Here is a 72,089-nt window from a genome sequence, read left to right on the forward strand (position 1 = left end):
AGAGATAGGACTCTCATTTCTTGAGAACTCCATTCAGAATCTTTAATTTGTCCTATTTTATTCTGCCTGTATATGCATTGGATCCAAATGGCTCACCTGAGTTACTTACTGTAGTCTTATTTTATGCGCCATGACCCAGGGTTGCTAGATGGTAACAGCAGGTGGGCTCCTGGGACACTTGTCACGGTGGCCAGAAGTGGTGATACCCACCACCGGACACACTGGCACTGGGCTTTGTAAGCGTAGCACAAATATGTGTGTGGGTGCCGGTGCGGAATAAGGACAGAGTTCAGGACTTAAAGGAGAAGTCAGCGAAATTTTTTATTAAAGTATTGTATTAATTGCCCCCCAAAAGTTATACAAATCCCCAATATACACTTATTACGGGAAATGCTTATAAAGTACTTTTTTCCCTGCACTTACTACTGCATCAAGGCTTCACTTCCTGGATAAAATGGTGATGTCACGACCCGACTCCCAGAGCTGTGCGGGCTGTGGCTGCTGGAGAGGATGATGGCAGAGGGATGCTCAGTGTCCCTCCAGTGCCCTGTGTCCCTCAGTGTCCCCCTGCCATCATCCTCTCCAGCAGCCACAGCCTGCACAGCTCTGGGAGTCGGGTCGTGACATCACCATTTTATCCAGGAAGTGAAGCCTTGACACAGTAGTAAGTGCAGGGAAAAGCACTTTATAAGCATTTCCCGTAGTAGGTGTATATTGGTGATTTGTATAACTTTTTTTGGGGGGGGGGGGGGGGGGCAATACAATGCTTTCATTAAAAAAAAATTGCCGGACTTCTCCTTTAACCAAAGTATAACTTTACTTAAAATCTTCAGTGCAATAAAAAAAAATTGGTATGAGTGCAAAAGATAACCACAAAAGTAGAAACCACTTTGTCCTTTCCTTTGATGGCCAACACAGAGGGTTTAACGTCAGGTGCTTGAAGTGTCGAGGTAGTAGGTGATAAGAAAGTGTTACTTGAGACTAGATGGGTGCAGGGGCTGCCTTGGGGCCTTGCCTAATAGTACAGTACTCTGCCAGGATGGTTTCACAGTGTATGGTGTAGAAGAATCATCTCGTACTCACCGTTAGGATAAGAAGAAAGATATAGTCCACCTTATGCCAAACAACTGCAGCGAGTGTCAGGTTTGGTAGCACGAGTTTCAGGGTTGCACAACTGGGCGAAGCTAACCCCTCAAGGTTTCCCAAGAAGATTACGCAAAGTTCAATAGAGTACTTCAGCTTTGGGCTTTTTTCTCCACTGCGGATCAATCCCTGGTGGATTGTCCTAACTGTAGAAGTTACCCCAGGCATAGGCAAGGTATACCCAGGTGACAGTTACCCCACCTTTGGGCTTAGCACTGAATAGTTTTCTCTCACAGACTCTCACAAACTATCTTGTGAGTATTCCACAGCCAAAGTTACTAATGGGTTACTGTTTTTTTCTCTTGTACCACATGAATCTGTGAGCCAATGGGAGTCCTTTCCTCTCTTCTCCTATCCTATCTGTCGTTACTTCTGCATGCACCCACTCACAGCACGCCTTAGTTATGCTGAGGAAGGAAGTCACATGGGTAGAGGAAGTGTAGCTCAGTCTTAGTCAGGTTCCTGTGCAGAGAGGACACAAGACAGAACACTCCCTGCTGCAGTCAAGCTGGGCCTTGGCTCCTGCCAGGTCCCCTGTCAGGGACAGCAGAATCAGTCTAGAGAGGCTTTTGTAGCTAGACTCTGCAGGGACAAGATGCAACCTACAGCTTCTCTTCAAGTTACTATACACAACACTATGCAGTGTTAAGCCCTCACAGGAGAGGCAACTCCAACCCACGCTGTGGACTATTAGAGTCACAGAGCAGGAGAGTATCCACAGACAGCAGTAAGCTATGAACTGATCCGGATAGAGCAAAGTTGCTAAAAGCCTAGGAACTCTATCTCGCAGCGCGGTTGTCAGCAGGGAACCCTCAGCATTCCACTCATCCCAGGTAACAAGGTCTGGGGCCTTGTGTTACCCTCATAGGACGGGTCACCCAACACTGGTGGGAATTAGGTGGTGTGAAGACCCAAAGGTCAATACATGGGCACAAGTATTCTCTTCTTCTTTTAAGTATTCTTCTACCTCATCCTCCAACATCCAGGACTACTTGGGTTGAGACTCTCACAACATCCTCCTCTCTGCTACTCTGCTTCTTTGTATCTCTGAACACGCTACTCAGTCACCACATCTGTACTCTAGGCTGTATTCCTTTCACCGATCTAGTTTCTGTATTATCCAGTGTTTGTCCAAAAGTATTATCAAGTGTATTATCAAGTGCTTTCTCAAGAGTAACCTCTACTGTCAAGGCAAAACTGTATAACCTGCTGCACACACATAGTCCTTCTTGTGATTCTTTGCCTCACACCGACAAAGTGTACACCACAACCTTGGGACATTTCCTCTTTCTGTGGGTGGCAGTTCCAATAGTCCGGGAGGGTCACTACACCACTCCCGCCTTCCGTGACAATACTAACCAAAGGGACCCCATAGCAGCCCGGCAGGACACTGTCCACAGGGGAACAAGGTACAACCAGTCTTCTAAACAAAAAGCAGGTGTGCCCCCACACATGTGTGCCCAACCGGCACTGGCATCACAAAATAACATATTAAGGTCCGGCTGTATCTCGGCCAACCACCACCAGAGTGGCGTCGCACCTCACCACCTAGCAAGTGACCGGCCGCTCCTCTGACACAACACCACCGGGGGTTACCACAATTTGACAGAACAGCAAACAGTGAACAGACAAGTTAAAATCACTGTGGTACCCCTTTAAGTGGCTGCTTTCTTCCTGTTCTGACCTGCTTAGTAGTCTATGCCAATCAGATGCTTGATCCCTCCTACTCTCCCTCCCCTCACACAGAGAAAGACAGATCCTGCACCTGTATCCTGTTCCCCTCTCTCCTCCCCTGTCTAATATTACACTAAACTTTTGGGGGGACTGAGAATGTTCAGGAACAGGTACAGACAGCTCATATTTGGAGTTCTTCATCAGAAAACAGAGTCTCAATCCCTTATAAGACTATTTAGAAGAAAATATAACAAGCGATCATAATATAATGTTTCCTTCGCTTATGCAAATTTATTCAAATCATATCTTTAAAAAAAAAGGGTTAAAAAACATAATTTGCCGTCAGTTTCCTTGCCTAAGTGAATCCTATTGGATTAGGATGAGGGGCTTTGAGAGGTTACTGCGGGTCTGGCCGTAAAAAGAGACAAAATATGAATTATCCTCTCCAAAGCTGCACAAACAATTGATTGTGTTTGTTCGAGGCTCAGAAGTTAATTGTCTGAGTCCGACGCCTGCATTATCCTTCAATGGGATTTTAATGCTGTTATGAATTGACAGTTTTTCTTTTATACCAGGATTTTTCTAGTCAAAATTATACATTTTTCCGGCTCATCTATTGTTTTTCTAGCTCCAAAAATGCTCTCGTACTGATCCCCAGCTATAGACTAATTTAGACTTCAGAGCTGCATTTATAATTTTACAGGCTTCAGAGCTGAAATTTCCTTGGGTGATTTGTATTGAGGGTAGTGGAACAAGTTAATTATAAAGAAAGGCCGGTCTTAGGGGAAGTACATTGTAGAAAGATTTATTAAGTTGTGACTGTAAATGCCCCAAGTTGTGGGAGGGCGCACCATCATACGCAGGGGGAAAAAGTGTTAATTGTTGCAATGAACAAGCATGTGGGACGGGATGGCAGCAAGCCAAGGGGGCAGATAGTGAAAGCACCACAGGGACACTTGTCACGGTGATCAGGAGTGGTACCAGCTATGGACACCCCTGGATAAACTTGCTAGGCACTGCTGCAGTACTAGGAGTTGTAATTGCTGCAGTTGGGTAGAGTAGTGAATGTTGTATGTTGTACAGTATAAAAGACACACTCTAGTACTAAAACAGTAAAGCTTTTATTGAAGGAACTTTGTAAGCAATACAACTTATACAGTTCTTGTGCAGTAGTGTGAACGGTACAATAGATTAGTGACTTGTTATCCAAGATCCCTTTGTACGAGGTTGATCTGTAAGGGGCTTGAAAAGGTAGTTTAGCTAAGGTAAACAGGACTTAAGCTTGGTGTAGGGCGATTACTCAAGGGAAGGGGCTTATCCAGACCCGAAGGCTCTCAACAAGAGGGACACTGACCACTTTCGGGGTGGCGATAGAAAAGTACCTGCTTCCACGGGGATGAGCGTCCACCTTGACTTTCTTGTGGGCACGGAGTGACACATGATCAGGGTTGCAGGCGTGAGCTAGTTATCCTGATGACCCTATAGAAACACTAGTGACTTGCAGCAGAGTCTCGGCTTTAATAGTGCACTTAGCTAACTGCTGTCTTGACTCGACTTGACTGTAGACAAAACCTCCTTCTTTACTCCTACGATAATCCCTCTCTATGAATAAGTTGTCCCTATCTCTCTTATTCCCTTAAAGGTATTCTAGACAGACATGGCTGAAACTCTTTTGGTAATCACTAGATAACTCTCTGGAAACTGACAAGTCTAACTTTCTCCTCCTCAGACTAGTAACTGGTAGCGACTACCCATTAGTCCCACCCCACTACATATTTATGGCTAACAGAGGGAATCTGACTGGGCAAAAGACATAGGATAACCGTCTGTAATAGGGTAAGAACTCCTGAGGTAACTAGCTCAGGGATTGGTTAGTAGAAATCATCAGAAATCGACAGGAAATACAAATCCTCAATAGAGACACCAGTTAACCCTTATATACTTTGGACCATTAGCCATACAATAGAACAGTGACATCTGGTGGGGGGAGTCGCTCACTATTGACTTCAGTCTCAGAGCCTATACATATACACAGTACCGACCTATACTTGTTAGAAAGAACAGTGGAACCTGCTCTGGGACACTTCACATGCACCAAAGCTTTCAGCTTTTTTTCCACCATTAGGGTGGGAGCCCTCCGTAAATTTTACTCAATATTACTAGGTTATTCCCTAAATTCCCTAAAAACACATAAATGGCTCAACCATCTAGGCGATTGATGTACTCTGTTCGGTTAAACTATGATTCTCAGAATGCACTGCTTTCCTTAGTTCTTCATCCAAGTCTTCCCACCTTGCCTATTCCCTTCCCACAGCACTCCTGCCAGTTCTCAAGCTCCTATTTAGAAGAAAATATAACAAGCTATCATAATATAATGTTCCCTTAAGAAACCTTTGTAAGGCTGCAGGTGAAGACAATTAAAATTCAGACTTTCACTTATGCAAATTTACTCAAATCATATCTTTAGAAAATAAGAAAAGGTTAAACTTAATCTGCCGCCAGTTTTTTTTTTTTTGCCTAGGTAAATCCTATTTGATGAATCAACCCAAGAAAAAATAGGTTGCAGAAACTTCATTTGCTTTGGGGTTGTAGTTCCGTACTTCCTGCTTCAGCGGTTGCTTGGTACCACAATTCCCAGAATGCATTGCTTTCTTTAGTTCTTCATCACGGTCCTTCCACCCTGTCTACTCCTTTCCCACAGCACTCCTGGCAGTTTGTCGTCCAAAGCTTTTGCAAAAAGATCACATTTCCTCTGAAGAATATTGCAAAAACGATTAGCAATAACGCCTGCCTGGTATACATAGACACAGTTATAGGCCATAGGCTGTATCCATATTTTCCAGTCAGTCCTCAGGCTGCATCTATCTTCTTCAGGCAGTAGGATTCAAATGCCCACTGTTTGGGTTTGTTCGAAACCGAACTTACAGCAAGTTTACTCATCTCTAGTCTTTCTGATCCAATTTCCATTGCAAATTACTTTTTAATGACAATTCACATCCTTAAATTAGAACATACCAGACCCGACCTATCAACTCAAGAAGAGAGTATTAAATACATTGTGTTTTATTCACCCTCTTTATTGTTGCTGAACTCTTGAACTCCAGAAACTGTAGACTTGCTTTTTATTGTGCATCTTTTATGTTCAGTGTAGAAACTACTTACAGTCATCGGGACGGCAATAAAAGTCACCTCGCTTCTTTTATTGTATATTGATTTATCTAATATCCACTGATTGCAGCAATGTGATAATGATGTCATGAAAACGCAGCAACGGGGAGAAGCAATTCATTGTTGTTGAAGAGGTTGTTTGGTTTACAAAGCCCAACGTGAAGTATGCTTGGTTAATAGAGGGGATATGCTCCACTGAATCCTATACAATGGTGGTGACCCAGAGGTAGCCAGATGGTGTTAGCTAGGGCTGGTTGTGGTACCACTGTGGCATTTTCACAGGGCCTGAGTGGTGTAAGCCCTCCCTGGGTCCCAGACACAAGTCCGTAAAAGTTATAGTCTAGGCCAGAGTCCTGGGTACCTAAACCACTTGGAAAACAATACTTGAAATACTTTCTTAAAGTGACAGTACAGTCTTGGGCACAAGGTTGGATACAGTAGTGGTTTATACTTGAGGATGATTGCCAGGGATATAAGGAGGCTGGTGATTACTTTAGTTTACTGACTTAATTAGAACAGTTTTTTAGTTAGAATTCACTTGAATATAGAGAGGACTAGGGGGCTACCAAGGGGACCTGTCTTGGAAATACAGAATTCTGTTGAGGACTGAGGAGACTTTACTGAGAGCTTTTCAATGTTGCCTCTTGACGGAAAAGATAACGGAGTGCCAGATCCAGGGACATAGGCCCCGAGCAGGAACATCCGGGGGGAGGTGGTAATCGAGTGGGGTAAATGTCACTGGGGCAACTCGGCTACTTGCTACTTTTCCAACCACTGAGGGCAATCCTATAAGACTTAAGAATTTCATGAGATAAACTTAATCAGTGTCTCCAGCATTCCCCTATGCTGGTATTTTCTCTTGATTAAGGCTGAGCAGGCTATAACTTGTGAGCCACACAGTATAGACTGCCTCTTTCCGCCACTACCAGTCTACTAGTTTCTACCAGGAATAAGGGGCCTATGTACAATGACTCGGACTAGTCTCCTATTGGTGGAAGTACGACATCCAATTGGTTAGGAACATGATAGGACTCACCAGACAGGCTGAGGCAGGGAGAGCATGCTGGCCATTCTTGTGCTAACATAGCAACAAAATATAAGACATTTGCATTAACCCTTATTCACTTCAATGTGCCGGCAATACAATACAATCTAATCAGTGGTGACATCTTGTGGCCAAAAGTGAAAACAGCTTCTTGAAAAAGTTTACATGGAAAATATAAATGTTTCTAAACATCAATTGGAGTCACCGGTGGTAAATTCAGCTGATTGGACCTGGATCTGGAGCGACTCCTCCCCTATCTATATAAGGTCTCACAGCTGACAATATATATCAGAGCTCAGTCATGAGGGGGAAAGGACTGCCTGTAGAGCTCAGAGATAGGATTGTGTGGAGGCACAGAACTGGAGAAGGGACAAACATGTTTCTGGTGTACAAAAAATTCCCAGCGGTCTCCATAATTCTTACATGAAAACGTTTGGCGCTACCAGGACTTTTCCCAGACCCGAAATTCGGGGAGAAGGACCTTGGTAAGTGACCAAAAAAAAACAATTGTCACCATTATTGCCTTACTCCAAACCAAGGCGAAAATTTTTGGCATAAGTTCTAAACCTCATGTCTGTAGGAAAGCAGACACTGTCCATCACCTGCCCAGTGCTACACTCAAGCATGGAGGGGACAGCATCATGCTGGGGGTAGTGGTGAGGGGTTGGGCAGGGAGACTGGTCAGGGTGGAGGGAAAGCAAAGTGGAGCAAAGTACAGAGATATTCTTTATTTTGACTGACCAGACGTTCTACCGCACTGCTCAGTCTCCTCTAATGCCACTACATCATCATTCCATCCAAAAAGTAACATAAAATATAAAAATTATCCTTTGACGATTTCTTTCCACAATCTGACTTACTACGCACAGCTTTGGGAGTTGCCATGGAGCGGGTCAGCGAAGACTTTAATTATACTGAATATTTCCTTCAGATATCATGAAATTAATCCTATCATTAACAGCCTAATACTCACAAGTCATTATGTGATAATTAAAACACTGCAAAAATAATTGTCAGACCCGAAGATGGCAAAATACTCATTTTCATACTGAATATATTTTCAGAAAAAAAAGGTTACATAGTTTATCAGTTACTAACGTTCCTTATACTGGATAACCCCTTGTATAAAGTACATTGTAGCTTTATTTTCACTATGACCATGACCTTGTCCTGTCCTTTAACCTCCTGGTTTCAATCTTGGGCCAGTCTTACATGGTTAATAGAGATGAGCAAAATTGTTCAGCATTTGATTAATGTTGGCTGAAAAAGTCGGATGCAGTCTTAGGAGTCTGGGATGTCCGGGATTCCCTAGGGCTGCATCCAATTTCTTCAGCCACTGTTATTTAAGTACTAAACGATGCTCGAGTTACATTCATCTCTAATGATTACATCTATATCTTCTTCTCTGGTTTGTAGATTCTTGACCACTATGCCAGCATAACCCTTTGGCTTCATGTTGACTCTATTTTGCAAAGCTCCAGACATTTCTATAGAACACATGAGCCGTGACCTGAATGCATATACCTGTGCAGGTGCTCTAGAGTGAATATGATGAGCTAATAAGACTCCAAAACGTAGTTCAGCCAGAAGCAAACCATTCGCAAGAACCCACGTCACAGTCACTGAGAACCATAACACCAACGCCAAATCCAGACCAGTGGTGGCTTATCCCAACATTAACCAATGTATAAATATTACCACGCCTTACTTTTTTATCCAGAATAAAATCAAATCATATCTTCATTGAGAAACAAATCAAACTGAAATCTAGAACAATGTTGGCTTATCCAAACATTACATGATACAGTAAAGGGGTACTCTAACTCAAAACACTTTTCTTCCACAGGATAGGAGGTAGGTATCAGATTAGAGGAAATCCAACTGCTAGTACCACCATGATCTCCAGCATGGGGACTCAAGTCTTTCGTGAGAATGGAGGTTGGGCATGCACATTACCAATCTATTCATTGACTGTAGGTGCATTGGAGATAGCCGAGTACATGTTTGGTTATCTCCAGCAATCCCAGAAATAAAGAATGGAGCATCTACAGTATATGCATGCATGTACAGTATATATGCATGGGCCCTAGTTTTCGAGATCATAAGGAATACCAGTGGTTGTACCCCTCACCATCTGATACTTATCTCCTCGTTGATAGTGGATGTGTTTTAAGTTGAAATACCCCTTTTATTTTGCCACTAGAGCTGAGTTTTGGTGAAATTCAATCCTATAAAAATATGCAAATTAACTCCTTTTGAATGTCACCAAAACTGCGGTGAGAAGCCTAGAAGCCTAGAACGATAACGTCTCACCCTAACATCACCGACCACAGTAAAATTACACTAGAGCCGCATCCAATAAATTCACCTAAGCCAAAACAAACAACCTCCGTAATTCTCCTTAATGCTATGCTAATATATTCTCCGATTGAAAACATCTACTATCCTGTAGTGTATGCTACAGATAAACCTATAAAAATTTCCAGCCTACATAATAATAATTATCGCATGGTACTAAACTAAGTTATGCCTCTTCCTACATCTGCTTTATGATGTAGTGACTTTAGAAGCCGTCTCCGGTCTCATTATCACTAATAGTTTCCTAATCCTCAGTAACAGAAAAAATTCTCTGGAGTAGCTTTAACAAAATTATTATTAAAACTGTACTTGTGTAAAGGCAATTTCCCGGTATTTCTTGCTGCTTTAATTCGGTTATAATTTTGCATTCCCTCCTCTCCCGCTGTATAATCCTAAGTCATTTTGCATCTGTGTGCTTTGCTGGGGATTTCCGCCTTAAGTTTTCCCACGTGTGCACATGTCCTTCTAATGTCTTTTATACCTAGGCCTATAAAAATTCACAGCTCCAGGAGGAGAAAAAAGATTTGGGAAAAATAGATTTTCTTTCGAAAAGTTTTAAATTTACGATGTCAGTTTAGCCAAAAAGCGAATAAAACTTACAACTTGAGGCTATGTTCACACTACGTAAGTTTCCGGCCGTAGCGTGTTCCGTGAATAAGCGGCCGGAGATTTACATAGTTTGCGTACAATGGAAAGTATACGATCTACGGCTGCACAGTTCACACTACGTAAGAACTTACGCCCGGATCGTATGTGGCGCCGTAAAAAATGAACCAGACCATTGTTTCAGGACGGAAATGCTGTAACTTACGCCCGTAGCGTTACATGCGGTCCCGTACGGAGTGGTGAATTCTTCCTTTTTGCACTTTGATTTGCCGATCCAAAAGGTTCTGTGGGGTGTCCGGGGCTAGCCGAAGATATCCAAGTTAAAGACCGCTGTCAGATCGCTACGTACGGCGCTCGGGAAGCGTAAGTAGACTACGGGCGTAAGTTTGCGGACCATACGTAGCCGGCCCCAACTTACGTAAATCCCCGGCCGGAGTTTCACACGTATATGTCCGGCCGCGTAAAATATGCGGCAGGACATATACGTAGTGTGAACATAGCCAAAAGATGGATCCAGCATGGCAAATGGCGGCTAAGGAATAGATAGGCTTAATCATGATTGATTCTTTTCCTAATGCGTATTGGGTATTTACCAAAAATGATTCCATATCCTTCCTGCAGACTTCTGTCCACTGCTTGTTGTTAGAGTAAATCTGTCTCTAGTAACAGTCTCAGCAATGCAGATTACAGGAAGTGGGGGTGGGCCATTCCATGTATCTTATGCAGAAGGGGGAGGGGGGTTATACTACCTACTGGTTGGGGGATTACCTACAGGAGGCCAAAATGCAATACACAGTGATCGGCACTTCCCTTCCTCTTACAAGTATAGGAACTATGTACCTGGTCTCTCTCAGATTATAGAGTTTTTTTAGGAGGTGCTTTACCATATACATTAACAAAGTAATAGGCAGTGGAAGAAGACTTGGAAAGCACTCACCTATTTCAGAAACGTCCAGAGAAGTCCAGCGTCGGGCTTTTTATTTTTAAAGAGTCGGGGAGGAAATGGCTAAACATAGCAGCATGCACTTACCTCCCCGGCTCCAGCACTGGCGACTGCTGTCCCCCCATCCACTCCATTTCCCAGTTCCCTGGCCGCTTCTAGGTCTGAGCGAAGACCCGGATTGTGACATGTCAGCTATGCTCAGCTAGTCAGTGGCCAAGGCGAAACCCCACTGTGGTCGCTGACTGACTGAGCAGGGCTGATATGTCACAGCCCGGGTCCCCTCTCAGACCAGGAAGGGGCCAGGGGACAGTAGACCCCATCCCTGGAGCCGGGGAAGTAAGTGCAAGCCATCATATTGAACAAACGGGCACAGACACAAGGCACATACTTCGATGAGTGATAGCTGTTTCGTGCAAACTAGCACTGCAGAGAGGGCTTAGACTTATACTTTATACTTATAGGGTCATGAAGAGGGTATTATTACTATATGGATGCACATGGGGTCTTTACTATTTCATGACCCATAGGAGCCTTAATACTATATATGGGGTAAAGCTGGCCTTACACTATATGTGCTAGAGCAGGGAATCTAAAATGTTTCTGAAAAGAGCGCTGGGTCAAGCCGGATTAGCAAAAAAAAGGAAAAAAAAATCACATGGAGAGAAATTGATTGACATAAAATTATGATGATCAGTTAAAAAACATACGGTACATACAAGTACCATATTAGCCTATGGCATCTCTCACAGGCAATTGTTATGTATATATATATATATAGAGAGAGAGAGAGAGAGAGAGAGAGAGAGATTATTTCATGGTTCATGTATCTGTGGGCATAGTTTTCATAATAAAGTAGCTTCCAGGTTCCAGGGTTACATTTGTTAAAAAATATGTTGAGAAACTAGGTAGTCCGAGAACAGAGGGAGACTGACAGTCTCTGACAATGTAGTTGACAATATATAAAGTATTTCCATATATGGATTATCCTTATATGGCAATTGTCCATATATGGACAGTCCCATCATTGGACCTTCCCCTGAGCTTCCCTTCTGGGAGTAGACAGTGTATCCCTCTTTATGCCTATAGAGCAGGATACCTAGTAGTCCTCTATTAGAAGTAAATATACTCCTAGTACAGTATATACCTCAGAAGAAGGAGCAAAGCATTACATGAATGGGTCTTATAGTTTATTTAGATGGATATACTGTACATTCTATACATGCTAAGTTGACCTAGAAACCTTTACATTACGGCACATAGACTGGGAGTGTGAGAATCGCTGGTGACATCCTTAGCTACCTCTAATGCTGCTTACATAGTAAGAGTAATCTGAGCTTAAAGGAACCTTTAACGTATCGGTAAGTGCCGCAACTTTTACTTCTTCTGTCTATGGAGATAGCTTTTACCGTTCATTGCCAAATATGACAAGTAGCTCTCTATTATAGAGCTGTAGAGGAGAAGCGAGGATCCTGCCGTAGTGATTTGCTGGGTTTTATCAGCCTTTAAGCCGGACAGCTGTGAAATAGTGGAGCAGAAAGCTGACAAATGGCTGGAGTTTCCTGAAGCATTACACTTTATTAAGTAATCATGTTACCTGTTCATTAGATAAGAGGAGAAAAAATTCCCAAGTAGGTGTCCATCTGGAAATTACCTGGATGGTTTCGGCATTAATTCTAGACTTGATATACTATTCAAGAAAGTCATTTTTCACTTGTTTTTGTGGCTCTGCCATACCGCGTTACTTAGCCTAATGAAGAAAAATGCAGTCGCATGCAGCGGCTCGGGGGGAAAAAAAAAACAGCTTTATCAGTCAGGTAGACGTGCTTTATGACAGGCTGTAGAGTTTCTTTTCTTCATGCTTATTAGATGCCTAGTTAAGATTTATATGGTCATTTTACCACTATAATCTGTTGAAATAAAATAGAGAAAAACACATACATGTCAGTGCTTGGCTGGGCTGCAAGATGCTGGTGGGGTAAGGGAGGGAAAATGAGGATAAATTGCTAAAATAAATAATCGTGTAGAATTTTTTTTTTTTCTCCAAGACTTCGACTGCAAATTTATGCAGACTGGGGACCCGGGAAGGCGATAGATCAAAAGTTATAAAGAATATGGGTCTACCTGAAGAACAGAAACTTGTGGTTTATAGCCAACTGTGTGATAAATATAAAAGGGTCAGTGAAGATGATAGATAGGAGATAGATAGGAGATAGATTGGAGACAGATAGGAGATAGATTGGAGATAGATAGGAGATAGATAGGAAATAGATTGGAGATAGATAGGAGATAGATTTGCATTAATAAACTTTATGGGGAGATTTATCAAACATGGTGTAAAGTGAAACTGGCTCAATTGCCCCTAGCAACCAATCAGATTCCACCTTTCATTTTCCAAAGAGTCTGTGAGGAATGAAAGGTGGAATCTGATTGGTTGCCGGGGGCAACTGGGCCAGTTTCACTTTACACTATGTTTGATAAATCTCCCCCTTTATGTTGCTCTAGAAAGTTTAGAGATTGATATGACATAGATAAATAATAGATTAATAGATAGGAGATAAATAGATAGATAATAGATCGATAGGCCCTATAAGTCAACGTAATGACAAGGGAAAAACCAAGGCTAGGTAACCATCCACATACAGCTGTTTCGGGGTGCTGCCCCTCATCAGTGTGGAGCAGGATTCTGGCTAGGACTACACACTGCACCTAGGACTTCACTGCTTATAATCCCTGCATTGTGACATCATTGTGTTTATTATTTTTTTTAGTGTGATGTCACTGCATTTATCATCTTGATGCTGTAACATCACTGTTTGTTATCCCGGCACTGTGCTATGACATCACTTCTTGAGTTCTCACATGCAATATTCTAGCATGGTCGCATTACTTTGTGCATTCTCCCTATACCTTTCCTGTACCCATTACTCCACTGTTATCATTCTTCATTGGAAATTCAAAATTATCATAAAAATGTCACATTCTAATAGATGGTAATTTGGGGGCACGGTCACTATCAGTAGATTATACCTTGTTAGACCCATAGCACCTTACTATCTAGTATAAGAAATAGGAGTATTTTCCTACCTCTTCTAGGAGAACATGGTAGCCGCTCGCTGCAGAGAAGTGAATGAGATTAGATGGATCGTCTTCAGCTATGTGTTATTTTCTTCCATCACCTCCACCGGCCTCTACAGCGAGACGCTCTGAACCTTTACTCCGTGCTATAAAATAACCGTCGGCGTCTGGCGGTCCCTGATGATGTCACCTTTCATCTCTCTGCCGCTTTAATCATTCTTTATGTGCCGCCATTCACTTATTTAAAATGGAGCAAATACTAGAAAACAGTGATGGTGTTATACGGCAAGAGGGGACATTGTTGGGGTCAGCCGTCTGGAGAAAACCAGCAATGATCCTCAACCTCTTCAGATCGGCTTCTAGTCAGATTGCCTAACAATGTAATTTACCCATAAATAAAAATATGTGCACCCCTGTAGATGACATCTCTGTGCTCTTTTAATCATCTTATATAATACCCATATAGACTGAGATTAGACATCCATTTTTATAACATCCCAGCCTCCAGAGGTCGTTGAGGTCAGGACGCTCGAAAAGCCATTTTTTATTGGTTCTCCATGAGCCCAGGCCATTGCCGTGCTGACCTATTCTCACCCGTTAGCATCAACTAGGGATTATGAGATTCCTCATATTATTCCCGCAATTTATTTGCATTAAGGACGGGTAATGTTTTCACTTCCATCCAATATTACAGCAGGCACCAATCCCACATTTCAGATAAATGATGCAGAGGTCCGTGATTATGGTCCATAGCACATCTTCCGTGCACATCTTCCGACCATCATCACAGAACGGCCCCTAAGGCTAGGTTTACATGGTGCTTCTGGCCACAACAGGGGCTACACAATATAAAATTGTCAATTTGAGCTGCAGTCATTGCTCTGTGTCAGGGCTTAGGTTACTAAATGGGGTAATGCTGCAAGTGGCCACAACCATGATTCAATAGTCACAAGAAATCAACTATGGATTTCTTACGACTGTCCACTTACGGCCAAAAACACTTCTGGATTGACACACAACCCCATTTAGTTACCTTAGACCTCACAGAGCGATGACTACAGTGCACTATGGCAATTTTTGGTCTTACAACATCCGTTGAGGGCGAAATCATTGTGAAAGCCCAGTCTGACAACCAGGGTCTCCTTGTGCCAAATCCGAAACAATCCAGGGGATTTATGCAGCTCGTGGAAGCTGGGGTTGGATACAGGGGTAGCTTCTGGCAATGTTTTGGCAGCTAGGTAGATGTAGGGTCACTTGGTTACTTGTCACGGTAGCCTGCAGTGGCGTTGATACCCACTCCCAGTCAGATGCGCCCCCTGTCTGCAGGTTTAGATAGCCCAAGCATATGCTGGTGTGTTGGTGCAAATGAATGTCCAATAACTTAACCAGAATAACGTCTGTTTACTTAGAACTTCAGTGCAATACACAAAAAAAGATTTCCGCTTCAATAGCAACTGGTGTTGAGAAGAGAATGAAGAAATGGTAGTCTGTGAATCAGAAGAGAGTGGCATAGTGGAGAGTCTTGAGGGCCCTGCCCAATGTAGTACTGTACTCTGCCAGGATATCGTAGCTGAGAGTAGTATAGAAGAAGGAGAGAAAATACCTGTACTCACGTTTACTGAACCGCTTAATGCCCTATAGTGCCAAGAGGGTGAAGGTAGTACAAGGGCCCAGTTCCCTGCATTGGGTTGAGCAGACTTCCCGAAGCTTTCCAGGATGGCTGCGCATTACGCAGTGGAATACGTCGGCTAACTGCAGCTTTGTTCCACTGGGGTCAGTGCCTAACTCGATCCAGGTATTGTGTGGCTAGTATCCCTGGCATGGGCAAGGTGTTCCTTATAGGACGTCATTTTCCTCCTGAGCAGGGTCTAGCACTGAATGCTTGTAGTTACTTGCTTGGAGCAGAAAAATAAGTTTAAGTCTCTCTCTCCACTAACTAGGAACTAAGACTGACCAAGACTTTCTTCCAAAGGAACTAACCTCCCTTTTCTAGGAGCGAACTAAGCTTCCCTGTGATTGGTGGAGTCTCTGTGTGTATGAGAAAGGATAGGATAGGTTAGAAAAAGGAGGGAAAACGGACTACACCTGCAACTGGACAGGAGGGCAACATGTGACAAAGACAGTTAACCAAATACTTTCCTTCAGCTGTGCACAAAATAAATCACAGAGAAACTCATTAGTGACATCTAGTGGGGAAAACACAGAATACACATAGATCATCTCCCACTATGTGAACCTGACAGAAAAGTTTACACAGGTGCATAAGGAACTTAGTGCAGCACCTTGTACTTGGGCACTACATTTACTTTAACTGGAATGCCAACTAGAGATGAGCACAAATGGAGCATGCAGGATTCCGATCGCTCGTCATTTGATTACCAGTGGCTGAGAAAGTTTGATGCCACCCTAGAAAGTCTTGGACTCCTTAGGGCTGCATTCAACTTCTTCAGTCACCAGTATTCAAATGCTGAACTAAAGGATGCTCCAGTTGCTCTCATCTCTAGTGCCAATCCATCTAACATTGGGGTGTTAGGGTGGTGGGAAGCCACTATTGCTATTTATAAGTCATATAATGAAGTTCTCTATTATGGTACTGTCAACAAGTCTTCACGAATGTCATGGTGACCAATGGCAACTTGATGAGTTTCACTGGCTCCTGTTGCATCCGGAGTCTATTACAGTGATGTCCCATTGTTGATGTTGGGATTGCTTCCTTGCACCGATGTTCGCCTAGTCCCGGTTTCCATGCACAAATCATGTGTTCTTCTTGCAGACGCCTTGATCCCATATAATGCATTTCAAATTAAATGAATAAAACTAAATGAGTCCCACAAAACCTTCTCTGGCTAAATCGATGTTTGCAAACACTGAGCCAGATGGCCACTCTCTGCTTTGCTGATTGTATTCCTGAATGTATTTCGATATGAGAGAAAGTTTTATGGATAGCACAGAAAGTAAAGCCGAGATTATAATGTTCTTAAAAGTTTATTTATAAGTTAATGGTAACAAGAAGGACTGAACGCAGCAATGACTGCTCCCCTCCAAGTAGCTGAGACCATATGCCCATTAAATAGCGCTATTGAACAAGCCGTTGTGGGCGGCTGATCAGACAAGGGCAATTATACAGGCTTGTTAGTAGGTTGGGTAATATACTAATGGAAATGGAAATGTCTGCACTTGTAATCAATTACCGTCCTAGTACGTCTATAGTGGAAGCGCGATGACTAATCTGGGGAGCTGTGCGCTTGCCATAGGCTGGGTGTAAAACAGTGGGGTATAATAGAGCTCACAGCTGGCAGATGGTTACACTTTCTGGGGGTTGGCCGTTAAAAAGAAGAAAAAAAAAGTAAAAAAGGGCACAGTAAGAGAAAAGTGTCAAGTTTTAGAAATTAAATTCTGTTATCTGTGAACTATATCTGGGTGGGTGACGGACCCCTGATAGCAACCCTTGGGGATGACTCCATGACTTACAAGGTTTGTGAACAGATTAGTCACACGGGACACATTGGTCACGCCTGCTGAAGATGCCGCTAGGGATTAATCTGCACCTGAGAATTGTATAGGGGTATTATATGGACATTGTACAGACGTGAGTGGACTCCATGCATCACCAACCACTGTCTTTTACATTAACAGACCAGCACCGGCACGCTGGCGTGGTCCTTTTTTTGAACCACATCCCAGTTCCCATGCACGGCACCAGTCCATTGGCATAAAGTGCTAGGGGCGGGTCCAGCCAGCCCCCAGTATGACGAAACCCCCGCCAATGGACGCTCATCAAATGCAAATATCTTGCACAGATTCAAACAATTCACCGCACCGTTTTTGTTTTTTTTTTTTTTTACTAAAACAATTTTAAAACAATAAAATCTTGTCACAACACACTCACATATGATCTGCAGACAACATCCATAGAGGCTTGGCCAGCAATCCACCACTTATACCGGAGGAGTCAGCGTTACAGCTTCATCGTTGCTGCAACTTACAGACTGGAGGTTAACTGTTTCAGTTCCACGCTACAGTAAAACATTGTCTAGATCAAAAAACTTAAACTTCTGTGCACGTCATCTATACAGTAGCTTAAATAAAATTGCATTAACAGCATTGCTATATCTATAATATACTGAGCAAGAAGATACCGCTGTGGATCCCTATGAACACACACAATAAAATAGCAACCAGGGCCATGCTTCACACATCCCTACACTACAAGTGATCACTATCCCTTTATATAGAGCTCAAGGTGTAATGGTAGTATGACCATGAATAAGATCACCAGGAGCAGCCACAATGCACTGACTCCTGTATATGTCAGGGGCTTATATTCTTGAAGAAGTAATAAAGATGGAAGAATTAGTTACACACTGGTGGAATTGGAAACTTTATAACTTTTTCTGTCTTGTCCAAACCAAGGATGGAAGATACTTCTAGATCAGGGTTACTTATGGTGGAGCTGGATTGTGTAGGCACTTATTATTATAAGCTGAAGATTTTCTGTACACCCGTCTTACCTACTTAGATTGGGGGGGGGGGGGGGGTGCTTACACACATTGGAGCTTCAGTGCAGCATTTTCACTAAAATGATGCAGTACTACAATAAAATACCCCCACCCCATAGCACCTGGATGAACCCCTTTCCCTCATGGTCCTACTGCTAAATACAGTCTAGGAAAACCTAAAGGTATGACCAGTGTAAGGCTGGGTTCACACTACGTTTTTGCAATTTTTTTTTATTTTTTTTTGCAAAAACGATGCATTTGTGTGCATTAGTTCTGATCCGTTTTTCCATTGACTTGCATTATAAAAAAAAAAAAAACATTTTTTTTAAAGTAGACAAAAACAAGGTCAGCTACATTTTTGTGTATGTTAAAAAAAATTATACGTTTGGATGCTTTTTTTTATAATGGAAGTCAATGGAAAAACAGGTTCAAACGGATGCAAACAAATGCATTCATTTTTTCCATCTGTTTTTACAAAAAAACAGATGGAAAAACAAACAGATGGAAAAACGGATTGCAAAAATATAGTGTGAACCCAGTGTAAACTGGAAAAAAGTAAAATTTAATGTCCTCCTCGGCTCGGGTGTTTCTGTGCAGTTTCCTGAACTCTGTCTGAACACAGGTGTATATTAGGTTTGTTCAGCCCCACCCATCTTGCTTGCTATGCCTTGGTAGCTTCAGGGTTAACCCTGCTTCTGTTCAGGTGATCTATGTTGAGGATCAGGGGCCGGTCCAGTCAGCTGCTGAACTGAGTCCCTCATCCTCCATAAACAGTATTCAGCTACAGAAATCCTTGCTGGTTATTGTAGTTCTATAACTCTTGTTCAGCTTTGTATTGATTCTCTTTTTGTGTTTGATCCTTGGCTACTTCTCTATCCTTGTTTGCTGCCTGCCCTGAACCTCGAGCCTGTATCTTGACTTTCTTCTTGTCTATCACTTTGTAATTTGCTGTTGTCGACCTGGACCATAGACTTTGATAGCGTTGTGTTTGTTTGTCTGTCCTGTTACGTGTTATCCACCTATTTCAGTGCAGTGACCGGCACAGTGGTTGTCCGCAGTCGCCAAGGGCTGTCTTGTGTCAAGTAGGCAGGGACAGTGGGCGGGTTCAGCTTAGGGCTCACTGTTCTTTTCTGCCTATTTTGCCAGTGTTCCGGTGCTAACAGAAATTCATCAAAATCCTGGTCAAACCTGACTCTTTGGAGGGAAACTTGAAAGTGCAATTAATTGATTCTGCATACAATCCTGATTAGTCGTGTTGAGCAGATTTGGCAAACTGTTGGAGCATTTGAGTTCAGAGAACGTTGCCGAATCCGAATGCTCCAACTGGCATCCAACTTCTCCTGCCGCTGGAAGTCAAATGCCGAGTGTTAGGTAAGCGTTGCCGAACCCGAACATAGTTCTTCATGTAGAACTGTAATCCCCACTGGAAACTTCTGTGCACATGGTCATGGATTTCTCATTGAAATCTATGGGACTTGAATTCCATGCAACAGCTGGAGAAAGATAAGTTGGAAAGGGCAGGCTGGGAGTCGTAATTTTGCGACAGCTGGAAAATAAGTTGGGAAGGGTATACTGGGGGTCGGGAAACACTGCAGCAAAGTTTCACTACCCCGAAGGATTCCCTCCCAGCCATGTTATTACTTTTCATATTGCATATTCACCATCTACAAAGAGTTGAATCCAATACGCGTCCAGAGCGGAGACTTTTTATAGACTGCACAATTTAAACAAAACCGCTTTGTTTATGGCTTTAATTAAAAGCGAGGTCTATGAAAGGCGGATGATCATGTCGGAGACGCAGATACATAAAAATGTTTACATTAATTTCACAGGTTGTAAATATTTTATGATGTCACCTTTAAAATATTAATGATCCTACCGGCAATCCGACTTAGTACTTTAACAATCTTCAGACTCTCTTTTATTGTCATTCAGTTTCATGTATACGGCGCTTAATTAGTCACCGGAATAAACATTTCAAAGACGGAGAGAAAATATAGATATATATCTTTTTGGATTAAAAGTTAATTTTGTTGTTTTTGATTTTTTTTTTTAATTCTTACATAAAATGCAAATACATAACAACAAGTATGGAGTCCTTCTCAAGGAGAATACGACTCTTCACTGTTTACTATGTTCCCACCTTAAGGTTTTTAGATTTGAAGTTTTGAAGCCAAAGATAAGACTAGGGATACGCTCCATGTCCTGTTTTTATGCAGCATTTCGATGCAGTTTTCTATCTACAGAACCATATTGGGGCAACTTATTTTGCAGAATTTTTTTCATGATCCCTGTTATTTTATAAGTAGTTTTTATTGGTACCATTTTGGCACTATTCCAGTGTTTAGTTATGTTTTTCTTTGTTGGTTTTTCTTTTTTTTTTTCAAGGCAAGTAATCATTAAAAGTGTATTTTAATAGTTTGGATAAGATATATTATTATTATTATTATTATTATTATTATTATTATTATTATTATTATTATTATTATTATTATTATTATTATTATTATTATTTTTATTTATTTATTCATCCATTGACTTCACTCCCTGTTCATTCTAGCAATTGATCAGGAGTCAGCACTCAACCTCAAATGATCAAAACTTTTGACAGCTTTTTAAATGGGTAAAAAAATTATTAAACTGGCAGTCACAATTTAACTCTATGAACCTTAACACCCCCCTCCCCTTTTAAAGGGGTGCTACAGCAAAAAAAAAAACGTTTTACAATCAACTAAAAATCTCCAGTCTTCCAATATTTCAGCTGCTGTATGTCCTGTAGGAAGTATTCTCTCCAGGCTGACACAGTGCTCCCTGTTGCCACCTCTGTCCATGTCAGGAACTGTCCAGAACAGTAGCAAATCCCCATAGGAGACCTCTCCTGCTCTGGACAGTTCCTGACATGGACAGAGGTGGCAGCAGAGAGCAAGTACCGGCCGGATAATCTTTCCGGCCGCAGAGCTCTGATGCGGGCACATCAGCGTGCGCCCGCATCAGAGCTTCCCATAGCCCACAGTGAAGCGAGCGGCTGGAGCCGCTCGCTTCACTGTGGGAACTGACAGCGCTTTCTGCGGCTGGAATTCACTGAATTCCGGCCGCAGAAAACTCAACTGTCATTTTTTTCCGGCGCCGCACAGATCCCGGCCGGAGCGTATACAATGTGTGTACGCTCCAGCCAGGATCCCATTGCACATAGGCTATGTCCCACCCCGCAAAACTACGGCCGTAGTTTTACGCAGTGTGAACATAGCCTTAGGGCCCTATTCCACCGGACGATTATCGTTAGCATAATCGTTAACGATTAACGATCTCAAACGACCGCTATTGCGAAAGACCTGAAAACGTTCACTCATTTCCATGGAACGATAATCGTTACTTATGATCGTAATTGCGATCGTTTCTTCTTCCGTATTTCTTCGCTATTGCGTTCGTATCTATTGCGAACGACCGAACGATGTCTTATTCAATGCGAACGATTTGCGAACGTTTTGCGAACGAGCAACGATAAAAATAGGTCCAGGTCTTATAAAGCGATCAACGATTTCTCGTTCGGTCGTTAATCGTTACTGCATTTCAACCGAACGATTATCGTTTAGATTCGAACGATTTAACGATAATCTGAACGATAATCGTCCGGTGGAATAGGGCCCTTAAGGTAATCAGGTTAATTTTGATTCTGATTGAATTCTTTGAGTCTAAGTCAAATCTAACGACTTAACCAAATCAGATCCAGAACAGGTTTCTTGAAATTCATTCTTGTCTCCTCGCTTTGTCTTCAAAAGCTGCTTTGAAAAAAGCCTACATCAAATCTGCACAGGTGGAAGCGCCCCCCTACAGAGACCACTAACAAGGTGCGATTCATTTCCCTATGTGTTATGAGCCATTGATATCCTTCCAGTTAGCACTTTCTGTTTTTAACAGTGGGACTTATCGCACTTATTTATTTTGACAGAATACATTAGTAAGAAAAACAAAGGAAAAAAAAAAACATTTTTTTTTTTTTTTTTTAAATGTAGTGTTGTGTTCAGTAAAAAGATTTTACACAGCAATACTTACAGCCATAGAGTTCTTGCTTTTGTGGTCAGGTGCAGAAAAAAAATTGGAGGATAGCCCCTCTAAGAAGAGGTTACTCCTCAAGTAATAAGGTTGAAAAATCCTTTTGCTTGCTTCTCCTAACAGCTGATCCCTCTGTAAGAGACCTCACCCAGGGCTTTATACACAGGATATCAGGGCTGCCATGTTGCTGCTGCTCTTAAAGGAAAACTTTGGCAGTTTTTCTTTGTGTGTGTAAGGCCCCTATTCCACTGGACGATTATCGTTCGCATAATCATTAACGATAAACGATCCAAACGACTGCCATTGCGAAAGACCTGAAATCGTTCACCCATTTACATAGAACGATAATCGTTACTTATGAACGATACGCGAACGAGCAACAATAAAAATAGGTCCAGGTCTTATTTTTTTTTTTTTTTTTTTTTCAAAGATGTTTTATAAGTGGCATTTTTAAAGTATGGAACATACATAATGATATTCATCAAAAGAAAAATGACAAAAAAGTTGCGCGCAGGCGACATAAGCAGTACGTTTGTATTTCATAACAATAATAGGAGCCATTTAGCAATATGTAAAGTTATATAATTACATGGAATACAATAAAGAATCATTAGAAAACCTTAGAAAAACAGTTCTAACAAACAGTATCACCTCAAACATAGTATATGTGACAGATATATACTAATACTATCAATAAAGCATAACAAAGTACCTTGTAATAGAAGAAAAAGAAAGATTACGTAATTTGGGGTGCTCCCAGTGTACCTCTTTGAGCGGCCATGCAACTGCCATAAACTGATTTACAATCGGAATTAGGAATTATAATCTGAATTAGGAATTGTTTCCATTTAGTCATAAACGTTTTTTGCAGATTTTTCTTTAGTACGTAGTATATCTAAAAGTTCCCAATGAAATATTTCCTTTAAGGTAGATATTATTTCGGATATAGAAGGTATAGTGTCTAGCAACCAGTGTCTAAGTAAACATTTTAGGGAAACCAATAATGTTAGGTGAATCCCTTTTGAAGAGATTAAATGGTTCATAGAAGTAGCAGAATCGTCTTTAATGAAATGAAAAAGATAGCTAAGAGAGAGAAGAGGTATTGCATGACCCCATGTGGATAAAAGATTGAGCCAAAATTCCTGAACACGTACACAGGACCAAGCACAGTGATACAAATCCGCCTTAGGAAGTGCACATTTTGGGCAACTTTTCAGGTAATGGGCAGGTGAAGTAGAAGAAGAAAAGTTAAAAGTGTATATGGCCTTATGAATAAAACGGAAATATATTTCCCGTAACACAACATTAGGAGTGGCAGAATGCACGAATTGATGCCCTCTCAGAATTTGTTGTGTCAGATCTGTAGAAGGAAGTATGGAAGACCATTTGCGTTGATATATTTGTTGAGATAAATTGTGATCGTGATCTAAGTTCTCCATAAATATGTGATAAAGAATTATGTATAGATGGTACCGGAAAAAGATTGTCAAAATCCGTATTACATTCTGCCTCGGCAATATTCCCTACTCTATTGGTGAAATATTCTATTAGGGAGTTGTATTATGGTGAGAGGAGGGAAGATTAACCCCTAGACGACCCAGGGTGTATAGTTACGCCATGGAAGTCTGTCCCCAGACGACCTAGGGCGTAACTGTACGCCCTGGGTGTTTCTCCCGCTATGAAGCGTGCTCCGGAGCGGAGCGCGCTTCATAGCAGGTGGGGGCTGGCTGCAGTGAGCAGCCGGGACCTCACCGGTAATGACATGCTGCAGCGATCGCGCTGCCGTGTGTCATTAACTCCTTAAACGCCGTGGCGCGACCGCGGCGTTTAAGTGTAAGTGACAGGGGGAGTCCCCTGTCACTTACCGATCGGGACCCCCGCAGTGTGACTGCAGGGGTCCCGATCGGTAAAACGGACTGCCGGAGGTCTCTCACCTGCCTCCATGCGGTCCGATCGGCGATCTGCTACACTAAGCCTGCACAGGCAGGCTCAATGAGCAGATTGCCGATAACACTGATCAATGCTATGCCTATGGCATAGCAATGGTCAGTGTAAAAATCAAACTAATGTATGTAAAAGTCCCCCAAAGGGACTTCAAATGTGTAAAAAAAAAAAAAAGTTAAAAACACTATTACACTAGCCCAAAACCCCTCCCCCAATAAAAGTCTAAATCACCCCCCTTTCCCATTATATAAATAAAACATATAAAAATAAATAAACAAATAAACATATAATATACCGTAGCGTGCGTAATTGTCCGATCTATTAAAATATAACAAGCGTCATTGCGAACGGTAAACTGCGTACACGAAAAGAGGGAAAAAAGTGTGCGGATTACCGATTTTATGTTACATTATATATAAAAAAAATAATAATAAAAAGTGATCAAAACGTCCGATCTTCACAAATATGGTATTAATAAAAACTAGAGATCATGGCGGAAAAAATGACACCCCATACAGCCCTGTAGGTGAAAAAATAAAATTGTTATAAGCGTCACAATAGTCCCATTTTATTTATAATTAATTGCCAAAAAAAAGGATTTCATTTAAAAAAAATATATAACATTAGAGAATCTGTGTAACCTGCATATGGTTGTGTTCGGACTGACCTATAGAATAATAGTGTCATGTCGCTGTTACCATATAGTGTATTACGTAGACACAGGAACCCCCCAAACGTTACCATATTGCATTCTTTTTTACGATTTCACCTATTTATATCTTCATAAATAATATATTTGGAATTCCATCATACATGTTATGGTAAAATGAAAGAAACCATTACAAAGTACAACTATTCCTGTAACAAATAAGCCCTTACATGACTTGTAGATAGAAAACTGAGAGTGCTGGAGCTCTTAGAAGGGGAGGAGAGAAAAACGGAAACACTAAGATCAAAATTTGCACGGTCCTCTGGGTCATTTTGGGCCTGGTCCTCAAAGGGTTAAATTTCATTTGGACAGTGTCCCATGACAGGAAGGTACCAGAAGGTACCGCCACTCGGCATAGTTTAGGTTGTTGGAATTAGGTGGAAAAAGTGGGAAGTCCCACAAAGGAAATTTTTTTGAAAGACAAAAAGGTAGCGCATATAACTTTCTAACTGCCTTCCATGTGGCAATTGTGTCTTTAACCCCTTAAAGGGGTAGTGCGGCGCTAAAAATTATTCACAGAATAACACACATTACAAAGTTATACAACTTTGTAATGTATGTTATGTCTGTGAATTGCCCCCTTCCCGTGTCCCACCACCCCCGCCCGTGTACCCGGAAGTGTTGGTGTATTATACATTACATGATCCGTGTCAAGCCCGTCCGCCATCTTAAGCCCTTATTTTTTGCGAAACCAATTTTAATTTGCAATGACAGGCATTATTTTTCCATAAAATATGCTGCTAAACCGGAAAAAAAATCATTTGCGCTGTCAAATTGAAAAGAAAAAGGAATTTGTTTTGATTTCGGGGAGTTTTGCATTTACGCCGTTTGCCCTATGGTAAAACTGACTTATTATGCATGTTCCTCAAGTTGTTACGATTGCAACAATATGTAACATGTATAACTTTTATATTATCTGATGGCTTGTAAAAAATTCAAACCATTGTTAACAAATATATGTTCCTTAAAATCGCTCCATTCCCAGGCTTATAGAGCTTTTATCCATTGGTCTATGGGGCTGTGTCAGGTGTCATTTTTTGCGCCATGACATGTACTTTCTATCGGTACCTTGATTGCGCATATGCGACTTTTCGATCGCTTTAAATGCGTAATTTTGCACTTTGGAATTTTTTGATGCTGTTTACCGTGCGAGATCGGGATTGTGATTAATTAATAGTTCGGGCAATTAAATGCGCATCGATACCAAATATGTTTATTTATTTGTTTATTTATTTATGTATATTTGTAAATATTAGGGGAGGGGATTTTTTGTTAATAAAAAAAATTTTTACTTTTTTTTTTCTACTGTACCTAGAAGTCCCCCGGGGGACTTGCATATACACAGCAAAGATCGATTACATCGGTCATAGATTGCAGGCCACAGCAATCTATTGCCGAGCCGGGATCAGCGTCATTGCGACGCTGAGGCCCGGCACGGGCAGAAGAACGGATCTCCCCCCAACCCACCGCCCCCCCCCCCCCCCCCCCGCGATCGCATCGCGGGGGAGAGATCCGTCCCACTAGACACCAGGGACGTGCGAGCAAAGCCTCTAAATGCAGCTGTCAGGTTTGCCAGCTGCATTTAGAGGCTTAATTAGCCGTCGTGGCAACGGGACCCGCACCGGCTAATATAGGCGCTGTACATATCAGCCGGGATCAGCGCCGTTCAGAGCGGGGTCCCGGCGGGAACCCTCTCTGAACACCCCCCCGCGCCACCATGACGTATCAGATACGTCATGGGTCGCTAAGGGGTTAAAAATCACATTTCTCTTAATAGCAGGGGGAAGTTCTGGCATTTTGGCGTGTAAGAGGGTGGAAAGAGGCCAAGGGTCTGCTAAAGCAGATTCAATGGAAAAGTTAGAGAAATGTGATGTGTCCATAATCCAATCCTTGGCATGCCGAAAGAGAGCAGAAAGATTGTATAGTCTAATGTCTGGACATTGAGCACCACCTTTTAGTGAAGGAAGACAAAGAGTAGAATAGGCTATACGCGGCCTTTTAGATTGCCAAATAAATTGAGTAAAATAGGATTGGAGTAGGGAGACATCAGAGTGTTTAAGCAAAAGCGGAATTGTTTGCTTTGGATACAATAATTTTCCAAAACACATCAGTTTAATTAAATGGGTACGACCCAATATCGAGAGGGGTAGAGATTCCCATCTCTGTAAATCATGTTTAATTTTTTTGAATAGTGGGTGATAATTCAAAGAGTACAATGAGGAGGGAGTGCGACCAATTTGAATACCAAGATAGGTAAGACTAGATCTGGTGATAGAAACTCTCGCAGGGCCTATGGATGTCCTTGCATGTGGGGCAAGGTAAAGAAGTTGACTTTTTTGTACATTAATTTTGTAACCAGAAAAAGAACCAAAAAATTTCAGAGTATCTAAGACAGCTGGGACATGTAAATCTAGATCTTCTAAATATATTAAGGTGTCATCGGCAAAACACGTCAATTTAATGATCTGGAAGCCAACCTTTACTCCTGAGAAGATGTCTGAAGAAATAAAATGCCTAGCGAGAGGTTCCATCGCCAAATTAAATAATAAAGGGGACAGGGGGCATCCCTGTCTTGTGCCTTTCTGGAGAGGGAAACTATATGAGAGGAAGCCTGGGCCTGGAGTGTGGATCCTGGCCTTAGGAGATGTATATATCGTAGAGATAAAATCCCTGAATTGACCAATAATTCCAAATTTAGTTAGGGTCATATCCAGCCATTCCCAACTGATATTATCAAAGGTCTTCTCGGCATCAATAGCTAATAGGCCTGAAGAAGGACTGGAACGACCCCCAAATTGTATGCTTGCTTGAGCTGCCAGAACGGTTCGTATATTGGTGACACCTGAGCGTGATCCAGGTCTTATCAAACGATCAACTATTTCTCGTTCGGTCGTTAATCGTTAACTGCTATTCAACCGAACGATTATCGCTAAGGGTCCATTTACACAGAAAGATTATCTGACAGATTATTTGCCAAAGATTTGAAGCCAAAGCCAGGACCAGACTATAAACAGAGATCAGTTCATAAAGCAAAGCCTGAGATTTCTCCTCTTTTCAAATCCATTCCTGGCTTTGGCTTTAAATATTTGGCTGATAATCTGTCAGATAATCTTTCTGTGTAAATGGACCCTTAGAGTCTAACGACTTAACGATAATCTGAACAATAATCGTCCCGTGGAATAGGGCCCTAAGTGTCTGTTTTTTTCTTTGTGCATTGTCATTGTATTTTGGCATCACTTTGTTTATAAGTCCTGTGCTGAAGCATCACTGTGAACAGTATTCCCATCCCTATTATGATGGTATTACCGGTATGTGCGTAGTAACTTTCTGCATTTTCCCTATACTGTGACATCATTGTGCCAAAACTTTTGTGTGACAATTAATCCTCAATTCTGATATTACTGCTGTAGACGGTGGATGGTAATGGAGGCATGGGGCTCCATATCAAGTGTAGATAGATAGATAGATAGATAGATAGATAGATAGGAGATAGATAGATAGATAGATAGATAGATCGATCGATCCCTCGTTTGGAGGGAAAGTCCCTATTTTTCAGCCAAGTCCCTCTGCCCCCTACATGTCCCTCTTTCTGACCTAGGAATTAGATTTGCATTAATAAACTTTATGGAGGAGATTTATTAAACATGGTGTAAAGTGAAACTGGCTCAGTTGCCCCTAGCAACCAATCAGATTCCACCTTTCATCTCCCAAAGAGTCTGTGAGGAATGAAAGGTGGAATCTGATTGGTTGCTAGGGGCAACTGAGCCAGTGTCACTTTACACCATGTTTGATCAATCTCCCCCTTTATGTTTCTCTAGAAAGTTTCTGGTTCCTTACTGTATCATAGACCCAAACTTCTATATTATTCTATCATGTGCTGCACGATGGATCCTATAAATTGTTATATTCAGATGACTCATGAGACATTATGGCCCCTGTCACACATGCAGATCATACGGCCCCATACACACATCTGTAGTTGTTACCGATCTGTTTTGGGGACATGATCCGCGCAACAACAAAAAAAAGATTAAGCCCTTGTGCGTCCGTGTCACCTATAAGACAGTGGGTCCCGGAAAATGCGGACAGGAACTGAAACACATAGCAATCCTGTCCACAGATGCAGGTCTACAATTACATACAGGGTTACTGATGTGTGACTGGGACCTAAGGATACAGGATCCTGTATGTGTGATTGCAGGGGCTAGGATTCATGGGGCCCCATAGCAAAACAAATTAAGGGGCCCCCTTGCCCTACGCACAACACAAAGTGTATGCTCTGTGGTGAGGCTAAAAAATAAAATCTATTGTGGCAGAATCCTGGCTGCAGCCACAAGAGTGACTGGCAGAGCAGAGAACCAATTACTGCTTGCTATGATATGACAGTCCACTATACTTACCTATAAAGGCCCATTAGGAGCTGTTATGGTTAAATACATAGGTGAAGGAGCAGACTACCTTCTGCTTAACCCCTTATGTACTGCAGTGTGTAAGTGACCCAAAGTTCAGAAGACAAGCTTTACTGCTGGTGCACTGATAACCCCTGACCTCTGCACCAGCTCCGCAAATTTTCCTTTCCTTCTTTTATTGCACAACTGGAAAAAAGAGGTCAGGGGCTATCAGTGCAGTGTAGCAGAGATCTGTCTTCTGCTTGTTAACCCTTTTTTTTGTGTTGCAGCATGTAAGCAACCATTGGGTCACTTACACACTGCAGTACATAAGGGGTTAAACAGAAGGACACACGCTCTTACCTCCTCCTCCCGGGCCACCCTTCTGCATGGGCCCCATAGCAACTGCCTACCCTGCCTCTATGGTAGCTAATGCAATCACTATGTAATTGCATTAACCTGCAGCAGATCCTGTATATGTGTGATTGCATCAACCTGCAGCAGATTCTGTATGTGTGATTGCATCAATCTGCAGAAGATCCTATAAAATTTTCTAAGCGCAAAGCAAAAGTGTCACTCTTTGGCCGTCCAAAAAGTTGGGAGGTATGTACATATAATGAAGAAGAACATCTCTCTCTCTCTCTCTCTCTGTCTATCTCTCGTTGTCATTTTCCCGGCTGCAGGAGAGATGAGATTTTCTCTTGCAGAGAGTCCACAATCAGACCCTGCAGAAACACTGAGGTTTGTATTAAGAGTCAGTAAATTGCCGGGGCCCGGTGGAGGAGATAAGAGGAGGCAGATACGGTTGTGTCCATCCTCTTCATCTGCGCCCGACAGGCAGTTTCCTTTATTTGACGTCGGACACATCTATTGCATTGGAAATGTCGCGGTGATTCCGGATTCTTCTGCTAGAAAATGACAGATAATGAGGTGAAGGAATCCGGAGAGGCTGCAATGAAAGAGACAGGCGATCAGATAGACCCTTCAATGTCCCATCAATTGTAATCCCACCAACAGTGTCAAGTACCATAAGGTTTTCTATGAAATTAGTGGCCCCCGCCTCCGCCAGACAGCCCCACGTGCTGGGGAGTAATTGCAAAACCCAGTGCAAAATTGAAAATCCTGAAGAGCATATTGATGCATTCGTGTCGGCAGGAGAGGAGGATGCTGGGAGAAAAAGCAGGATAGAGACTGGAGGGGCACAGGGGTAGTTAGCCTTAAAGGGAGAGTCCATGATCATAAAGCTAACTCATTGTAGTGCATCCTCCAATGCTACTTTTTGTTAGAGTAGATGTCTGCTTGCTGTCAGTGAATAGAAATCTTTACATCCAGAAGAAGAATCATATAGACCAGGGGTAGGGAACCTTTGCTCTCTAGCTGTTGCAAAACTACAACTCCCATCATGCCTGGACAGCCAAAGCTTTAGCTTTGGCTGTCCAGGCATGATGGGAGTTGTAGTTTTGCAACAGCTGGAGAGCCAAGGTTCCCTATCCCTGGTATAGGCATACAAAGGAATGATCCCGCTCTAGAGGGAAGCCTTTATGATGTCACCGGACACTCACCATATATGGAGCGCCTATATATGGTAACTGTCCACCCATGGATTGTGACATCATCAGAGCATCCCCAGATAACATAGTCAATCCTTAAGGGGTTATCCAGCAAAAATATTTTCCTTTCAGATCAACTTGTTTTAGAAAGTTATATAGATTTGTAATTTACTTCTAATTTAAAAAATTTCTAGTCTTCCCATACTTATCAGCTGCTGTATGTCCTGCAGGAAGTGGTGTATTCTTTCCTGTCTGACACAGTGCTCTCTGCTGCCACCTCTGTCCATGTCAGGAACTGTCCAGAGCAGGAGAGGTTTTCTATGGAAATTTTCTATTGCTCTGGACAGTTCCTGACATGGACAGAGGTGGCAGCAGAGAGCACTGTATCAGACTGAAAATAATACACCACTTCCTGCAGGACATACAGCAGCTGATAAGTATGACTTGAGATTTTTAAATAGAATAAATTACCAATCTATATAACTTTCTGACACTAGTTGATTTGAAAGAAAGAGTCCCCCTTTAAGGTCTAAACTAATTTTGAGATCTAATCTAGTGTGGAGTCTCAGTTTATTTAGTTGTGTGGTCTGAGTTCTGGGGTCTGGTCTATACATCATACTGGACACAGATGACAGCACAGTTTATTCCTGGAGACACCATGATGGCGCGTTATATCAGTGTCGGACTGGGGTCTCTGAGCCCACCAGGGAATTTGATTCTAGGGGTCCCACCCTACATACACCAGATATAACCAGCACCAAATCTTTCACATTACTGTAGCGACTTTGCACAAAGCTGTGTATGTAACTAGCTATCCTATCTCACTGCTAGTCACTGACCAACAGGTTTACGTATAAGAGGGGGAGTTAGAAATGAGTGCACATATAACTCACAGGCATGTGCAGCAGTGCTGCGGGATTATATGTTATCCTGAAGCTGCCCATCTCCTGCTCAGGAGCCCACTAAGGGGTAGGGCCCACCAGAAGATTCCCCTGCACCCCTCTGGGCCAGTCCGGGCCTGCGCTATAGGAATCTGAGTATGTCCACCAGTATATCTGTTGCGGAGCAGTAATATGAGGATGATTATTGGCTGTGCTTATCTTTCACATGTAGCAGTTACATCCTATGGAAAGTGGCAATTTTTACTTATGCACCGGAGAATTGGCGTTTAAGATATAAGTGCTACTTCTTCTTTAATTATTGTTGTGCTGTGTTGTACTTATACATCCTCAGCGGTGTACGGGGGCACAGTATGAAGCCCACAGAATGTCATGTGGCGATGCTGTACTCCGGTTATTTATTTATATCCGGTGAGAGTGACTATCTTCTCCGACACAGGGGAGTTTGTAATGTGTTTGTGACAATGTACTGAGAGACTTCAGAAGGCGGAATCGGGAAGAGTGGAAAGGTTTCTGCACTATACTTTACTGACTTCTTAGTCTTGCCAAAATTGCTACACATGAAATGTTTCCCGCTGAGAGGTTCGATCTTGATGTCACTTTGTAGACTTGGATACAAACTATTTCAAAGACATTTAACAGAACACAAATAGAAAAAGCGCCTTAAAGAAGGAAACGTCCCGGTGATCGTCACTTTCAAGGAGCAGCGAGTAAATGCCGAGAACTTTTCATGAAATAGAAAATTTCCTCGTCTTTATTACAAAAATAGTGAGAGATGTAAACAAATAGTAGAAGCCATAGTGAAAGCAATCTATCTATCTATCTATCTATCTATCTATCTATCTCCCATCTATCTATCTATCTATCTATCTATCTATCTATCTATCTATCTATCTCCTATCTATCTCCTATCTATCTCCTATCTATCTATCTATCTATCTCCCATCTATCTATCTATCTATCTATCTATCTATCTATCTATCTCCTATCTATCTATCTATCTCCTATCTATCTATCTATCTATCTATCTATCTATCTATCTATCAATCTATCTGTCTTCTATCTATCTCCTATCTATCTGTTATCTATCTCCTATCTATCTATCTATCTCCTATCTATCTATCTATCTATCTATCTATCTATCTATCTCCTATCTATCTATCTATCTATCTATCTATCTATCTATCTATCTATCTATCTATATCCTATCTATCTATCTCCTATCTATCTATCTATCTATCTATCTATCTATCTATCTATCTAATAAATATACTTCAGTCTGGAGTGCACTCAAAGACCCGGTGTAGGAGTGCCAGCAACGGAGATTGGAAAAAGTCTCCTCTTCAATATAACCAAGAAGTCGCAGCACATCCAAATCGTGCAAAAAGTTGTGTCTTTATTTCAAAGTAGCAAAATCAATAAGTGCAACGTTTCTGTCTCATCTCGAGACCTTTCTCAAGCAACAAGCAAACATCTCATATCCATTTTATACATGTGTGTGACAAAAATTCAATTAATCAATAAAGTGAACAAAATGTGCAACAGGTGTGCAAGTAAGGTTCCATCCAGAACACAATGTGTTATATGAGATACATCAGTATCGATACATCGTTACATACTTGTGATATATACAAAAGTGACCAAATGTGTATATACAATGTTTCATGAAATTAAAATAAATATAAACGGCGGAGTCCGCTCACGCTAGCCACTGCTCTGTAAGAAGGAAAGTTTTTCCAAGTAGATCCTCATTGACCCTCCACGTGTGAGTAAGTTTGTAAACATTGCTATGCCGCATGCGCGAGTCCGTGGAGTCTAATACATCAAAACGTGTGGTAGGAGGACCAGGGAAGAAGTCTGTAAACCTGTCGTCATCACATCTCCAAGCCCATCAGGTACAAACCGCGTCCTCTGCAGTCACCATCTGAACATAGTCTTATGGGTAGAGACACGGAACTCCATCCATTGTACGGGGTTATCCGGCTCGGTGGCTGTCAGTCACGGAAACCGCAACTAGACAACCATCGTGTTAAGGAGGAATTCAACCAGGTCAAACCAAGACCTAGGAAAACCTCACAAACGTCGCCCAAACCCATAGTCGTAAATTCTCACCCGGTAGTGTTGTGATATGAACATGGCTCAAATTCCCATCATGGTGTGAACATGGCTCAACAGTATAAGACATAAAAATCCCTGGCTCCCTGTTGGGGAGACGACGTGGGACATGAGGACCAGACTAAACCAACACAGATATTCTATACGGAAACAGAGGGTAGATTTACCAGTATCCAAACATTTTTTAGATCTAAAACATTCTGAACAGGATCTCAAGTTTATGTTACTTGATCATGTACCCATACCAAAGAGGGGAGGTGACAGACTAACCATGTTAAAAAAACGAGAACTACAGTGGATCCACAGACTGGACACACTCCAGCCAAGGGGTTTAAATGTAGAGTTCATAATCACTACTAAAATGTATAAAAAATGGGTGTTTGTCCTGATTCTTCCTTGAAACTTGCCTTATTGACTTAGTATATTATTTTGTACACTCATATCCTTTCTCCTTTTGTTTTTCTAGATTACTATGAATACGGCGAAGAAAGCTCACTGCAAATCACTGCTTCTGTTGGTTTTTATTCACTCATTGAGTGGCCAGGGATTTTTATGTCTTATACTGTTGAGCCATGTTCATATCACAACACTACCGGGTGAGACTTTACGACTATGGGTTTGGGCGACGTTTGTGAGGTTTTCCTAGGTCTTGGTTTGACCTTGTTGAATTCCTCCTTAACACGATGGTTGTCTAGTTGCGGTTTCCGTGACTGACAGCCACCGAGCCGGATAACCCCGTACAATGGATGGAGTTCTGTGTCTCTACCCATAAGACTATGTTCAGATGGTGACTGCAGAGGACGCGGTTTGTACCTGATGGGCTTGGAGATGTGATGACGACAGGTTTACAGACTTCTTCCCTGGTCCTCCTACCACACGTTTTGACGTATTAGACTCCACGGACTCGCGCATGCGGCATAGCAATGTTTACAAACTTACTCACACGTGGAGGGTCAATGAGGATCTACTTGGAAAAACTTTCCTTCTTACAGAGCAGTGGCTAGCGTGAGCGGACTCCGCCGTTTATATTTATTTTAATTTCATGAAACATTGTATATACACATTTGGTCACTTTTGTATATATCACAAGTATGTAACGATGTATCGATACTGATGTATCTCATATAACACATTGTGTTCTGGATGGAACCTTACTTGCACACCTGTTGCACATTTTGTTCACTTTATTGATTAATTGAATTTTTGTCACACACATGTATAAAATGGATATGAGATGTTTGCTTGTTGCTTGAGAAAGGTCTCGAGATGAGACAGAAACGTTGCACTTATTGATTTTGCTACTTTGAAATAAAGACACAACTTTGCACGATTTGGATGTGCTGCGACTTCTTGGTTATATCTATCTATCTATCTATCTATCTATCTCCTATCTATCTATCTATCTCCTATCTATCTATCTATCTCCTATCTATATGTGGTTTCCCACCATGGGTGTTGCTATTGGTTACACCCTTTGCAAAAGTCTGTACTTGTAAGTGTAAGTGGTGATTTAGCAGTACCAAAGTTTTGCCACTAGATGTCGTTGTCATTAATATTTGTATCCAGATATTGCACAGCTGTAGAAACTAAAGGGTTATTGTTTTTCCTTTTGCATCACATGGATCTGTACACCAATGAGAGTGCTTTCTTTTTCTCACCTATCATCTTTCTCTTTACTTCTTACACACGAACTCCTCACCCACTCACAGCACAGTTTACACATGCTGTAGGAAGGAAGTCACATCGGTTGAGGAAGTGTGAGGTCTTTTTTGCCTTGGATTCTGTAGAGTAAGGACGCAAGATAGGACGCTCCCTACAGCAGTCAAGTTGGGCCCTGGCTCCTGCCAGGTCCCCAGTTCACTGGTGGGCAATAGGTGGTGCAAAGAGTCGAAACACGGTAACAACTATTGTCTCTACTTTCAAGTATTCTACTTATTCTACCTCTAAAGTTCCAGCAAACCACAGTACTACTTGGGTTAAGACAAAAGATGCGACGTTTCAACCGCCTCTCACGATCTTGAAGCTGGCTGCGAGTAGGAGAGGCTGAATGTACATTTAGAGAGGATTAAGGGGATCTAGGAGAGGTCCAAGCTTGTGACGCCAAGGGATGCAGAGTTTGTAGGTGAGGGAAATAGTTGATTTTGTCGAAGGCAGAGTATCAGTCAAGAAGGAGGAGGAGCACAAAGTTTGGCTCGGCGGTCAGCAGACCATTAGCCTTTTGGTAAGGGCAGCTTTCCTAGAATGTTGGGGCAGAGGATAGATTGTAGGTGATTGAAAAGTAATATGAAGGACGCTTAAAGGTAGACTTGTTGTTCAATAAGTTTTGAGGCAAAGTGGAGAAGTGAAATGGGCCAGTAGCTCGACAAGGTGGAGATGGGTGAAGATGACTTTTTGAGAATGATGAGGGACGATCAGATTATAAAAAGAATTAGCTGTTTCTGTGCAAGGACGGGATCAGATTCCATTGCTCATTCCATAGACACCATTCTGTAGCCGGGCGGATTCCTTCTTGTCATGTCAATTCTTTTGGCGGATGGCGGAATCCGCCCATGCATAGAATGGTGTCCATGGCACGCCGCCATGAGCGGGCATGAGCGCTGGAATCCGCACAGATTCCATAGTGTGAACCCACCCTTATGTAGAGAAGACATGGTGGAGAGTGGCAGGAGGGAGTCAGAGAGTGTTTGCGTGTATAATCCCCCCCTTATATACAACACATTGTAGACCATATAGCTTAATGCTCAGAATATAACATGAAGTCCATCCGATTTATTCCTAGGGAAGCTCCCTAATGATATTCCAGTGCTGAACGTCTCATCATAGACATGGAAAGTAATCAGAGCGGCGCATCACACATGTAATTACTGTTATCAAAAAGTTAATTTGATTGACAGACGAGCGTTCTTCCGCCAAACCTCCGAAAAAACCTTCTTTTGTTTACCAGGCAAGAAATTGCCAAGAAAATTAGTCGGTAGAAATCAAGTTGATTATGTTAATGACGGGTGATGCCGATACCGCATTATCCATAAAATGGAGGCTGAAATGAAGGCTACTTGGAAACTATTCAGCAATCCGTGCATTTTTTGTGATTAAAATTATAGCTTTCCATGTGAGAGCAACTTTATTCTTTCCAACAACTGGTTCGCTTTGCATTTTCCTCTGGAACAACTTCTATTACTTTCAGCTGGAAAATGAAAGCCATTTCCTCTGAAATGGGTCGGTAATCTACTGTTTCTAGCGCTGGATGCGGAGAAAGAAATGAGCAACCAGATATGTTTTTCTATTTTATGTGTATATAAAAAGTGTAAAGGTTTTAAAACATGAGTAATACATAGAGTTCATAAAGAGTGTTATACGGCATCCGGCTAAATAGTATTGTATACCGCAGAGATATAAAATGTTATACAGCCCTGAGATGAATAGTTATACAGCCTCCAGATATATTGTGGCATATAGCATCCATATAAATACCTAGTAAGGATATATATGGCGGTATTGTACAGCACGCAGATACAAAGCGTTATACGGCGTTCACTACTGTACATAGCATTGTATGTAATAAAAATTTAAAGTGACATACAGCATCCAGATGGATTGTGATATACAACATCCAGATAGATAGTGTCATACAGCATCTGTCCGAGCATGTCTCCAAACCTAAACCTGATTGCTCAAACAGATGGTGGAGAAGCGCGGGGTTTTTAACATCCACCAGTTCCTGGAAATTTATAAAGGGGATTTAAAGATTGTAAAGAAAAAAAGTAATCCTATGGAAAATAAAAGGAATCTTCGCATTCACACGCTGGGTGGCGGGGCACCAAGTCTATAATGGTCAGCGGGGTGAGCGGGGTAATAGTGCCAACACCCTTGAGACAAGTCGGGGTACCTGGCTATTAATAAATAACAATGAATAAATTAGGAAGTTCAAAGGGAACCTGTCACCCCCTGTGTCGGGGCAGAGCCCGGCCGACCCATCGGGGCAGACCCATATACTTACTGCTTCCACGAAGTCCCGCTCGTGGAGCCGGTCCCGCCGCCGATATATCCCCGTCCTAAGCCGCGCGAGCGCTCACCAGAGATGAGTCCGATGTCCATAGAGAATGACTAAGCCGTCATTCTCTATGGCCATCAGGTACATCTCTGGTGAGCGCCGACGCAATTTCGGATGGGGATATCCCGGCGGCGGGACCGTCTCCAGGAGCGGGACTTCGTGGAAGCGGTAAGTATATGGGTCTGCACCAGAGGGTCGGCCGAGATCTGCCCCGGCACGGAGGGTGACAGGTTCTCTTTAAGGTATCAATGTATTTGGAGCCCTCTCGTTGTGGAGAGAGGATGGATTAGGAAAAAGAGGGGAAAATTTAGGAATTTTAGAAAGATTCCTGTACCTTGTCTGAACAGTGATCTGTCTTTGTTCAGCCCCACCCGCTTTGCCTGTCAGGGTTCTGGCAATGAAGGAGTTACTCCGCTGCTGGATTCTTTGCTAGTCAGGATTCCTTCAACTGTTCAGTGTTGTGTTCTCTTGACTAGCAGATGCTTCTGCCAGTCAGGACTTCCACATATGGATTCAGGCGGCCAGTCCAATGAAGTCCTGCGCAGGCGCCTGGTCTTTTATAATAGTCTAAAACTCCAGCAGCTAAATGCTGGCTATTGATATATACTCTGTTACAGCTCCAACTCTGATATCTGTATGTGAATTGACCTTTGGCTTTGATCTTTAGACTTTCCTATCTGCTGCCTGCCTAGAGCGTTCTGCCTGACTTATTGATATTCCTTTTGCCTGATGTTTTTGAACCTTTGCTTCCCACCATTGCTAACCAGGACTGTTGACCCCGAACTATTGTTTGTTTGTCTGTCCTTGTTTTGTGTACCACTGCTTAGGGCCCAATCAGAGTATGGAATCGGCGCCAAAATTCCACTCAAAACCCACGCCTTTGAACTCCATGCTCAGTTCCACCTGCTATCTCTGCGACTCTTCGCTCAAAGAATTGACATGAGAGGTGCGGAGAGCGGAGGTGCGCGAGCCCTCCCATTGAAAGAAATAGCAGGCAGGAATTGACACGGAGTCCGCAGTGGTTCCGAGTGGAATTTCAGCGTCGATCTTGAAGTGTGAACGAGCCCTTACAGAGTAGGGACCTTCTTCATGATTGTCCACAGCTGTCTAGGGCTGTCCGAGGCAAGTAGGCAGGGACAGTGTGCAGGAACAGCCAGGGCTCACTGTCTGTGTGTATCTGTCTGACTGCTCTCGCCATACCTGGTGCTAACAACTCCCCTTTTGCAGGACTTCTCCTCTTATAGGTGCTGGAAAATAATAGTGGCAGCGCAATATATTGGCACTTTAAGCACAATTTGGTCATTGTTACTGACTGTTATAACCAGGGGTTTTGATAGCAATGGATGTGAGTTATTTTAACGGTCACACCACATTTAGGCTGGATTCACACACAGCATGACACCGGCCGTTCTGTAACACGGCCATATCAAAGAATGTCCGGTGTCAGTGAAATTCATTCCAGCCAGTACTGCAGTACCAGCCGAATTAACTTCCTTTCCTCCAGAATTGGGATGTGGGCACATTCCGTTGTACCTGCATCCCAATTACCCATAGCCGACAATGTAAAGTGCAGCCGAAGCCGCACTTAACATTGTCTGAACTCTCAGTGTCAGTTTTGTGTGGCCACAAGGAATCACTCCTTGTATACACTCCGGACGGGATCCCATTACACTCAATGTAATCAGCAATTTCATTAAATAACGGCCATCATTGCAAAACTGCAACTACGGCAACTATACTAAAATATTCCCAAAAATGTGAGGGGGGTGCACTTACTTTTGTAAGATACTGTATTTCAATGCATTTTTTTTTTACATATAGTCAATCCTGTGCAAGAAGAACAAGTGCTTCAAGTGCTTAAACCTACCCGAGAAACCTTGCTGTATTAATTCTACACGTTTCATAGCAACGGCCCTCAGCCTGTACAGTCGGACAACTCTCCAGTCCCCTGTCAATCATTTATCACGTTCAATATTTTTGTACCAGGGATGTACACAAACCAGCAAGACCTTCGGCTGAAAGGATTTTTTTTCCCTCCGTTTCTGGATTGATTTAATGACAAATATCTCATATTCGCTGTATGGGATTAAAGCGCAAAACCTCTATTTGAATTCAAAATAACCCGGTGGTATTATGTGAATGGGGGTTCTTAATTGCAAACAAAAACTACTTTACCTATTATTCCTAACACGACGACGCCAACGTGTCTCTTTCACAAATTTTCGCTAATGAAAATTCAATAATAGCGCTTAACATAATTTCTGTATAGCGTAATGTCCTTGTAAGTGCTCGCATGGCACTGGAGTGTTTTCCAGCAGAAAGGAACTAAAAGGTTCTATTTCAACATGACAATGACATGCAATTACTCTAATGAAGCGTCGTATTGCGTCCTATCCGCGATGGAGATACGGTTCTAAAGGATACCGCGTAACAATGGAGAATAGCGGCGTCCTCGCATCGGTCTTTGATGTTTAGAACTGGGTTTTGTAGGACTTTGGTCTTTCGGCACTTCTTTTTCATCTTCTCATATATAAGGATTATTTACTACTGTGATGATGGCGGGGGCGTATGACGCAGGACACTGTTTTGGCAATAAGGTAAATGGGGTCTTATACTGGAGGTGTGTTAGTCTCAATAAAAGAGTTAAAACAGATCCTTTGTGTGATGTACTCACTGAGCTGTGCTCCAATGTCAGAATAAGAGGCACCATATAGAGTAGAAAAGTACTTATGCCCCAGGTATGAATATCCACCTAATGTTGTTGGTGGGCACAGAGTGACACATGATCCAGCGACGTAGGCCCCAGCAGGAAAACCAGTAGTTGGCAGTAGAGTTTTCGGCTTTAGTTGCGCTTATCTAGCTACTTACTTTTGGTCCTGTCTAGTTATCAGTATTGAAGAAGAAGATAGCCGCCCAGTGTGGATAGGGTTTTCAGGTTTCCCGTCCCACCGCAGCCTTACTGCGTTACGGCTCTAGCCAGACATGGCTAGGGTGAAGGTGCTTAAAGAAAAATAAGGAAGATCTCTCATAGAATCCCACAAATGGATCCTTGCCTCCAGGCTCTGGAAGAAACTGGAACATGAACACTCTCTTGTGTAGTCTCTCTCACTATACTCTGAATGGAACCTAAGGGGCTACCTCAATTGACAAAAAGGCTAAGAAGCTGTGCTGTGAGGAATCACAGAAATACAGGAAAGAACACTGTGAGTACCCAGTCCAGGGATTGGTTCTCAGTTTATAGACATACAGTGACAAAAAAAAAAAAAAACTTTACTTTAGTCACAGAGGTAGTTGAGCCTTCAGTAGCTTTTTGTTGCATCTGTGCTTTGTTGTGTACCAGGAGACAGTGACACCAAGTGGTGGGAGTGCAAACTGTGTCCTTCTATCCCAGAGCATACAAATACATGAGTACTGACCTACACATGCTGATCACAGCAGTGGACACCTGCTCTGGGACACTGCATCTGACTCCTGTCCCATCTGACTAGTACATCTCATATCCAGTCCTGACCTCTACTACCCAACTTTCGACATATATGACTATTAGGGATATTAGCAAACCGAATCTTACGAGCAGAGATTTGTTTCTACTTTTGCAAGAAATTTGCTTTGGTCTCAAACCAAACTTTTTTGTTAAGTTCGCAATGAGTTTGTAAAGATGGTGGCCACACAGATTAATACACATAAAAAAAGGTATGCTCATGTGCCCGCGCTCCCCCAGTGCCTTCCTTCACGTCTCCAATGTCTCCAGCCACCTTCAGCCCGGACCCGAACTTTGCTTCAAAGTTTGGCGAGCCTTCTGAATTGAACTTTTGAGAAGTTTGCTCATCTCTAATGGCTATGCTAGACAAAGTGACAAGCCCACTATGACTCTATTATCCAAAAAGACTCCACATTCCACCATATAGGTTCTTCATACTTCATATGCTTGAGGCTTTCTGTGTAGGATTTGTGCATTGCGTTTTGTATTGTGTCTTGGAGTCTACGGCCATATTCACATATGTAAATTGAAATTGAAAACAGACACAGATAGATAGATAGATAGATAGATAGATAGATAGATAGGAGATAGATAGATAGATAGATAGATAGATAGGAGATAGATAGATAGGAGATAGATAGATAGATAGATAGATAGATAGATAGATAGATAGATAGATAGGAGATAGATAGATAGGAGATAGATAGGAGATAGATAGATAGGAGATAGATAGATAGATAGATAGATAGATAGATAGATAGATAGATAGATAGATAGATAGATAGATAGATATGTAGTAGAGATGAGCAGCACTCCCGACAATACTTGTTAGGTGCCAGCAGACGGGTCCCAGACCAAGGAGCAGTTCACATAGAGTAAGAAACTCTGCAGCACACTGGTAGTGTAAAAAAACCTGCAATACGTGGATTTATTCCATAAAGATATGAACAGCAACAGCACAAGTGATACACATCACTTGTGCTGTTGCTGTTCATATCTTTATGGAATAAATCCACGTATTGCACGTTTTTTTACACTACCAGTGTGCTGCAGAGTTTCTTACTCTAGATAGATAGATAGATAGATAGGAGATAATAGATAGATAGATAGATAGATAGATAGATAGTAGATAGTAGATAGATAGATAGATAGATAGATAGATAGATAGATAGATAGATAGGAGATAGATAGATAGATAGATAGATAGATAGATAGATAGATAGGAGATAGATAGATAGATAGATAGATAGATAGATAGATAGGAGATAGATAGATAGATAGATAGATAGATAGATAGATAGATGATAGATAGATAAATAGATAGATAGATAGATAGATAGATAGATAGATAGGAGATAGATAGATAGATAGATAGATAGATAGATAGATAGATAGGAGATAGATAGATAGATAGATAGATAGATAGATAGATAGATAGATAGATAGATAGGAGATAGATAGATAGATAGATAGATAGGAGATAGATAGATAGATAGATGAAAAGAAAAAAAAAATTATATATAAATATATATATTCTTTGTTCCTTACCTGTCTGTATTATGTGATTTATTTCCTCTATTTTCTGTACATGATTATAGGGGGGGGGGGGGCATCCCTGAATTCCCTTTAACAACATTATGAGATATGAGCTCACTCACAGGGGGGCATATGTGAGGACCGTCTTATAGTAAGCCCTGACCCCTTTTTCGCGGCAGAATTCACTAAGAGGCGAACACCTCTTAGTGAATCTGGCCTGCCGGGAGCCCAAATCTGTGCCCGGCGTACCAAATGTACACCTGCTTCTAGCAGCGTAGATTTGCGTCATAATTTGCGCCTGCGAGCAGGCGTAAATCATGATAAATGAGGCACGGGAGGAGGTCACGCCTCCTTCCTACCTCACCCCGCCCCCCCGCAAGTTCCGCCAACACACCCAATGGGCGAGCGAGGAGCATGGGAGTTGTACGCCTGGGAGAAGGGGTGAATCTGCACCTTCTCGGTGGCATATGTTTTGTAAATCCCCCCCATAGACTTCTATTGGAGAATGTGTGGGCATGCTCTGGGCCCTGTGCAAGAAGCGGGGAGGAGGGAAACAGTGAGTAACGCCTATTGTGAATGGTGGGTCCAGTGTTATCTACATATAGATATACATGAATAAGGATGGGGGTTGAGTTCCTGACTATAACTGTTTTGCGAATTTTAGTTTTTTCTCCAGTAGAACCCATCCTTATTATCCAATGTATTCCACGTCCATAAAGTCTAAAAAGTCACCTAGAGAAGACTATTTACTAAGTCACAGCAGCACGTCATGTATCATAAAAGAAAAAGATCCCACCCTTGTGGGGGCTGAAACATAATGTCCTTTTTGGTGAATAAGTTCTGCAGCCCAAGCTTATCCAGCCATAAATTGTTGCTTCACCCGGTCTCTCATTAACAAGAGATTATAAAAAAAAAAAAACTCCATCCAGTCGATACCCATACAGCGGCAATGACACAAGCCGCCTAATCTAGACGTGTCCGAAATATTGGTGAAGTACAGCAGAGTTTTACCAGCGGTTGAGCTCTATCAAAGTGAAATCTATAAAGCAGATAATTACTGGGTCCTATTTCGCTACAGCCAAAAAATAAAAAAATAAAAATTCAACATTTGCAATAGTTCTCTGCTGCCCTCTACTGGCCAGTCTGCAAACTGCAGTCGAAAGTTCCAATGGCAAAGTCAAAAAAAGATCACATCTATTTTGGCACAAGTCCAAGTTGCAAATAAATTAAAGCTTCATCTCAATGAATAATTCCAGTTGATTATCACCAGATGAGGGTTTCAATGAGCGCTCGAGTACATCAGATTAAAGTCAGAGACGGAATGAGAATGGAGGCGCAGACATGGATCCTATACTAGTCAGATAGAAGGTGCAGTTCTTCTATAATTGCCCTTGTTAGATGGTAATAGTTTCCATATTATGGACTGTAATCATATTTGTTACCAATAAATATTTAGTCCTTTTGTTATTGTGATTTTTTTTATAGTGTGCTTGTATTACATATCCAGACTGCATTGTATTCTGTGCGCTTCTGCAAGAAAATTCCACCTTATAAGCTAGATTCTGGACAATTCAAAGTCATCCCAAATTTTCCTTAAAGGGGTAGTTCACCGATATATATTTTTTTCTTTCAAATCAACTGGTGCCAGAAAGTTCCACAGATTTGTAATTTTCTTGTATTTAAAAATCTCCAGTCTCCCAATACTTATCAGCTGCTGTATGTCCTGCAGGAAGTGGTGTATTCTTTCCAGACTGACACAGTGCTCTGTGCTGCCACCTCTGTCCATGTCAGGAACTGTCCAGAGCAGCAGCAAATCCCCAAAGAAAACCTCTCCTAATATCCATACTGGAAGGAATATCATGTCCTGCCGGACATACAGCAGCTGATGAGTACTGGAAGGATTAAGATTTGTTGATAGAAGTAAATTACAAATCTCTGGAACCAGTTGATTTGAAAGAAACATTTTTTTTTTGTTGAACTACCCCTTAAAAAAAATCAGATTTGACTGAATCCAATTTTACTGCAGAGAATCATGCAGGGGCAGGGACACCTATCTTTAATAAGAGTCCCTATTCTTATATGCGCTGAGCAGCAAGAAGTACACTATATGCAATGCGTCACTGGATGAATTTCTAGTACCATTTGGTTGTCAGAGAGTTTACCCCACACAGCACTTCACTGCTGTCAAGTAACTATGCTGCAGTGTTCCTTTGCATGTTTGACATGTAATTTATATTATGTACTCTGCGGCCACCTAGGGGGTGATGTTCCTAATCAGTTATTAAATACCCTCAGGATTTCCTATTTGTTGAGAGGAGGAGCTAGTGTGTAGAAAGGGTAGGTCTGAATAGTCAGAATAGTGGGCAGGTCTGCATATAGAGATCCTTGGTCGAATGTTATCTGCCCATTGAATACTCCCTTTAACCCTGGGACTATAAGTCCAGTTCAAGGAGTTTCACATATTCCTAAGCATCCTAGGTAAAGAGAGACTGCGGTTGAGAGGAGCAAACTTGTCTCCAACTCAGCAAGGAGAACTTGGGAACTGTTAGGGCTTCAGGCCAGGCCTGGTAATCAAAGTGACTGAAGTGGGTCAAGCTATTGGCCTATACCCTGCACAAATGGGCACTTTTGAAAACTTCAAGTATGAGTTGAAGGATGAGTCGGTACAATTTGACAACAAGAACTTTATTGTGACTATGGGGGAGATTTATCAAACATGGTGTAAAGTGAACCTGGCTCAGTTGCCCCTAGCAACCAATCAGATTCCACCTTTAATTTTCCAAAGAGTCTGTGAGGAATGAAAGATGGAATCTGATTGGTTGCTAGGGGCAACTGAGCCAGTTTCATTTTACACCATGGGGGCCAGGGGCTGTATTTCTGCTGCAACATCACACAGTGCCAGCAGTGTCGGACTGGCCCACCAGAGGACAAGAGGATCCTCCGGTGGGCCCCCAGCTTTAGAACCTGCCCTAACACTGACTGACATGTAGTTTCTCATTGATACCTTATTGGTGGGCCCCCAGGATAATTTCCTCTGGTGGGCCCCAGATACCCCAGTCCGACACTGAGTGCCGGGTGAACCACTAAATACCCAGAAAGAGGACTCCACAAAAACAAACTTGAGGAGTTAAAGGGAACCTGTCCCGAGGCTCCCGACCCCCCGTTAGAGCCCCCTATACTTACCTAATCCCGCCGGGTCCCGCTTCTGGAGGTGGTCGGGTGATGAAGATCTCAGCCGCTGCAGCCTGGCGCGCGCGCTGAGAGATGAGTCCAACACCCATAGAGAATGACAGGAGAGTCCAGCGCTCCGTCATTCTCTATGGGTGTTGGACTCATCTCTCAGCGCGCGCGCCGAGCTGCAGTGGCTGAGATCTTCATCACCCGACCACCTCCAGAAGCGGGACCCGGCGGGATTAGGTAAGTATAGGGGGCTCTAACGGGGGGTCGGGAGCCTGTCACCCCGGCACGGGGGGTGACAGGTTCCCTTTAAGTTGTGCAGTATCCAAGTGTCTTGTACCGTAAAGTGTATTTTGCAACCACCAAGCTTTCTGTGCCTCCTCGTGCATAAACATCAAGCACTTAAGACACCATTGTAAATTAAATGCATAAACTATTCATCTGTTCTGTGTACTGTTTATAGCAGCATTATTTCTGTGTACTTTAATGGCAACATCCTTTCTATGTACTTTATATAGTAGCATTATTTCCATGCACATTCATTTTATGTACAGGCTATGGAAAATTTTATTTCTATGTACAGTATTGTATATGGTGGCATTCTTCATGTTTAATTCTTTGCAGCATTATTTATCTGTGCTGTCTATTGCAGTATGCAACAAAGTCTCAGACATCATCATTTGCTGCGTTCTTCCTGCCAGTGATAATCAGTTATGGGGACAGAGAAGATGATTAAGATAAGTGATTACAGTGCAGGTATATCCAGTGACTCACAGGGGACGTCTTCTATAAGTGACTCTTCTTTGATTGGAGTTGCTCACTTTTTTTCTCCATCTGGCCTGGTAATCATGAAGACTTCTCCTGGCCAAAACTCATCTCTGCAGAATCTGCCAGACAAATATTTTAAGCTTTTGGCTTGAACACCATCCTCACCTCCATATAAAGCTCCGACCTGTATTGCTCCACACTTTAAGAGTGCCCACTTTGTGCTCCCATTAAGTAATTAGGTCCAATTTGGGAACCCAAATAGTATTTAGAACCCCTCTTTGCCTTTACATAGTGGTAAGGCTTTTTACATAGTAAATAATTCCCCTCTCTTTGCCTTTATATAGAGGGTATAGCCCCATCTAGTATTTAGACCCCCCCCCCAACCCCAACTAAAAGTTAAGTGCCTCTGTCCCGTCCTTCTTGTGGCTCAAGGTAAAATACTGCTTACATCCACAAGAGGTACTGTCAGAGCCGGGAGCCAGTGGTTCCTATCTCTGTCTGTGTTCTGCTTAACCACAACAAACTTATCTATAACCACTCATTAGTAATGCTTATAGTTAAAGGCAAAGGGGAATGACCAAGGAGGTGGGCTTCTTGGTATATAAAATACATTTTCAAAGTTTGTCTCCTCACACATCGGGGCAGTTCCTGCAGAATCGGGACCATTTGCAACTATTTTTGTCCTTCACCAGATTTATTGAAAGACGGAAATGAGGCTGCCATGGTGTAGATTTCCACCTGTTTGCAGGTGTAACTCATAAATCGAGTTCAGGATGTTGCCATGCCCTCTCACAAATTTTGGGACAAACATTTTTAACTAAAATATACGCCTTTTTTCCCTTTTTTTTCTATATCATGATGTACCCCCCTTCCCCATATCTCTCAGTACCCCCTTACTTACACCATGCATACTATTTCTTCCCAACCTCTTTAAATGCTATCTTTTTGCAATTTATTACAAAACACTCTACTTACAGATATAAACAACAGAAAGAAATCTTCCTAGATCCTGGAGTGTGACAAGATTCTAGTCTGGGTATTAAAATATAAATACAATTATTGTGATGTTGTCTCCACCTAATGCCTCACAAATGGCAGAAAATCTCCCAGGAACGCAAACACAAGCTGAATCAACAAGGTAAGATAAAAAAAACACCTAAAAATGCCATGGAAAGATGGAGCTAAGAAAATAAAGAGCAAGAAAAATAGAAATGAGCCCTACTGGAGCATGCTCGAGTCTGATCCTTTGACATATGAATACCGATGGCTGAAGAAGTTAGATACATGGATACAGACGTAGGTTGTTGAGAATAATACTACCCCCTATATACAAGAATATAACTACTATAATACTGCCCCTATATACAAGAATATAACTACTATAATACTGCTCCTATATACAAGAATATAACTACTATAATACTGCTCCTATATACAGGAATATAACTACTATAATACTGCCCCTATATACAAGAATAGAACTACTATAATACTGCCCCTATATACAAGAATATAACTACTATAATACTGCTCCTATATACAGGAATATAACTACTATATTCTTGCCTGCGCGGTGGTACACGGGGCAATATGGTTTGATCAATTCATATACAGACACTCTGGTGTTGATTTTTAATATAGGCCTGGCGGCATTAGTATCAGCCATAGATGGGATGTGCAGCCGTTCCATTCTCTCCAGTTCGTGTTTTGCAATTCTCCCTCTCTGAACAGCTAGCACCCCTTTATAAGACCCACATGACCAAATTTAGCAGGATATGTCTGTGCTCACATGTCTGGACCCTATGTCTTCCCCATTCTGTGAGAGCAGCAATGGTAAGTGTAATACCATATCCATACTTGTGTCGTTTGGGGGCAGCCTTCCCCGCCGGTGGTGCTGGCTGGGTTTTGGTGGGGCTTTTTGGGTCTGGTCCTGTGACATTGGGGTTGCAGGGCCGTTCCATGGCCTCCCTTCCCTGCACGTGCACGCTTTGCGGGGTTGGCGGTCGCTGACCGACACGGTGTGGAGTTAGCGTAGGGACCCGTGTGGACCTGAGGACCTGCGCGGTGGTACACGGGGCAATATGGTTTGATCAATTCATATACAGACACTCTGGTGTTGATTTTTAATATAGGCCTGGCGGCATTAGTATCAGCCATAGATGGGATGTGCAGCCGTTCCATTCTCTCCAGTTCGTGTATAACTACTATAATACTGCCCGTATATACAAGAATATAACTACTATAATACTGCTCCTATATACAAGAGTATTACTACTATAATACTGCTCCTATATACAAGAATATAACTACTATAATACTGCTCCTATATACAAGAATATAACTACTATAATACTGCTCCTATATACAGGAATATAACTACTATAATACTGCCCGTATATACAAGAATATAACTACTATAATACTGCTCCTATATACAAGAGTATTACTACTATAATACTGCTCCTATATACAAGAATATAACTACTATAATACTGCCCCCTATGTACAAGAATATAACTACTATAATATTGCTTCCTATATACAAGAATATAACTACTATATGTTTCTTTCTTTTCTCAGTGTTTTTGCACTCCTCCTGGAAGACCCACATGACCGCAATCAGCAGAAGACACCTGAGTGCATGTGCTTTTAATCCCTCCTGTTTGTCCGATTCTATCTGCAGTAGCAATGGTCAGCGCAATACCTTATCCAGACTTGTGCTGTTTGAGGGCAGCTTCCTCCGCCGGCGGTGCTGGATGGGAGTTATTTGGGAGGGCATTTTTGAGTCTGGTCCTGTGGCATGGGGGTTGCAGGGCCGTTCCATGGCCCCCCTTCCCTGCTCATGCACGCCTGCGGGGGTGGTGGCCACTGACCGACACAGTGTGGACTTAGTGTAGGGACCCATGTGTATCAGATACCTGCACGAGGTACATGGGGCAGTGTGGCTTGATCAATTCATACACTAGAGGCACTAGTGTCAGCCATAGGTGTCAGGTGCAGCGCTCTTTTTCTTCCCTGAACCATAACTACTATAATACTGCCTCCTATATACAGGAATATAACTACTATAATACTGCTCCTATATACAAGAATATAACTACTATAATACTGCTCCTTTATACAGGAATATAACTACTATAATATTGCTTCTATATACAAGAATATAGCTACTATAATACTGCCCCTAAATAAAAGAATATAACTACTATAATACTGCTCCTATATACAGGAATATAACTACTATAATACTGCTCCTATATACAAGAATATAACTACTATAATACTGCTCCTATATACAGGAATATAACTACTATAATACTGCTCCTATATACAAGAATATAACTACTATAATACTGCTCCTATATACAGGAATATAACTACTATAATACTGCTCCTATATACAAGAATATACACTGCCGTTCAAAAGTTTGGGGTCACATTAAAATGTCCTTATTTTTGAAGGAAAAGCACTGTACTTTTCAATGAAGATAACTTTAAACTAGTCCTAACTTTAAACAAATACACTCTATACATTGCTAATGTGGTAAATGACTATTCTAGCTGCAAATGTCTGGTTTTTGGCAATATCTACATAGGTGTATAGAGGCCCATTTCCAGCAACTATCACTCCAGTGGTCTAATGGTACAATGTGTTTGCTCATTGGCTCAGAAGGCTAATTGATGATTAGAAAACCCTTGTGCAATCATGTTCACACATCTGAAAACAGTCTAGCTCGTTACAGAAGCTACAAAACTGACCTTCCTTTGAGCAGATTGTGTTTCTGGAGCATCACATTTGTGGGGTCAATTAAACGCTTAAAATGGCCAGAAAAAGAGAAGCGTGGGGTGCAATTTCTCCAGCTTATCTCAACAGATTAATAGCTAGAATGCCAAAGGTGTGCAATGCTGGAATTGCTGCAAAAGGAGGATTCTTTGACGAAAGCAAAGTGTGATGTAAAAACAATGTTATTTCAAATTCAAATCATTATTTCTAACCTTGTCAATGTCTTGACTCTATTTTCTATTCATTTCACAACGTATGGTGGTGAATAAGCGTGACTTTTCATTGAAAACACAAAATTGTTTGGGTGACCCCAAACTTTTGAACGGTAGTGTAAGTACTATAATACTGCCCCTATATTCATAAATTTTGATTTTGCTACTAAGATTGTGAATTCTTTTGTACTTGTTTCCCCTTCTATTTAGGTCACAGAGGTTAACTCCACCCCTCTGCACGCAGGTCAAGTGGAATTCTCTACCCCCAAGCTGAACCTCACGGTAGGAATTTTGCATTCTGAAACCTGTTCATTTTTGGTAATGAAGAATTTGTCAGTGGATATAATACTAGGCCTGCCATGGTTAAGGGAGCACAATCCCGTTATCGATTGGGTGACTTTAGATCTGATAAAATGGGGTCCTCAGTGTGCCGGTCACATAAAACCTCTCAGTTTGAATACCTCGGTTTGTGTTAACGGTCAATTATCTGAATACATTGCTGATTTCTCTGATGTATTTTCTAAACAGTTGTCTGAGATTTTACCTCCACATCGTAAATGGGATTGTAAAATTGAATTGTTACCTAACGCTAAGTTACCCAAAGGTCGAATCTATAACCTCACAGTGCCTGAGAGAGAGTCTTTAAAAGAATACATACACGAGAGTCTAGCAAAGGGGCACATTAGACCATCTGAGTCACCAACAGAAAGATGGTGGACTCAGGCCTTGCATAGACTACTGCGAGCTAAATAAGATCACGGTAAAGAACCAGTATGCACTTCCTCTCATCCCAGACCTTCTAAACCAGGTTGCAGGGGCCCAATGGTTCTCAAAACTGGATCTTCGGGGGGCATATAATCTTATTCGTATCCGGGAGGGGGATGAGTGGAAGACTGCTTTTAACACACCTCTCGGTCATTTTGAATATCTGGTAATGCCTTTTGGGCTCTGTAATGCGCCTGCGGTTTTTCAGAGCTTTATGAATTTTATCTTTCAGGATTTGATTGGTTCATTTGTGGTTATATATCTAGACGATATTCTTGTCTTCTCACCTGATTGGGAATCACACTGTTCTAATTTACGTACAGTCTTACACCGTCTCAGAGCTAATAAACTGTTTGCAAAATTTGAAAAGTGTTTGTTCGGTGTACAAAAATTTTCTTTTCTTGGTTATATCATAACACCTCAGGATATGCAAATGGATCCAGCTAAGGTGAAAGCGATTACTGAGTGGGCCCAACCTACCACCTTAAAAGCCTTACAACGGTTCCATGGTTTTTCAAATTATTACCGTAAATTTATAAAAGATTTCTCGGTAATCGCAAAACCCTTAACGGATTTAACCAGGAAGGATGCAGATGTGAGCGCCTGGACCACATCTGCCCTAACTGCATTTGCTACTCTGAAGGCCTCATTTTCCTCAGCTCCTGTCCTCAATCAGCCTGATCTGACTCGTCCATTTATTGTAGTAGTTGATTCTTCTGAGTTTGGAGTGGGGGCAGTATTGTCACAAGGTCCATCCACACTCACCAATCTCAGACCTTGCGCCTTCTTTTCCAGAAAATTCTCTGATACTGAACGCAATTATGACATTGGTAACCGTGAGTTACTTGCTATCAAATGGGCATGCGGAATGGAGGCATTATTTGGAAGGTGCAGTTCACCAGATAACTGTTATTACTGACCATGAAAATCTCGTTTATTTAGACTCCGTTAAAAGGTTAAATTCTCGACAAGCTCGTTGGGCACTGTTTTTTTCTTGTTTTCATTTTGTGGTTACTTACAGGCCTGGTACTAAGAATGTCAAAGCAGATGTGTTATCTAGAAGCTTTGGCACCCCTGAACCAGTGAATACTGAACCTGAGAACATCCTCTCCCCAGGAGATGTTCTAGCAGCCGTCTCCTCCGACCTTTCTCCACTTATTGAAGCAGCCCAAGAGTCTGCTCCTGAAGCCCTTCCGGAAGGCAAACTATTTGTCCCTTTGTCTCTCAGGTTGAAAGTTCTGGAGGAGACACATTGCTCAGTTCTAGCTGGTCATCCAGGTATCAAGGGCACTCAGGAGCTTCTGTCCAGGGTATATTGGTGGCCACATATGGCCAGAGATGTAAGATTATTTGTTTCTGCCTGCCCTGTCTGTGCCAGGGGAAAGAACCCCAGGAGACATCCTGAGGGTCCTCTTCTCCCTTTGCCCATTCCATCTAGGCCCTGGACACACCTGTCTATGGATTTTATAACTGATTTGCCACTGTCTCACGGCAAGACTACTATCTGGGTGATTGTAGACAGGTTTTCAAAGATGGCTCATTTTGTTCCGCTTAGCAAGTTACCTAATGCCAAATTATTGTCTGAAACTTTCATCGAAGAAATTGTTCGATTGCATGGGATTCCGGAGGATATCGTATCTGACAAAGGTGTACAATTTGTAGCTCGTTTTTGGCGAGCCTTCTGTAAAAATTTGAATGTTAATTTATCATTTTCTTCAGCATTTCACCCAGTGAAACAGAGGGCAAACAGAGCGTATGAATCAAGAAGTAATTCAATATCTCCGTCTTTTTGTTTCTGATAACCAATCCCAATGGTCCACTTACTTGCCTCTTGCAGAATTTGCCATAAATAATCATGTTAATTCCTCCTCTCATACCTCACCTTTCTTCTGCAACTATGGTTTTCATCCTCGCTTTTCTTTTTCTTCTCCATCTGCATCTGACACACCTCAGGCTAACGTTTCCACTGATGAACTGTGCACAGTGTGGGCCCAGGTTCTGAGGAACCTTCAGGGTACCCAGGAAAAACTATTACATAACACCAACAAGAGACGCACCATCTCTCCACCATTTGTTGTTGGGGATTAGGTTTTACTTTCTTCCAAGAATTTGAAATTAAAAGTTCCTTGTTTAAAACTTGCTCCTCGGTATGTTGGTCCATTTACTGTTTTACAGGTTATCAATCCAGTTGCATATAAGTTATTCCTTCCCAGATCGTGGAAAGTTCATAATGTTTCATAAAGGGTTGCTCAAGAAATATGTTGTTCCGGTATTACCTACCCATGACCCACCCTCTCCTGTGTTGGTGCAGGGGGAACTTGAATATGAAATTCAGAAAATTGTTGACTCTAGGCGAGTCAGACGTTCACTGCAATATCTGGTGCATTGGCGTGGGTTTGGCCCTGAGGAGAGAACGTGGGTCCCTGCCAGGGATGTTCACGCTCCTTGTTTAGTCCGTTTATTCCACAGAGCCTTTCCTCACAAACCGGCTCCTAGCCTTATGGGTCCGGTGTACCCCCATAGGAGGGAGGGTACTGTTAGAGTTCAGTCTGTGTGAGTGAACTCGGCTGGAAGAATCAGCCGACGTCCGATTTCTCTCTGACCTGTTCACACTTTTTACTATGCTGACAGGGAGCTGACACCTGGCTTCATGCTTCTCCTGACTCCTCTCTGGTGCTCGTGGGGTTAAGCCTTCAGGTGTTGCATTCTCCTGAGGCTTGCTACTGTCTGAGTACAGGGGAGGGCTCCCTGGCTGCCATTGGTGTCTCATGCTGCTGTCAGACTCCTTGCTCCTATCAGGGGCTGGGGCGGGAGCTCTGGTAGCATTTAAGCTGGTGAATTACTCCCTGTAATTGCCAGTGTATGTTTGGTCTCCAGCTACACCAGCGTATCTTATTGTTCTGCTTGCTATTTGACATTTGGACTTGGACTTGGACTTCGCCTCTGCCTCATCCTCTGTACTGCGTTACCTCTTGTGAAGGGGGAAGGGAAGGGGGAAGGGAAGGGGGAAGATGGAGGAGCGGGTGCAAGCCAACAAACGTTTTCACGCAGTTACGCGCTTCGTTCAAGCGCGTAACTGCGTGAAAACGTTTGTTGGCTTGCACCCGCTCCTCCATCTTCCCCCTTCCCTGCTGTGTGTCCACCCGGATTAATAAAGCATTCTACGGTGATACAGTGGTGAGTGCCCGCTTCTATTTTTCTCACTGTTACCTATAACTACTATAATACTGCTCCTATATACAAGAATATAACTACTATAATACTGCTACTATTTACAGGAATATAACTACTATAATACTGCTCCTATATACAAGAATATAACTACTATAATACTGCTCCTATATACAAGAATATAACTACTATAATACTGCTACTATTTACAGGAATATACCTACTATAATACTGCTCCTATATACAAGAATATAACTATTATAATACTGCTACTATTTACAGGAATATAGCTGCTATAATACTGCTCCTACAAACAAGAATATATTTACTCTAATACTGCCCCCTGCAGACAGCAATAAAACAACTTTAATAACACTGTAGTCATAGTTTCCCTAGTGTGCAGCATGAATATACCTCAAGTTCTTTTAGGACAATTGAAACTTTCACAATCCGTCCTGAGCTGATTCATACTTTCTTTATGATTTTTACGGATTTAGTGCTGTTTTCAATAATAATAATAATAGTAATAAGCACCTGCTCCCCTCCTCCACCTGCTCCTCTGGGTACATAAGCTCCTGCTTCCTATAACACTATGGTATTTAGTTCAATGTTGAAATAATTAAAAGCTTATGACGCATGTATAATAGCGCCACTAAATAATAAACATCATCTCCCCATAATACAATGTTGCAAAAACATTTGAATTATTATTTTAATTAAGACGCGCGGCTGTAACATCTTTGTACATTACCACTTTAATGCTTATAGGTTACACCATTAAAATTAAATATGGCTTCATACCTCAACAGTAAATTATTTAGCGTTGCTTGTTGTTGCTGGTTTAATTTTCGTGCTTATGAGGTTTCTAGGGATATTGATGAGATGATCCTGTTATTCTGTTCTGTGTATATTAACAAACTACTTCTGACAGTATCATTTTTTGTAGTGCATGGAGGTGGGGGGCAGGGGTGTAAATAGAAATGGCTGGACCCCATAACAAAGTTTTGATTCTCTCTCCCCCCCCGGAATAAGCGTTGATAGCGTGAAACGATCGTAGTCATCTAGTGAATATACCAGACATTTCTTACAACTGAGTGGTGAGTGCCTGATCTATTTAATTCATTTGTTACTATGACTACTATAATACTTTTCCTATTTACAAGAATATAACTACTATAATACTGCTCCTATATACAAGAATAGAACTACTATAATACTGCTCCTATATTCAGGAATATAACTACTATAATACTGCCCCCTATATACAAGAATATAACTACTATAATACTGCTCCTATATACAGGAATATAACTACTATAATACTGCTCCTATATTCAAGAATATAACTACTATAATACTTTTCCTATTTACAAGAATATAACTACTATAATACTCCTCCTAAATACAAGAATATAATTACTATAATACTGCACCTATATACAAGAATATAACTACTATAATGGTAAAGGAGAAATTCCAGCACTCACCAGTCAGCGTCTTCCAAACTTTATTTCATAAAGAACATTGCAGGGAGGGGATGATGGATCAGTGAAGGTGCAATGTTCTTTATGAAATAAAGTTTGGAAGACGCTGACTGGTGAGTGCTGGAATTTCTCCTTTACCATTATTCATATTTGCCTTTTCATTCAAGCACCCTATTGTCTTCATTCATCCACATCCCATGCCCTACTACTCATCTCAGTAGGGGGATACATCTGGCAGCAGTGCGGGCTAGCTATATTTGCCATACTACATAACTACTATAATACTGCTCCTAAATACAAGAATATAACTACTATAATACTGCTCCTATATACAAGAATATAACTACTATAATATTGCCCCTATATACAAGAATATAACTACTATAATACTGGTCCTATATACAAGAATATAACTACTATAATGCGGTTCAGGGAAGAAACAGAGTGCTGCACCTCACACCTATGGCTGATACTAGTGCCGCTAGGCTAAATAAAAAACACATCAGAATTTAGTGTATGAATTGATCAAGCCACACTGCCCCATGTACCTCGTGTCGGTATCTGATACACATGGGTCCCTACACTAAGTCCACACCGTGCCAGTCAGTGGCCACCAACCCCGCAGGCGTGCACAGCCAGGGAACGGGGGCCATGGGACGGCCCTGCGACCCCCATGCCACAGGACCAGACCCAAAAACACCACACCAGAACCCGGCCAGCACCGCCATCGGAGAAGGTCGCCCCCAAGCAGCAGAAGTCTGGATAAGGAATTACACTCACCATAGCTGCAGCAAACAGAATGGGAAAAAACAGGAGGGATTAAAACCATGTGCACTCAGGTGTCTCCTGCTAATTGCGGTCATGTGGGTCTCACCAGGAGGAGTGCAAAACACGGAGAAAAGAGAGAAACAAAATGCGGTTCAGGGAAGAAACAGAGTGCTGCACCTCACACCTATGGCTGATACTAGTGCCGCTAGGCTAAATAAAAAACAAATCAGAATTTTGTGTATGAATTGATCAAGCCACACTGCCCCATGTACCTCGTGCCGGTATCTGATACACATGGGTCCCTACACTAAGTCCACACCGTGCCAGTCAGTGGCCACCAACCCCGCAGGCGCGCACAGCCAGGGAACGGGGGCCATGGGACGGCCCTGCGACCCCCATGCCACAGGACCAGACCCAAAAACAGAGGACCTGCGCGGTGGTACACGGGGCAATATGGCTTGATCAATTCATATACAGACACTCTGGTGTTGATTTTTAATATAGGCCTAGCGGCATTAGTGTCAGCCATAGATGGGATGTGCAGCCGTTCCACTCTCTCCAGTTCGTGTTTTACAGTTCTCCCTCTCTGAACAGCTCGCACTCCTTTATAAGACCCACATGACCAAAATTAGCAGGATATGTCTGTGCTCACATGTCTGGACCCTATGTCTTCCCCATTCTGTGAGAGCAGCAATGGTAAGTGTAATACCATATCCATACTTGTGTCGTTTGGGGGCAGCCTTCCCCGCCGGTGGTGCTGGCTGGGTTTTGGTGGGGCTTTTTGGGTCTGGTCCTGTGACATTGGGGTTGCAGGGCCGTTCCATGGCCTCCCTTCCCTGCATGTGCACGCTTTGCGGGGTTGGCGGTCGCTGACCGACACGGTGTGGAGTTAGCGTAGGGACCCGTGTGGACCAGAGGACCTGCGCGGTGGTACACGGGGCAATATGGCTTGATCAATTCATATACAGACACTCTGGTGTTGATTTTCAATATAGGCCAAGCGGCATTAGTATCAGCCATAGATGGGATGTGCAGCCGTTCCACTCTCTCCAGTTCGTGTTTCATAGAACTACTATAATACTGCTCCTATATACAGGAATATAACTACTATAATACTGCTCCTATATACAGGAATATAACTACTATAATACTGCTCCTATATACAAGAATATAACTACTATAATACTGCTCCTATATACAAGAATATAACTACTATAATACTGCCCCTCTATGTACAAGAATATAACTACTATAATACTGCTCCTATATACAGGAATATAACTACTATAATACTGCCCCTCTATGTACAAGAATATAACTACTATAATACTGCACCTATATACAAGGATATAACTACTATCATACTGCTCCTATATACAAGAATATACTACTATAATACTGCTCCTATATACAAGGATATAACTACTATAATACTGCTCCTATATACAAGAATATAACTACTATAATACTGCTCCTATATACAAGAATATAACTACTATAATACTGCTCCCATATACAAGAATATAACTACTATTATCCTGCTCCCATATACAAGAATATAACTATAATCCTCTAACCAAGGACTACAACTACCATTTCCTGGTACCTTTGCAAATACTCTCTGGACACCACTCTTGGACATTTTATTTCTACTGTTTACTCAGTTGTACTGTAATATTTTCTTATATCTTATGATATTTATAAAATGTATCATTTTATTTCATAACGCATAAGATAATGTGCAATTATATTATCTATGTTAAAATGCTGAAATTCAATAAAATATTGAATAATAAAAAAAAGAATATAACTACTATATTACTGCCCAGGCACAGATTTATCAATCAGCCATTAATTTTTCCATTAAGAACCAATCACAGCTAAGGTCTTTTTTTTTTGCCTTTCAGACAGTTTTGTTTTGTTGTATATAAATTTGGGCTATTATGTTGATTTTTATGTAGATTTATACAGATTTACTATCTGAGATCACTTCTGTAACTGATTGGGAATCATGAGAATCCTTGTAGACAGTTTGGAGTGCTGTAAGTTTTATCATGTTTTACTCAACAGAACAAAAGAAGGTGGTTAAAACCAACACAATATAAAGCGAGTAAAATAAATCAAATTTCTATATGAAGGGGCACCCCGCAGAGACGTGTGGTTGCAGTCAGTCAGATTGCAGCAGAGAATCCCCCGGGTTCTCTTAGGATTCGAAGCGCGTCATTAATTCATATTTATTTTTATCTATGCAGAAATGGATTATTTTGTCCCAAAAATGCAAAACAAAAATTAATTATACTCTCTAAATGCTAGAAACGCCCGGAGCTTTGTAGCTGTAAAATCGAGCAAGCGGAGCATGCACACCAGGTCTTGATTGAGACTCCTTGAAGATCTTAATCTGCAGAATCAGCCAGTGGGTGCGGTACAGGCACTTCCCATGATAAACGTGTTATGATACTTGCTGCGTCAATGGTTTACCACCTAGTTATTCCCAATAGACATGAAAACAAAAATGGAGGGATGGCATGGTAGCATGAGTGACTATTACCCTATTCCCGAGGAGCACTTATTCCTGGTAAATGGCCCATGTGAAAGAGACAATGAATGGAGAAACCCATTCATCCTCATGGGGCCATTTAAATTTTTACTATCAGTCATATATTACCCTGGGTGAACAGGTAATATGTGTCCAAAAGTAATGAATCTTATGGGCTACACGACTGATCGAGCCCTTAGAAGGCTCAGCTAAAAAGGTAGATGTCTAGGTGGAAGGATCTGTGGAGGCATGGATGACTAAGTCGTCGTGTTGGTGGAGGAGTGGATGACTAAGTAGAAAGGTCAGTGGAGGAATAGATGACCATGTGGATGGATTCGTTGAGGAGCGGATAACTAAGGGTCCTATTCCACGGGCCGACCAGGGCCCAATTAATAATGTACACGAGCGCCAATCTGCTAGATCGGCGCTCTTTAACTGGGCCTATTCCACGGCTCGATAATCGTTTAGCGAGTGCTGCAGCCCTTGTTTAAACACTATACATTACTTAACCATGTTGCAGGGCTTCTCCTGCGCTCCTCTACCTCCTGCTCCTGCATGCAGCAGCTTAGGTGCGGCCTGTCTGAGCTGACAGACCACTCAGCCAATCACTGGCCGCTGCAGTCCTGGCCAGTGATTGGCAGAGCGGTCTGTCAGCTAACAGGCCGCACCAAAGCTACTGCTACGCACTGGAACGGGAGGAAGAAGGAGCGCAGGAGAAGCCCTGCAACATTGTTAGGTAATGTATGGTGCCTATGGAATTGTCGGTCGATGATTTTAGGTTTGAACCTAAATCAATAATTTTTCTCTATTAAATCAACAATCGTTTTCTCTATTCCACGGAGCAATAATTGGCCAAATCAGGCCGATCGAACTATTATCGCTCCATGGAATAGGCCCCAAAGTGGATGAATCAGTGGAGGCATGGATTACTAAGTGGGTGCACTGGTATAGGAATATATAACAAAGTAGATGTATTGATAAATGGATGACGAAGTGCATGGGTTAGTGGGGAAATAGATGAGTAAATGGATGGATTGGTGTCGGATTGGATGGCTAAGTCGAGGAATGTATGACTGAGTAGATGTATTGGTGGAAGAATGGATATCTAAGTTGATGGATTGGTGGAGGAATGGATATCTAAGCTGATGAATTGGTGAAGGAATGGATGACGGAGTGGATGAATGGATGGATTGATGGAGGAATGGATGACTGAGTAGAAAGATTAATGGTGGTAGGAGAAATGGATGGCTAAGTGGATGGATTGGTGGAGGCATGGATGGATTCTGTATCATAAAAATAAAGAAAATAGAGCAGAAACACTGCATATTCTGTTATCTTAAGCTAGAATATGCTAAGAAACGGAATATAGGAGCCGCTCAACTGAGGAGGTCGTGCTACGGGCGCCTCTCCAATGATAGCCTGGTTCAGATTTCTACCACCTTCTGAACATCAAGGTTTGGGTCTTGTGGAAAGATCAATTAAAAAAAAGCAAAAGTAGTGGTATCTTCTTGCCAGATGTCAAATTTAAACATAAAAGTCATAATACATAGAGCATTAGCACTGCATTAAATATTAGAATCCTCAAAGCGACATTGTAGAACATCATGAAAGTAAAATGACATCATACTGAATAAATTAAAAGTAGGTACGACATATAAAAAAAAAAAGCTTACATCAGAAAAAAAAAAAACTATACAACTATGTTAGGGCTCAGTGGCACTGTTGTGTAAAGCTTCTAGCCGGTAGATAGACCGCCATGTGCTAATTTCCGATTCCATAACCACCATTGTCCAGACTGCACCACTTTTCTTCCTTTTGATTGAAAGATTGATAGGTTGGCTAATGGACGGCTAAATGGATGGGTTGATGGAGGAGGGGATCGGCACATCAATTTTCTCAGTCTTCACAAGGTCGAGTGTATCATTAAATTCTTTACCGTCCACCACACACCTCCTATTTATACAGGGGGATATGCGGCTGGTACCAATAATTGTTTTGGCCGCACAGAAGATCCAATCACCCGATGAACAAGCATTTGCTCATTCATCAGCTGAGGGCCCCCATGTAAGGACCCCATATAAGAGCCGTCAGTGGATAGAAGAATGAAAGATGGAGAAATCAATAGATAGATATGAGAAAATAGGAGATGGATAAGTAAATGATGGATGGATGGATTGATGTGTGGGAGACGAATGGGAAAAAAATGCTCCATTCATAGAGTTGGCATTTCGGGATTTCCTAATGATTTGGGATTTGGCTTTAGATTCCAGCTTTCCAATGTCACCTCAGACATGATTCATTCGTCAAGAGATTTATTCTGATCGCCATTGGTGTCGGAAGGGAATTTTCTCCCTGTGATGGGGCAATTGTCATCTGCCTCATAGGGGCTTTTACCTTCCCATGGTTTTCCCTAGGTTGAAACTGATGGACTCTTGTCTTCTTTCAACCTTATTAACTATGTTACTATGATTGTAATTTGACCATCGAAAGGCGTAGACTTTTGTGGTTGCCCATCATGCGCCTAGCAGGAGAGACCATGGACCTTTGGTGACAAAGCCCATAGGGTCACACAGTGGACTCCAGAAATTTCTCCTCTATTATTCCTATGAAGAATCATCAGAATTTTTCCACCTTCTCACCGTAGAAGTGCTGCATGTCAGTGATAGAACAATGGTAGAATAATGGTTACTCTCTCTCTCCTTTATTTTACCCAAATTGTTTCACGGGAGGGAATGTAATTTCCTCCTCTCATTTTTTATAGCCGGCACGTTCCCCTAGAAGGATTTATCCGTCCTCACTTCTCAGCTATTTTCTACGAACACAAAGATAATTGAAAATCACAGCCCACCTAATCTTGTTATAAACTTCTGTTTCTGTCAGTTCGGTGTTAATGAGTGCGGAACAATAAACAGATCAATGTCCTCCTTATTTTAAGACTTGTCTTGTGTTTAATAGCGGCAATAACACGGGCGATAACTTTGACAGCTAATTACCACGTTATAATTACAATACATCGTCCTAGCTGTAGACCTTGCCCAATAAACATTATTGTATCTCATTTCATGTGTAGCCGGGATTGGCCTGAGAGATGGTGGCATCTTGACATCTTAAGTCTATGTTGCTTTCCAAGATTCAAGAAAACCTTCAAAGATTCTAGAAGACAGGGAAGGCAGTGATTTCTCGATGACACCAGTTACAGATGGAAGGAATCTTCCCACTAGTCTGTTCTGCTATGTAGCTGCCTGGCAGCTGATCCTTTGCTCTGGATCAGCTATCTTGACTGCCAGCCCTGGAATGTTTGGGGTAGAGTTCCTATTGGTTAACCTGGGCAGATTATGTGTTCATTGGAACTCAGTATTGTTTGTATCTTGATGTACCTTGTTCTAGTTTAGTTCCTAGTTTGCTTTTGCTTCTTCTTTGCATAAATCTAGTTTGGGTCACTTGTAGTTGCTCCTCTTTTCTTGGTTCATCTTTCTGTGTTTCAGTTCCTTCTCAGCCTTAGTTCTCTAAATCGTAAGGTCCTTAGGTGTTTCTAAGAAAGTGCGCTAGTCCAGGGTTTCCATAGGTACATTGAAATCATTGTTATAGTTGGGGGAAGTTCTTGGAATACTTAAGGGATAGCTAGTTAGGGTCTATCTTTGTATGCCTTCTTGCCTTCTTCTGGTACCATTATTATCAATTATTTGTGCCGTCATCCATTTTATCATTACCACCTCCTATCATATACTGGGGAGTTGCCATTCTTATTACCAGCCAGTATTTATATGTGTTTGTATGTATGTTGTGCCTTACTGTTCAGCTCTGCTGTAAGTCCTGTGGGTATAAGAGTAATGGTGGCTATAGTTAGGACCCAGGAAAGGCAGCTGCTAAAGATGAATCCTGGTTCTGCTGTCTAGTGACTAGTCAGCATTAACAAAATAGTAAAAAATCTAAGCTCACTGTCCTAGACCTTTTTCTATATACCCTAGGCAAGACAGAGTGTCAGGATAATGATGTCCTTCCAGGCATCCATCACCTGGGCATGGGCTTAATTTTTTATGGATTAGTGATGAGCACAACACATACGTGCTCAAGTTTGATCGTTCGGCATTTGATTATCGGTGACTGAAGAAGTTGGATGCCCTAGGGAGTCTGGGAAACCATAGATACAGCCAATGCCATAGATACACCTTAGGGCTGCATCCAGCTTCTTCAGCCACCAAACGATCAAACTCAAGCATGCTCCTCTTGCGCTCATCCCTAGTAGCGACACTGCAGGGCCCAACGACTGACAGTGCCAACCATCTAGACGTAGCACCAGCCGTCACATCACACCATTGACCCATTTTCCAACAGTAACATGCGTCATCCGAGCAATCCCTAAGGCCCAAGATGAAAGATTTCTCAGCTAAAAAGATATGTTGTGAATCTGCTGACCCTACGATTTCCGGAATAGTCTTTTACTCTGACGCTGACAATTTTTATTACGGTTTTGGATGCAGATTAGCCAGATACATGAGGCTGACCCAGGAGAGAAAATTCAGCACCGAAAGAACTCGTCGGGTCAACACACCAGAGTTTTCCACCCATACCACCAATGAAAACGGAGATTGCTGACATACTTTGTGCTGCTGTGGAAATGTATTTATTTGCTATTAGCTTTGGTTTTCTTGCAGTCTCGCAATGGCAGAGATAACATTACACAAAGGCTGTTCTTACTAGAGTTGAGATTCCCTTTGATCTCCTCCTTATCTCTCCACCATATGCATAGGGTCGGACTCCCCGGTAATAGAGAAGACAGTAATTTGACCTTTCTTTTTTTCTTCCAAACATTACCTTTCTGTTTCTTAAACTCCTCACTATTCCTTCCCGCTCCCGGCTGCAGCGTTATCAGATTCGCACTTTGAAAAGATTCTTTTTGCTTTGTTCAAAGAGAAAATCCCTGTTGCTTTTTTTGGTGCTGACCTCGGGGGAATCTTTGGTGGATCACATGAATGAGTCCTGAATGCTGAAGATGGGTTATATACATAGTAGGATGACCCCGCGGGCAGCACAATCACAGAATGCCAATTAGTCTACAGAGGACAGGTTGGCACAACCAGCTGCGATTAACATGTGCAGCCGTACTCGTATTTAAAGGGGTAGTTCACAAAGAAAAAATGTTTTCGTTTATATCAACTGGTCCCAACTGGTGCCAGAAATTTGTAATTGACTTCTGTTAAAAAATCTCCAGTCTTCCAGATAGATAGAGATAGATAGAGATAGATAGAGATAGATAGATAGATAGATAGATAGATAGATAGATAGATAGATAGATAGGAGATAGATAGATAGGTAGATAGATAGATAGATAGATAGATAGATAGATAGATAGATAGATAGGAGATAGATAGATAGATGATAGATAATAGATAGATAGATAGGAGATAGATAGATAGATAGATAGATAGATAGGAGATAGATAGATAGATAGATAGATAGATAGATAGATAGATAGATAGATAATAGATAGATAATAGGAGATAGATAGATTGGAGATAGATGATAGATAGATAGATAGATAGATAGATAGATAGATAGATAGATAGATAGGAGATAGATAGATAGATAGGAGATAGATAGATAGAGAGATAGATAGATAGATAGATAGATAGATAGATAGATAGATAGATAGATAGATAGAGGGAATGTACACATCTTGGCCGGTGTCAGTCTAGTAGACGCAGAGGGCGGCCATGTAAACATATTTCTATGTGTTGTTGCTTCTTTCCTACAATCCATCAGCTATGCGTTCCTCTGCAGAATGTTCCGGTCCTGCAGTAACAAGGTCAGATGTCTCTTCTCATTCTCTCCGTACATTTTTACCTGCCGGTTTCTTATTTCGTTGTTGGATTTCAGTCTTGTACTTTTCATCCAGGAATAATAATATCAGCAAATATAATTCAGCAGCTCCGGAGGTGAAATCATCTGTGTATGCAGAGCGCCTGCAGCGGCCATGAAGCATCTGTAAGGTGTTCATCAGCGAGATGGAGTCTGCGGTTGTCACCCGCCCAATCCCTCTACCAGGACATCACAGTCATCACAGACGCATTAGGACGGTTTGTGCACGTTGCACCAAATCACCGTTCAGCTCTTGGATGTGAGCAGAGGTACAGATGGAGCAGAGTTTATTGCAGTCTGCCGCTCTGTGACAAATGTCTGACTACTTGCAGGATTTGAGAATACCAAAAAAATTCTGAAAATATAGGAATGGCAATAGGTGGTGGAGAGGTGGTGCTCAAATCCAGCCCAGGTGTCTGATGGGAAACAGGTAGTATGAGTCCCAGGCCTCTGTCTCTGGGTGAAGCTAACTAGTAGAAGCTTTCCTACTTAGTTGAGTAGAGTCAGTAGAGAGCGGCTTACTTGCATCTGTGCTCTACTGCAGATCAGCCTTTTTCCTCTCTCCTTCTAAAGGGGTTGACTGTTCTGAAGTGGGAGTCCACAGTGTAGGGAAGGGGGTTACTCCTTTAACTCCGGTTACCCCAGGGTTGGGTTCAGCAGTGCATGACTGTTGGAGTTTCTGGCACTGGAAACTAGGTGTTGTCCCTTACTTAGTTAGAACTAGACTAACTAACCAGGAAGTGGTGTGTAAGAGAGTGTGCAGCAGGCTAAAGCTTCCTTCCTAAACTGCAGTTGTGCACAGGGTGAGTGAGACACCTAGTGGCTGGAGTAGGGCACGGCAGCTGGCACCTGATAGAACTAGTTTTACCTGGGTGTGTACAGATAAAATAACACCCGCAGTGGGACACTGCACACGTGTAGGGGAGATGGCCTGTACTTATCTCCAGCTCAGCTATTTTATAGGCTAGACAGGCCTGTACTGAGCCAACCAAGTGCTCATAACTATATACAGTGCACAGTCCTCTCTATTCCCTTCCTGCACTCTGCTCTATAATCATAGAGAGAACTGTTTGGTCATAAACTTACAGCTGCACAGTCCTCGCTATCCTCTTCCTGCACTCTGCTCTATAATCATAGAGAGAACTGTTTGGTCATAAAGTTACAGCTGCACAGTCCTCTCTATCCCCTTCCTGCACTCTGCTCTATAATCAAAGAGAGAACTGTTTGGTCATAAAGTTACAGCTGCACAGTCCTCTCTATCCCCTTCCTGCACTCTGCTCTATAATCATAGAGAGAACTGTTTGGTCATAAAGTTACAGCTGCACAGTCCTCTCTATCACTTCCCTGTACTCATCTCTATAATCATAGAGAGAACTGTTTGGTCATAAAGTTACAGCTGCACAGTCCTCTCTATCCCCTTCCTGCACTCTGCTCTATAATCAAAGAGAGAACTGTTTGGTCATAAAGTTACAGCTGCACAGTCCTCTCTATCACTTCCCTGTACTCATCTCTATAATCATAGAGAGAACTGTGTGATCATATGTGATGAAAATGAGCAGATCGCTTCGTGTAAACATTCTGTCACTGATTCACCCTATGTGCGAGATGGGCTTAAGCGATCTTAAAACGATCGCAATAACGTTTTTTTCTAACGATTTATTGTTATAAACAACACGTTGTTACTTCGAAATCGTTAAACGATTGATTGGACGAATTATCGCTACGTGTAAAGGGGCCATAAGGGTACTATTACACGAAGCAAATTTTCAACGATAAACAATCTCAAATGACTGCTATAGTGAATGACCTGAAATTGTTCACCCAATTACACGGAACGATGATCATTACTCATCGACTGAACAACGTCTTATTCCATGCGAACTATTTGCGTATGATCAAATATAAAAATAGGTCCAAATTCTATCAAACGACCAACGATTTGTCGTTGGTCTTTAATGGTTGTCTGCTATTATACTAAACAATTATCGTTCAAATCCGAAAGATCTAACGATGTTTCGAACAATAATCGTCCCGTGTAATAGGGTCCTAATTGTGCTCTGCCTCAACTAGTTAAAGATAGAAGAAATAAGAACATACTCACAGTTACAGCCAGGTCCTTAACTTCTGCAGAGACTGGTTTGTTTCTGCTTCCTCTCACACTGAATACTATCCTCAGACTGACTACTTCCTTGCACCAAAACTGACTCCTCCTCCAAGGGCAGAACTAAACCCTCCTGTGAGTGGTGGGGCTGAGTGTGTGTGTATAGAGATAGGATAGAAGAGAACTAGCACCTGGTATTGGGCAGAATATAACATGTGGTACAAACAATTAACCCTTTCACTCCTTCAGCTGTGCAATAGGTTGAACAGAAACAGTAGTAACACCTAGTGGGGAAAACACAGTACTACATCTCCCACTTGTGAGAACCTGAGGAAGTGACTTACTAAGGTGCCACAGACAGCACCAGTGGTGGGATACCCCACATACAGTTACAGCTGCACAGTCCTCTCTATTCCCTCCCTGCACTCGTCTCTATGATCATAGACAGAACTATATGATCATACAGTTACAGCTGCACTGTCCTCTCTATCCCCTCCCTGCACTCGTCTCTATGATCATAGACAGAACTATATGATCATACAGTTATAGCTGCACGGTCCTCTTTATCCTCCAGCACTTATCTCTATGATCCTAGAGAGAACTGTGTGACCATACAGACACAGCTGCACAGTTCTCTCTATCCCCTCCTTGCACTCATCTTTATGATCATAGAAAGGACTGTGCACCATACAGTTACAGCTGCACATTATTCTCTATCCCCTCCCGGCACTAAACTCTATGATCATAGAGAGAACTGTGTGACCACACAAATACAGCTGCACAGTCTTCTATACCTCCACCCTGGGCCGATCTCTATGATCAATATAACACCTACACTTCCAATAGGAACATATATTTTAACCAATCACTACAAGTTGGTACAGATAATATTCTGGCATGAACTATTACACCTACATGTTATACTCCAATATGTAATACCCCAATATGTAGTACCCCAAAACCAATCAGAGTAATATCAATTAAAAATATGAAAAATAAAAATCTTTATTATACACCATCACAAAATACAACATTAAAAACAAGACTTGGGGAGGCAGGAGGCCATGTTACTGGGACATGTTGTGTCAATATACAGTGCTAGTGCATGAAAACAAGTAAGGTAGATATGGGATATACTATTACATGGACGCACAATAGAGTGGAAGTATCACTATACAACCTTGTGTCCCGGGCCGGGCGCTCTGCACCTGACTCATGGAGTGTAAGGACCAATTAACCCCTTCCTGCGTTAGCACGTAACTGTATGTCCTGATGCAGGTGGGGGCATTCAGAGAGGGGTCGCTTGGTGACCCCACTCTGAATTGCGGCGATCCCGGGTGCTGTTTGTAGCCCGGGACCGCTGCATTTAAATGTATGATTTTCCCCTATCGCAATGCGATGGCGGAGGGGAGATCCCTTCTCCTTACCGAGCCAGGGCTCAGCGTTGCACTGACGCTGATCACAGCTTGGCAATCAATGTGTCTAGTCTGCTGCAGACCAGACTAATACAGCAATGATCTAATAGATCATTGCTGTATAAAGTATACTGCAGTGATCTCTATGGGAGATCACTGCAGTATTACTGAAAGTCCCCCGGGGGACTCAAAGTTAAAGTATTAAGTTTAAAAAAAAAAAGTGTTTTCATTAATAATAATAAAAAAAAAAGTTTGAATCACCCCCCCTTTTCCCATTTTATAAATAAAACTAAATAATTAATTAAACACATTTGGTATCGACACGTGCGTAATCGCCCAAACTATTAAATTATCACATTCCTGTTCTCACACAGTAAATGGCGAAAGCACAAAATCCCACCAAAGTGCAAAATTGGGCATTTTTTTGTCACATCAGATGCAGAAAAATTGTAAAAAAAAGTGATCAAAAAGTCGCATATACACAAGCAAGGTACTGATAGAAAGAAACGACACCTAACACAGCCCCATAGACCAAAGGATAAAAGCGTTATAAGGCTGGGAATAGAGCAATTTTAAACACATTTAGTTTTTTTAAAAGGTTTTAATTTTTTAAAAGCAGTCAGATAAAATACAAGTTATATAAATTAAATGTCATTGTAATCGTACTGATGTGAGGAACATATATAACATGTCAGTTTTACCATATGGCGAATGGCGTAAACACGAAACCCCCGAAACGAATTCCTTTTTTTTTCTTTCAATTTCACTGTACAAATTATTTTTTTCTGGTTTCACAGTATACTTTATGGAAGAATTAAGTCTGCCATTGTAAAGAACAATTAGTGGTGCAAAAAAATAAGGGCTCGTGTGGGTCTGTAGGTGAAAAAATGCAAGCGCTGTGGCCTTTCAAACACGAGGAGGAAAAAATAAAAAACGCAAGAACCAAAAATTACCCTGGTCCTGAAGGGGTTAAACAAATTTACATTGTTCCGTATGGGAACACACAGCTCGGTTCTCGAACGGCTCAGCTCAGGAACTGGTTATGTTCAAGAACGGAGGTATTAACTGTATAGCAAACAAAGAAAAAATAATTACAAAAAAAATGTGTAACACATGAGAACAAATTATTTAATGACGTGATAATAACCCAAGTGAAACAATTATGTGGATGTGTCAAAAGTGATAATGTGCAAATAAATGTAGTATACGGCTATGTTTACACACCGCTGAAATTGAGGGGATGACCGTCATTTAATGTCAAATAATTGCCGTTATTTTAAAACGTCGTCTGTTGTTTTAAAAGAATGGACGTTATTTGACATTAAATGACGGCCATCCTTTCAGGACTGTATCATTGCGGAGCTTGGTGTGCCCCTCGGCTCATGCTTTGCGTCCGAGAAGGCGATGATTTTCTTGAATTTGTTCTGGTTTTGTTTTGTTTTGCATTAGTCTGAACACTGGTTTATTCTGCCTGCTCACTTTGTTTCATGGACACACCCGACTTCACCTGTTGAGTTCTGTCTGGTCATGTCATGGTTAATCTTGTTTTGGTTCTTGCTGTGATTGACAGGTCTTCCTGCCAGTGGATGTGTATTGTGGTCAGGTGCCTGTGGTTGGAGATGAGGGGATGGTCCAATTGTATTCCAGACCAGACCACTGGCCTCCTATATAACCCCCCAGCCTGTATACTCCTTGCTGGTCTCTGCCTGCTTCTGTTTCTGCTATTACCTGTTTTTATTCTGACCATTTTGCCTTGTATCCCTGACCATCCTCCTTGCTGCTAGCCCTGACCATTTTGTCTATTATTTGTCCTCGCTTATTGGATCTTGCTTTGTTCTGCGCTGTTTGATTGTTGTGACCCGGACTGTCAACTCTTCTTTATTGTGTTTGTTTGTCTTGTTTCGTGTTCCACCTATCCAGTCCTGCCGCCCAGTAGCTCGCTGTCACCTAGGACAGATTGAAGCATGTAGGTAGGGTCAGTGGGCGGGATTCAGAGTAGGGTCCACTGTCCGTGTCAGATACTTTGTCCGTCTGAGCGACCAGTCCTAACACAGCCACTAAACTTCAACAGTGTGTGAACATTGCCATTCTGTGTTTCCAATCCACTTCTGGTTTTGGTTAAAAAATACTGACCAAAATACTGAGCAGAAATACTGTGTGTGAAAGGTGTCATGTGACAACTTTAACCACTACAATGATAGGCGCAGGTTGGTTTATGTATATTGGATTATCACAGTTTAAACATATATCATAATGACATGCATCATGATTGGTAAATGTGACTGCAGTGACCTGGGGTTGCTGGGTGGTAGAGGTAGTGGGCTAGGTGGTGGTGGTCACTTCCTTGAGCGGAGGAGTGTGCGCTCTCTCATTCACACACAGCGGGACACTGAGCACGGCGGAATTCCGCTGCGGAATTCTGTCGTATTTGCTCAGTGTGAACATACCCCAATACAGGAGAAGGTGAAAAGTGCCCAAAAATAATCAGAGAATAAGCAAGTACCAAAGCCATTTCTCCTGATGGACAACACAGAGTTCTTGCCTTAGGTCAGTGTTGGCTAACCTTGACACTTCAGCTGTTGCAAAACTACAGCCAAAGATATGGCTTTGGCTGCCCAGGAATGATGGGAATTGTAGTTTTGCAACAGCTGAAGTGTCAAGGTTAGCCATCACTGTGTGTTGAACCCCAGGAATGGCCTGTCACTTGCCAGATGGTAGAACATGACGCCAGTCCTGTGGTGGTTGGCCGAGATGTAGTTGGACCCTAGTGTGTTATGTTGTGACGCCAGTGCCGGTTGGGCACACAGGTATG

The sequence above is a fragment of the Dendropsophus ebraccatus genome, chromosome 13 (genome assembly GCF_027789765.1).
Source record: "Dendropsophus ebraccatus isolate aDenEbr1 chromosome 13, aDenEbr1.pat, whole genome shotgun sequence".
Taxonomy (NCBI): Eukaryota; Metazoa; Chordata; class Amphibia; order Anura; family Hylidae; genus Dendropsophus; species Dendropsophus ebraccatus.